Raw genomic sequence first — 59,173 nt, forward strand, 5'->3', positions numbered from 1 at the left:
CCTCCTGTGTTGCTGATAGATCTCGCTCCCCTTCCCCATCAGCTGCCAGGAAGAATTTAAACTTCAAAGGGTCGCAGATGTAGGCCGATCAGCGACCCTCCCTGATGACAATAGCAGGCCATCTCCTTTGGCGTCACATCAGCCAGTTGTGAGACAAGTAGGGGTGAAGGACCGGGATGTTGAGAATATAGAGGTCGCGTATAGGGGATTAATGATAGAGGGCGGTCCTAGGACTATGATACTGAATGTCGTGGTTGGGCTTCGCGTCATACCCGCTGTAGTAGACACTGCAGCTCAGGCCTCTATAATTAATCGGAGCATATTTAAGCAGTTGCTGCCCGACAAACAATCTGTCGGCCGATATGGTCTAAAGGGTGTAGGGCAACAGTCTCTTCTTGAAGCTCAACGGGCGTCCGATGTGCATATGAGCATTGGGGATTCAAACTTTAAAATTGATCTCCTGGTAGCTAATATAGCTGATGAGCTTATCTTAGGAATAGATTTCCTAGAACGACATCGAGCAGTCATAGACTTCTCAAACTATTCAGTCATGTTGAATGGCTACCGGTTTCAGGCGGAGTGCATGCTTAATAATGGGAAGGAGCCTGTGAAAGTGTACAGATTGGTCGTTGGGAAGAGAGCAGTTGTCCCACCAGACTCAGTGAAGTTTATTGTGGTAAGGACGACAGGGCGAGAATCGCCGGAAGGGGATATCTTAGTCCAGCCTTATCAGGAATTGGAAGGCCTGCTCATTCCTCGCGTACTTCATCGTGGTTCCTCAGTCATGACTGTTGTCGTGTGTAATCTGTCGGATAAGTTCATCACCCTCAAGGCGGGACTTCCTTTTGGGACGGGGATGCAGTCCGAGGTTACGCCCGAGGTTACCACCGAGGAAGACACGGCGGAAAGAGGACAGTTTAGTGTCAGACACACAAAGATGGATCGGTACGGCAACCCAGACGATGGATTACGAGCGCTGGTCGAGGAGCTGCCGGAATATTTGCAGGACCTTTTCTTTCGTTCTACTGCCAACCTACCAGCCGGCCAGTCAATACGGGTCGCTGAACTGTTGATCCGCTTCAAGGGCGTGTTCGCCAAAGATGACCTGGACTTGGGGCTTTTCAATGGGGGTATTAAGCACCGCATAGACACGGGAGACTCTAGACCGGTTAGACAGAAGATGAGACGTACTCCGTTGGGGTTCGAGGAGGAGGAGGAGGACCACATTCACAAGATGTTGGAGAAGGGGGTGATCCAGATGTCCACATCGGAATGGGCTGCCCCGCCTGTTTTGGTCCGGAAGAAGGATGGCAGTCTCAGATACTGTATAGACTACCGGCTTCTTAACAAGGCAACTGTCAAGGACGCTTTTCCTCTTCCTGCCATCGGAGCCTGTATAGATACCATCGCAGGAAGTATGTTCATGAGCACTCTAGATATGGCAGCCGGGTATTGGCAAGTCGAAGTGGCCGAACGAGATCGTCATAAGACAGCTTTTATTACGAAACACGGGTTGTTTGAACATGTGCGGTTGCCATTTGGCTTATGTAACAGCCCAGCGACCTTCAACAGAGTTATAGAACTAGTGCTTCGTGGACTGACTTGGAGGGATTGTTTGGCGTACTTGGATGATGTCATGGTCCTTGGGAATGATTTTGACTCTCATATTCGCAACCTAGGTGAAGTACTGACGAGGTTCCAGAAGTACAACCTCAAGTTAAAACCAAAGAAATGTCACCTTTTCCAGACAGAGGTCAAGTTCCTTGGGAAGATCGTGAGCGCAAGCGGTGTATCAGTTAATCCTGAGAGTACAGAGGCTGTCCGTAACTGGAAGGTTCCGGTGAATAAGCGTGACGTAGAGTCCTTCCTGGGATATGTGAACTACCATCGCGAACATATTCCAGGATTTGCTCAGCTAGCGATACCTCTCCATGACCTTACGGGTAAAGCTGATTTCTGCTGGGTCGAGCGGCATCAACAGGCATTTGAGGACTTGAAGAATGCTCTCATCAATGCCGTGGTATTGGCCTATCCGAATCCAAAGGACCCCTTCATCCTGGATACTGATGCCTCCGACGGAGCAATTGGTGCTGAGCTGAGTCAGGTCCAGGATGGAAGAGAGAAGACCATCTGCTTTGCTAGTAGAGCTTTAACACCAGCGCAAAAGAGATATTGTACCACACGGAAGGAACTGTTGGCTATAGTTTCCTTTACACGGCAGTTCAGACATTATCTTCTCGGAAAAACGTTTGTGGTCAGGACAGACCATAATAGTTTGAGATGGTTGTTAAATTTCCGGAACGTTCAGGGTCAGCTAGCAAGATGGTTAGAGGAACTCTCTTCATACAATATGGTTATTCAGCATCGGGCGGGTGCGGACCATGTCAATGCGGACGTGCTCTCACGATTGTCCGATCCCCTCGAAAGCTGTTCTAGCTATCAATGTGGGGTTCCATTATCCGCGTTGCCTTGTGGAGGCTGTGCATTCTGCACCCGAGCTCGTAACCAGTGGGAGGTGTTTGAGGAGGAGGTTGATTATGTGGTTCCGCTAACTGTTAGGCGGGTGTCGTCGCCTGACACCGAAGTCAGCTCCTTGATATATCCGACATGGACGGATCACCTCTCAGAGGAGGAGCTGCGAGCTAGACAGTTGGAAGACCCAGACTTGCGACTTGTCATTGGGTGGTTGGAGAACGAGGAGAGTCCATCAGAGGTCGATCTCAGGGTCGCGGGTAAAGAAGTCCGACATTGGTGGAATTGTCGAGATCAATGGTGCAAGCGGGGTCAAGTCTGGTTTTATCGCTGGGAGGACCCTATTACTCCGAGACTGTTACTTCTTCTTCCTAGGTCCTTACGGCTTCTGGCCCTTCAGAAGTCTCATGATCTGCCCAACTCGGGACACCTAGGGGAAACAAAGACCCTTCAACGTGTTAAACAGAGTGTTATCTGGTACGGGATGTCTGGTGACGGCAAGAAGTACGTATCGTCTTGCAGGGTCTGCGGACTCAACAAGAAAGCAAGTATCAAACCCAAAGCTGCCCTCGGACAATACCATTCTGGGAACCCAATGGAGAGGGTTCACATGGACATTTTGGGGCCTCTTCCCGTTACCCCACGAGGGAACAAGTACATCCTCATGGTGATTGACCAATTTTCAAAGTGGTTAGAATGCTACCCATTGCCGGACCAGAGCGCAGAAAGTGTCGCACGGGCTGTGGTGGATGAATTCATCTCCAGATTCGGCTGTCCACTGGAAATCCACACGGATCAAGGCAGAAATATGGATGGGTCTCTTGTAAGGACAGTTTGCAAATTGCTTCAGATCACAAAGACGAGAACAACTCCATACCATCCAGCTTCCAATGGTCAGATCGAAAGGTATAACCGGACTATTCTACAGTCACTCCGATGTTTTATCGACGGGAAACAAGGTAGTTGGGATCAACATCTACAGCAGCTTGCAGGGGCCATAAGAGCAACTGTGCACCGGCAAACCGGGTTCACTCCTAATCGGATGATGTTGGGTAGGGAGGTAACCCAGCCTCTTGACATCTATCTGGGCACATCTAATGTTAAGTCTCAGGTAGAGAGTCCCGCTGAGTATGTGCTCGGTTTGGAGGAAGTGTTAGAGGAAGTCCATCGGATTGCACGCCAGAATCTTGGCGGCGCGCAGCACAGGCAGAAGAGGGATTATGATCTCCGAGTTCACCAAAGAGCCTACCAGGTGGGGGATGTAGTTCTGAAGGTGGATTCTTCTACGACAGTTGGGGTATCGAAGAAGCTGAAGGCTCCTTGGAAGGGGCCCTATTTGGTGACCACGGTAAAATCGCCTGTGTTGTACACCATCACCGACCGGAAGGGCAGTAGTGTTATCCATCACGATCGCCTAAAACTTTGTAAGGACAGAGAGTTTCCGGTCTGGCTGAGGAGAATGAGGAACGAACTCCTCAAGGAGCTGGAAGTGGAGTCGTCGGCTGATTCCCGGGAGCGTGAACATGAGGGTGATATGGGACTACGGAAGTTGTTTTCTGGTCCTGGTTCCACGGCAGGGGCAGGAGAACCCGATGAGAACGGTCAGGTAACACAGAACTCTCCGACCCCGCGGAGTTCCCGCCGGAGGAGGTCCCCTAGGTATCTGCAGGATTACGACCTGTCATTCGGGAAGTGATGGGCTTTGTCGTATGAATCTGGATAGGACATGCGAGTTGCTCAGCAACTGTCGAGGACATGGAACTTGGTCTTTGTTCCAGCGACTAGTCGACATTTTATAAAATGGGGAGGAGTGTTGTGACTCTATGGGGCGAGTTGGTTTGCGGTGGTCCGAGTCTGTAGGTATATCTGGACAACTCGCCCGAAGGTGATGTGTGGAAGTACTCGTCACTCGTCCAGGTTAGTCTACATATGGTTGTTCTGGTATACGGACGTGTTTCACACACCGCACCTGACTGACCGTAGGCTCGCCGTATTGCACGGCATTATATATATACTATATCCTAGCAGATATTGCATATTCACGGCTATCTTGCACAACAGCACCCACTGTAAGAATGAAACTTCCCATTGATCGAGACTGTAAGCGTTTGTGCGACGAAGACTGAAATAGAAAAAATGGCGGACGAAGACGGAGATAAGTATGCACAGTCTATTTTTCACGCTTTACCAACACCGTATATTCTTTTAAGTAAAATATATCGATTAGTATTTGAAGAGTTCAATTTACGTTATGATTCGAAACAAAGTATGTTTCAGTTTATGGCCGACGTTCCGGTTTTTTCATCCTTATTATTTATTGCACAACGAGCCATGCTGCACGCGTGCTTGTAAATAAAATGTAGACCATTCGTTATTCGACGACGTTTATTTACATTCGTACCCGGTACTTAAACGGGTCCCTGAAGCCATCTTTCAATTAAGGTATAACTATGTTATTACGATGAAAAAGGTTATTAACTTAAATATGAATAGTAATCTGAACATGATCAGGTCGGGGAAACCCCTAGATCGGCGTATAATACCTCGATCGGCCTATTATACGCCGATTGAGGTATGGATTTGTTACTAGAAATAGCTCAAATCAATTTAAACTCATCTTTTTAAAAATTTCTATCCAAGTCGCATGAATTTATGACAAAATAAATAATATTTTGCTGAAATATGTTTAATGGAAGCAGTGGCTACTTAGAAACTTGATGTTACAATCGCCGCCGTAGTAACACTACCATCGTAACATAGGCCATATAGACCGGAAGTATTACATCTGTTTTCAGTTCTTTCCCGCACTCAAATAAATTTAATTTTTGTATTTGTATAACGTTTAATGCCTAAATAAATGCGACTTGGATAGAAATTTTTAAAAAAGATGAGTTTAAATTGATTTGAGCTATTTTTAGTAACAAATCCATACCTCAATCGGCGTATAATAGGCCGATCGAGGTATTATACGCCGATCTAGGGGTTTCCCCGACCTGATGATGATCAGCGTTATACGGTAACGTTAAGTAGGTACTGTATACTAATATAGGTTTAGCTTTATACGATCACAATGTTTAAACCACTTGATTTGTTTGCAGTTTTGATGACGATTTAGATGAAGTAGAAGATGAAGAGCCACTTGATGAACCTATTAGTCAGGTAATTAATAATTATGTAACATATTTTTACAATCTACTAATTAAAATATATAGATGCTCATTCTCACTACGTTATATGAACATCTAACGACATCGCATAAGGGGTCACGTTCTGGTGAGTGGTGACCTTTGTTACCTCAATATTTCTCTTTCAGGTCGAATTGACAAATTTTTGATGTCATCAATCTCACCCACTTATCACATCATGCATCTGAAGTAGCCCTGAGTTTCCTCTGGTGTAGGGCCAGAGCGCACTACTATATGAAAACGTGGAATTATCCGACACCGTATGGTGCCGCTAAGAATTTTGTGCAAATACAATAAAATTGGGTTTGACATAACACCTACCTTACATATATGGATAACTGAGATATTTATTTACCCCAGAACACCCATTAGTCCCTATCTTGCATTATTCCAGCCGTATATACCCTATACCTAGCTTTACGCTAGTCAAAATTTCATACTTGACTCAGCGCCATATTGCTAACTATGTAGGTCACAGGCGGACTAATTACCCCAATCAGACAGTGCAAGGTGGAGCGAAAAGAAAAGAAATACTACATTTATTTTTTTATATATTTTACCGCTTATAATTTATAAAATTATAAAAAAAAATAATGAATTTTTAAATTGAATATAACAGGTTTTGGTAAATAATAAGCTTAGTTTTCTTGATTTAAACTATGTAAAAAGAAAAACACATTAAATGATACATGAACTTTTCGGTCCATTGCATTCCAATTCGGGTGGTTAGTGGTACTGTCACTTACAAAATTGAGGGTCAACAGTATGAAATTTTGAGTAGCGTAAAGCGAGGGTTCTATACGGATGTACGGGTGTTCAAGGGATAAATAAATATCTCATTTATCCATATATGTAAGGTAGGTGTTATGTCACACTCGATTTTATTGTATTTGCACCAAATTCTTAGCGACGCCAAACAGTGTTGGATAATTCCACATTTTCATATAGTAGTGCGCTCTGGCCCTACACCAGACATGGTGTCGGGGCCAGAGGAAACTCGGGCTAGCATCTGAAGCTAACCATTTCGGTTATGCACTTTAGTCATGCTATTTTCACTTTCAAGATTCTGTAAGTAGTAATTTGATTGGGGTAATCCAAAAGGTCACCCTGACATGAGTCACATGACCCATTATCCAATGTTTTTAGATGTTCATGTAACACAGTGAGAATGACCATCTAGATTTTAATTAGATTGCATATTTTTACATAATTATATGATATTTATCAAAATCATCTAGCAGGAAATCCATGCTACATGTATATCCATGTATATTGTATATAACTTAGCAACACAAATGATGAAGGAAGACAACTTTTTGACTCGTGCCCTGACCGGGCCTCAAACTCACGATCTACGGCACCCAATCGTCTAGCCAGAAATACCCGCAGCCTATACCGCTGCGCCACATCAGCGTTCTTAAAAAAAGAACGTTTCAATGGCGCAGAGATGGTTGGCCCGATACCCTGACATGATCATTGTGGAAGTTGTCTATAAGATGATATGAATACCTGGATCGCCATGTATTTACATACATGGATACGAATTGTACATATATTATATATATTTCTCTCGGTACAACTACGACAGGAAATTCAAATCTTTATCTTCGGATCACCAACACAAAGTGTATATGATACATTGTGCTAATAAATAGATACCCACGATCTACGGCACCATGTATATTGTATATATATATATATACAATGATAGTATTGTTCAATACGCGGGATGGATGACTTCTCTGACCAGTCCAAATTGGTAAAGAGTCTATGAGCAAGAGTTTCCAAATTCCTCTGGCCCTGACACCATTTCTGGTGTAGGCCAGAGCAAAGCCAAGACTAAATGGGTGTGGTGGGGTAAATAAATATCTCTTTATCTTTATGTATAAGGTAGGTGTTATGTCACACCCAATTTTATTTATCTGCACCGAAATCTTAATTACACCAATCAGTGTCGGAGAATTCTACATTTCCATATAGTAGTGTGTTTGCCCTACACCAGACAGTGTTAGGGCCAGAGGAAACTCAGACTAAGAGCCTATCAGTTCTGCTGTTTTCAACATTCTATTCTTTTGTGAAAGTATCAGACCTCTATAGAGTGCAATAGTTCATAAAAAATGCAACACAATTTGATAAGATGTTGTCGGAAAAAATGCTTTTCAGTTGTGACCATTTTTAAAGTATTTATGTAAGATTCATCCCTGTTATAGGGAGGTGAGTTCTTGCTTGATAAGAAATAAATGATCTGATGTTTATTTGTATGTCAACAGCCACAAGACCAGGTTGAAGTGCTGTCCTCTGATGCTGGTCTGGCAGTTCCACCTGAGAAGAGGATCACTACACCTTACCTAACTAAATATGAAAGAGCAAGAGTGCTTGGGACCAGAGCACTGCAAATAGCGTATGTATTATAAACACTTCAAAGTGACTCTGATAAATCAAAAACCCAAATGAGTTTTGAATTACATGCTAAGTACAATGAAACTATGTTAACTGTAATTCTCTGTACAAATTGGCAATATTTCAATTAATCAGTAAATGTGCTTGGCTGGATGTAGACTTGATTAACACATCATCTTTAATCATCCATACATCAGACAATGTGATTACATAATTACAGAATGTGTGCCCCGGTGATGGTAGAATTGGAAGGAGAAACCGATCCTCTACTCATTGCCATGAAAGAGTTAAAGTAAGTTAATCAGAAAGCACTGTGTGATGTAGATCAGTCTGCTATTGACAGAATACCAACCTGTGTTAAATGTAGAAATTAGTGACAAAAAAGATAACACAAACTGATGACTGTAAAAACACCTGAAATTCAGGAAAAATAATGAGTTTGAATTTAAAAAAAACCTTTTAAAACACTTCCATGAAACTTTGACTGTTACTGTACAATTGACCTAGGATATTTTCACACTAATGGATGAAATAGATTCTTTAGTATTAATATGGATTTTCTGAATAAAGTTATCAAGTTTTTTTTATTATCCCTCATGAGGAAGTGGGAAAGGGGAAACATTGTTCCATTTATATGTGCATATACACGTTCACCTTTTTGTCAACACTGATGCAGTGGTCAAGTATCAAAATAGTGAGAATACCTCAAACAAGTTTGTGTTTCACGGTGCCAAGGGAAATGACAAGGTCACTGTTACTATTTAATGAAAATCTTTGTCAACACTCGAGTGACATCCTTAATTTGATTTTGATCAAAATTCATATTATGGTCGAGTATGAAAATACCTCTAACAAGTTCATGATTCAGGGAGACAAGGTCACTGATACTATTTAAAGAAAACAGTTGTCAGTACTCTAAGTAAGGACTTCACATGAGGGGATTTGATTTGCTTGTGATGCCTTGTTCAACTCTCTATTTGCTAATTAATTTGTAGATATTTCAAAAATCACACCTGTACTACTCTTGTCAGTTCAATCCAAGGTATACTCGGTACTCTATGGAAAAATAATAGAAACTTGTGGATTCCTTGTAGGGAAAATGATCTTGAATGCAAGATGATCTTGAAAATAAGCCATTTAATTTGACCCAAGTCATTAGCCTGATTTGTACTAAAAATTATGACACCCTGATCATTTCAGTAACTAGAATTGTATATAATGAATTAATTTAGTTTAAGCAAATGAATATTTTACACATTTCCTATATGTAATTACTTGTTCTGATAACTGTTTCAGAGCAAGAAAGGTTCCACTCATCATTCGACGATATCTTCCTGATGGAAGTTTCGAGGACTGGGCTGTGGATGAACTTTTAATGACAGAATGAAAGAATCACTTCCAAGCAATTTTCATTTCATTTGTGAAAGATTGTGAGAGAGAAAGATGATTGATGACAGAATCAGGGAGATTTCAAAAGTAAGGCATAGTGAGAGAGAAAGATGAATGATGACAGAATCCGTGAGTGTTCAGAAGAAAGTCAGATCAATGTTTTCTGTCCATGTGTTTTGATCATTTCATTTTACGTGTAATTTTGTATTTGTCCAAGATATATGTATTAAAACAAGTTTTACATAATAATTTGAGTAGTCCTTATCTCTTAATTTCATTCTTTCCTCTCATAAATTCTGTAGGTTTCCTTATTCCTTCCATACCTAATCACAATATCTTCAAAACTATTATTTAACAGACAATATAAAACTGAAGAGACAGAGAATGGGATGTGAAGTGTTTACATTCTGGCTGGCATTGTACCAATCTTTTAAGTTTTAGGAGATTATCTATCCTAAAAGGAGTAAGAGTTGCATTGCAGATACCAGACGTGGATACAGCCTTCGACCTCAAGTGGGCGGATTGTCACGATACCAGATACGGACACAGCCTTCAAGTGGGAGGATTGTCGTGATACCAGACGCAGACACAGCCTTCTATTGGGAAGAGTGTCACGATACCAGACACGGACACAGCCTTCGACCTCAAGTGGGCGGATTGTCACGATACCAGACACGGACACAGCCTTCAAGTGGGAGGATTGTCGTGATACCAGACGCAGACACAGCCTTCTATTGGGAGGAGTGTCACGATACCAGACACGGACACAGCCTTCGACCTCAAGTGGGCGGATTGTCACGATACCAGACACGGACACAGCCTTCAAGTGGGAGGATTGTCGTGATACCAGACGCAGACACAGCCTTCGAGTGGGAGGAGTGTAGCGATACCAGACGCGGACACAGCCTTCGACCTCAAGTGGGCGGATTGTCACGATACCAGACAAGGACACTCTCAAGTGGGAGGATTGTCGTGATACCAGATGCAGACACAGCCTTCGACCTCAAGTGGGCGGATTGTCACGATACCAGACACAGACACAGCCTTCAAGTGGGAGGATTGTCGTGATACCAGATGCAGACACAGCCTTTGACCTCAAGTGGGCGGATTGTCACGATACCAGACACAGACACAGCCTTCAAGTGGGAGGATTGTCGTGATACCAGATGCAGACACAGCCTTCGACCTCAAGTGGGCGGATTGTCACGATACCAGACACGGACACAGCCTTCCATTTGGAGGATTGTCATGATACCAGATGCTGACACATCCTTCAAGTGGGAGGAGTGTCGCGATACCAGACGCGGACACAGCCTTCGAGTGGGAGGAGTGTCGCGATACCAGATGCGGACACAGCCTTCGAGTGAGAGGAGTGTCGGGATACCAGACACGGGAACATCCTTTGAGTGGGAGGAGTGTCGCGATACCAGACGTGGACACAGTCTTCGAGTGGGAGGAGTGTCGCGAAAGGCCTGTATCAGTTGGATTTGACCAAACGTCAAAATAATGTTCTTGTTCACGTCGTTAATATGTTAATAACACTATTTGTTGAAGTCAAACAATGTTATGTATGGTTATGGATGGGGGTCTCAACTGCTTTAAAGATGAAGTCCAGACTCCATAGGGGTGTGAAAAGATCTCGGGGATTGTTTTTACAACCTGATTTTGTTTAAAGAAACTTAAGTCCCTATGGATGGGGAAAGACCCCTGGACCTATTTTTACATCAGGATTGTGTTTATCTCTTGATGCTTAACAATACTACATGTATATTTGGTTAAAGGGCAGGGATCTCAACCGTTTTCAAAACTATAACCAAGAAACTAAGTCCCTTGGGGTGGGGAAAGACCCCAGGGCCCATTTTTACAACAGGGTTGTGTTTATCTCTTTATGATACAATGCTATATATGGTTATATGGTGGGGATCTGAACGGTTTCAAAACTACATGTAGCAATGAAAAGGACTTACTTCTACTGGGCCCCGTCCTTTGGCCTCAGGGGGGTCAGTCTCCATTTATGCAAAATCTGTTCCATTTCCCTTAAGGATGTTTTGACCATATTTGGTTCAAATCCATTCAGTACTTCGTGACAAGTAGCGATTTAAAGGACTTGCCCCTATTTCCCCTATTGGACCCGTCCCCTCTTGCCCCAGGGGTGTCAGTCACCATTTATTCAAAATCTGTTCCCCCTTCCCGAAGAATGTTTCTGACCAAATTTGATGAAAATCCATTACTTTACTTTATGACAAGTAACGATTTAAAGGATTTGCTTCTATTTCCTTTATTGAGCCCAGTCCCTCTCATGGCCCCAGGGGGGTCAGGGTAACAATTTATGCAAAATCTGTTTATCTTCTAATAAGGATGTTTCTGACCAAATTTGGTTAAATCCATTCAGTACTTTGTGAGAAATAGTGATTTAAAGGACTTGCCTCTATTTCCCCTATTGGGCTCTGGCCCAAGGGGGTGGGGGTGTGTGTGTCAGAGGCACCATGCAAAATCTGTACCTTCCCCTAAGAATGTTTCTGACAATATTTGGTTCAAATCCATTCACTATTTTTTGACAAGTAGCGATTTAAACAACTTGCCCCTACTTCATGACTAGTAGGGATTTGAAGCAAATGTTGACGGACACTGCGACATGTCATAAGCTCACCAGCCCTTTGAGCCAGGTGAGCTAAAAATCTAAGATTAAAGGCAGAAGCTCATTGAGGCTTTAGATATAAAACAAACATAAAAACCAGCTACCATCACCAACATCCCGGACCACTAAAGGGACCCTATGAATATCCTAAGAGAAGGCCTCGTCCTGAGGGATGACCTGTCTTGGACAAGACTACAAGTCCAATGAAACAATTTGCCAGGATGAAAGACGGTGATGAGAGAACTTGGCCAACAATAACAAAGAGGCCCAGAGGGCCTGCTTCACTCACCTGGATATTTCGCTGATCATGGCAAATATATTTTAAGTTACATTTCAATTATTTTCCACCTTTTTTGCTGCATCTTCCAACTGGTTTAACGTTTGTTTTTGTCTTTCTATTTTGCAACATTTCACCTATTAGGCCCACTCTCTCCAGCTACAAAGAACCCATACCCTCCATTTATAGAACATTAGATCTCCTTAGCCCATTAATCCTTCAAACTCTCATCAAAATCCATTTAGTCATTTAGGACTAGTAGGGATTTAAAGGATTTACCTCAATTTCCTCTATTGGGCCCCACCCCGCTGGCCCCAGAGTGTCGAGTCATCATTTACCAAAGAAGTCGAACAAGACTTATATTGGGTCAGTGGTCAGTGTCATCTTTTATGAAAAATCTGTCCATATTCCCCTAAGAATGTTTCTGACCAAATTTGGTTCAGATCCATTCATAACTTAATGACTAGTAGTGATTTAAAGGAATGTCTATTCCCTTATTGTGCCCCACCTCTGTCCCCATGGGGGTCAGAGTCACCATTTATGCAAAATTGATTCCCCTTCTCCTAAGGATGTTTCTGACTGAATTGGGTTCAAATCCATCAATAACCAGGTGAGCTAAAAACAAACCTTTCTGATTAATCAGCAGATATTTACATTCAGGAACATTAATAAAGCATTTTTATATGAAACAATTGTAATGCAAATATGGTTATAATGTCTATATTATAAGGTTTATTTGCACCTACCTATTGTTAATTTATATCTACTTTTTTATACGTCGTATTACAAACTCAACCACGGAAGCAGTACTTCATGGGGGATGAAAACAGCTGTCTAATAAGACCAGATAAAACAATTCAGTTTTCAAGACTTTTATTCAGAAATGGAAGAGTTGAAAATGTTAATGAGTCCATCAGAATGATGGAACACTCATTTTATAGTTGTACATGCATAACAATGATTTTTTTTCTCTATATCATCCTCCCTGCCCCTGGTACTAAATGACAATTTTAAAATTACAAATGTATTGCATTGTCTAGACTTCATTTCGTTTAAATAAAAGACTGAAAAGTTAGTAACCTACATAGATAATAATTAGTGAAGTCACATCAGTACTTAGTAAAGATAACTGATGTACATGATAATTAAGACGTCTATACATCAGATGGAGAAATAAAACAATTTGCACAGTAAAACTAAGATAACTTAAGAATGAAAGATTGTGACATTGGTTCTTTAGTAAAGATAGTTAACATAAAAAGATGAGGATGTCCATAATGTAGTAAAGCTAGAATAAGACAATAAAAATAATACACAAGATGTAGGATTGTATCACTTACACAGAAATATTTCTGTGGATACAGGACAACATATTACTATATAACTATTTACTTATTTAGAATTTGATAAGAAAAGGGAGGTCCCTGACCTAGATTATCAGTACAAATAGAGCAGTGTTGATAACTGTTGATATCAAAACTTTCTATACATTTGAATGTAACATTTCACAACAATCATATAAGTCTGATAGAAGAAAAAGCAAATTATGTAGAGTGCTGACAATTTACACATGTACTTTCACAAAAAGATTCAAGGTTTGTGCGTGACTCTTCAAACCTGTTTAATTTTCAAAAGTAAGTGGCATTGAAAACCTTCATAAATCAAATATATTATCAAATGTTATTTGTAAATAATCTATCTTTTTGTTTCTCATGCCACTTAGCATAATACTATACATCTAAGAGAGTCCCCATATATTGTGGGACTATTTTACAATAAATAAACACTCAATCTTAACACTAACACACACATACACACATCTTCCAAATGTACCACACATTAACAACACTCGGGGTACTTTAACCACCTGTGACTCTCCATCTCACCATCATCTATAGTCAACACTTAATGATATTTCTCCTTTGCTAACCAAGGATTACAATCCTGTACCTTCCACTCTAGGAAATACCACTGAAAGCCTTAGAGAGAGAAGATGTGTTTTGAGACGTAACCGATTGCACAATCTTACATTAACAAGTTTGTCTTTAGATGATGTTACCACCTATGTCCAGACTAACAATTTAAATGTAACAATATTTCTATATACCACTAACAAGTACTTCCTCCTATCTTTAATACCAGGGTATAACATAATGCAGCAGTGATTACACAGCTTTGAGGATAAAAGGAAGCTAATGGGTACTAGTAGTAGTATTACATTATTTGATTTCTATTGTTGACTGTTTTAAATCATCAAGATGGCAGAAGTGTACAAAATGTATCACAAAATGTATCACAAAATGTGTCTTGTATGTACACGAGTCAATTTCAATATCCTCCTCAATTGTGGTTCATTTAATACAAGTCTCGGATATCAACACCATATTCATAATTACTACATTGTGTACTGATTACCCAGCAGCTACAATTTAGATTTAAGCCTCTGAATTAGTGACAATGGTATTAGTTTGAATTCCCAGAAATATTGACACTAAGTATCCTGACATTTGGTGTACTGCTATATTCAAAGCTGGTGTCCAAACAAGTGTATTCTATTGTACATCCATTTGTACTTATGAAAGAGTGCTATTCACTTGTGTCAGAAAAGATAACTGACCAATCATCCTCTAACTTCAACAGGGCTATTCCTTGTAGTTCAGCCAACGTATCAACCACTACAGCCTTGTGTAGGGCATGATTTGTAAGCAGAATTATAATTTGTAAACATTGGGATAGCCTTGTAGGGGAGATGATTTGTCAGCAGAAAGGAGAAACTTATGAGGGAGATATTGTAAGGGAGATAATTTGTAAGCTGGGAGGACTATGTAAGGGAGATAATTTGTAAGCTTGGAGGACTATGTAAGGGAAATAATTTGTAAGCTGGGAGGACTATGTAAGGGTGATAATTTGTAAGCTGGGAGGACTATGTAAGGGAGATGATTTGTAAGATGGGAGGACTATGTAAGGGTGATAATTTGTAAGCTGGGAGGACTATGTAAGGGAGATGATTTGTAAGCTGGGAGGACTATACAAGGGAGATGATTTGTAAGCTGGGATGACTATGTAAGGGAGATAACTTGTTAGCCGGGAGGACATTGTAAGGGAGACAATTTGTAAGCTGGGAGGACTATGTAAGGGAGATGATTTGTAAGCTGGGAGGACTATACAAGGGAGATAATTTGTAAGCTTGGAGGACTATGTAAGGGAGACAATTTGTAAGATGGGAGGACTATGTAAGGGAGATAATTTGTAAGCTGGGAGGACTATGTAAGGGAGATAATTTGTAAGCTTGGAGGACTATGTAAGGGAGATAATTTGTAAGCTGGGAGGACTACGTTAGGGAGATAATTTGTAAGCTTGGAGGACTATGTAAGGGAGATAATTTGTAAGCTGGGAGGACTATGCAAGGGAGATAATTTGCAAGCTGGGAGGACTATGTATGGGTGATAATTTGTAAGCTGGGAGGACTATGTAAGGGTGATAATTTGTAAGCTTGGAGGACTATGTAAGGGAGATGATTTGTTAGCTGGGAGGACATTATTAAGGGAGATAATTTGTAAGCTGGGAGGACTATGTAAGGGTGATAATTTGTAAGATGGGAGGACTATGTAAGGGTGATAATTTGTAAGCTTGGAGGACTATGTAAGGGAGATAATTTGTAAGCTGGGAGGACTATGCAAGGGAGATGATTTGTAAGATGGGAGGACTATGTAAGGGTGATAATTTGTAAGATGGGAGGACTATGTAAGGGAGATAATTTGTAAGATGGGAGGACTATGTAAGGGAGATAATTTGTAAGCTGGGAGGACTATGTAAGGGAATGGAGGACTATGTAAGGGAGATAGTTTGTAAGCTTGGAGGACTATGCATGGGAGATAATTTGTAAGCTCGGAGGACTATGTAAGGGAGATAATTTGCATTAGCAGGGAGGGCCTTGTAAGGAAGATATGAAAGCATCTGAAGTTATAGTGTCTCACCACTGTGTAATGCTAGTGGTTTCCATTACAACACTTAATATTACATCCCATTCTCACATTACTCATATTAAACAGCTACTCGCATAATACACCACGTCAATGTTCCTGTAAAAACACACGTTAAACAGAACTCTAATACTAACAATCCTAGAAGTCCATCTATAAAATATAACCATGGTAGAAAAGTACTGACAGCTATGCCATCATGAACATTAACAAATGTCACCATAAAAGATTAAATAGAGACAGGAACATATTACCTTTTATAACATAATATGCAAGTCTGAAGTTAATCTGTTAATGGAGAAAGCACTGTACAATTTAATAATTACATTGAATTTAAACCAGTGGCAGTATGCATGATTTTTTAAGCAAAATTCACATCCCGTGTTATTAAAAAAATATTTACACTCATACATGCATCATTATATCAAGGTCTGTTTCAGTTAAACACACTAAGGATCTTCGTAAACAAATACATCCACATACACGCTCATCTCTACCAGAAAGTTGTGTACATACATATGTGGCTAGTACTACAGATATCTACAACATCAACGAGAAATCAACATATGCTACATTTCACCATTAGTAAGTTCATACTCTTGGCACATCTTACATTTTCAAATATACATTTTGTATATTGTATATCTAACTGAGGTTCATATCTGGTTTTCCTAAAAGATATCAATTCAGGAATATATTCAGTACCAAAATAATAAAGTATGGTCTAAGGACTATGACTATGTACCCAATAAGTCTGTGTATAACTAACTCCTACCAAGGTATATAAGTATAAGCCTATTTCAGACATTATAAGAGTTTTATTAGGATCCTAAGTGTGTTTAATTGAAAACTTCTTCTTCCCACTGAAAGCCCACATATTGTATCTTTATATAATAAGTTACCTCAAATGTATGTTAAACTTGTCCTTTTCTATCTAAATATTATTTTTTTCATGGGGAAATAAACAGTTAAACACAGGAGAGCAAATAAAATGGGTATTTTTGTTGATGGTTTAATATCTAAGTCGGTGGAGATAAATTAGATTAAAAAAGAAACTGATTGATCACAAATGCTGATTGATGAATTCCTACTAAGCTAACAGTTTTACATATACAAGTAAGAAATCTCCTATCTGATCTTGGTCAATAATGTCAGTGCACTGTTTTTCTAATCAACCTGATAATTATCATATCAGCATTTAAATCTTACATACTTCAGTGGTGATACCTTAAAACCTGTCCCCACTATTGCTAATGTTTCAAAGCCAATACAAGGATGTTCGATCTTGTATTCGGTGTGACAAAGATAAGCAAACTTACAAGTCTTATTTTGATTACATTAGTCAACTCCTTTACTTTTGTAGTTTTTTCATTTGATAGAAAGTTAAATCAGTGTTTGGGGCATTTTTCTTAACTTCAGTAATGCTCTCCTACAGAATGTGAAGCTAAAACCAAGAGTTCTAGCGCTAGGGCACAATCAATGTCTGAGTGTATTGTCTTGTTAAAATGGAGACATACAACCATTCAAAGTGAAATATTGAATGATATTGAGTTGTTTACATATAATTTATTCTCTAGACTAAAATAAGGGATCTATGTGTAACAAAAGTTTTGAAACATTGCAGTTGATTTAATTATTTCACACCAATTTTGTTAGTTATAATTGCACAGACACTACAGATGAAGGATAAAATATACCTGCTCTACTGAAATATACTTCTGTTGTCTGATATATTACAGACAGGTAATAACAAACAATATGTCAAGATTATAAAGGATCATATTCATAGGTGATGGAGCAGAACTATGTAGTTGGTAAAGGCTAGGTGGCACCACAATATCTTCCTTAATGAAGGCTAGATGGCACCACAATATCTTCCTTGGTGAAGGCTAAGTGGCACCACAACATCTTCCTTGGTGAAGGCTAGGTGGCACCACAATATCTTCCTTGGTGAAGGCTAGGTGGCACCACAATATCTTCCTTTGTGAAGGCTAGGTGGCACCACAACATCTTCCTTGGTGAAGGCTAGGTGGCACCACAATATCTTCCTTGGTGAAGGCTAGGTGGCACCACAATATCTTCCTTAATGAAGACTAGGTGGTACCACAATATCTTCCTTTGTGAAGGCTAGGTGGCACCACAATATCTTCCTTGGTGAAGGCTAGGTGGCACCACAATATCTTCCTTGGTGAAGACTAGGTGGCACCACAATATCTTCCTTATGAAGGCTAGGTGGCACCACAATATCTTCCTTATGAAGGATACGTGGCACCACAATATCTTCCTTATGAAGGATACGTGGCACCACTATCTTTTCCTGGATGAAGGCTTGGTGGCACCACAATATCTTCATTATGAAGGCTAGGTGGCACCACAATCTTTTCCTTGATGAAGGCTAGGTGGCACCACTATCTTTTCCTTGATGAAGGATAGGTGGCAGCACAATCTTATCCTTGATGAAGGGTACATGACACCACATTTTCCTTAAGACACAGGAGCTGAACCACCATTTGTATCTAGGCAAGGTTGAAAAGAAATAATGATATGTCCCTGGGTTGTAAAGGGAAATACTGTCTCTTTGTTCCTGAAGTAGTATTCCACTTGACTGTGTCAGGATGACAGTATGGTACACAGTTTTCATTTAAGTAAGAAGGAAGGAGCTTGGGATTGCTATCCATCACTTCTTCTGAAGGTAGAGCACATATCAATAATCTCTAGTACCACAGCTAATGAGACACGATTCCAGCAGTTCTGTACTTCAGTGTCAGCCGGTCTTAACAGTCAGCTTAACACTAAATTAAAGTCATGTCCTAAACATTCCTGCAACGAAACTCAGCTGTTGACTAAAAGCACATATGGCCACCTTCATTTGCCAGAAACCACACTCTGACAAGCCCTGTTCTGATGGTTAACATACATAGCATGCTACATCAACATCACAGCATCATTTAACCACAGGTTAATATTCAGGGGCTGTTGGTCAAGTCATGGCTTTGGTGTAGAAAGAGCGAAATGTTTGATAGAGCTACACAGGCATCTATGCCATGTAGATAAACATGTTTATATTGTCCTCATCTCGGCGCATGTACTTGTGTTCTATTAACCATTCTATTTGCTCCTTGATGAGCTTTTTGGAGGGTAGGAACATGTTTCGGAGTATCTCTACCAGTTCTGTCTGTAAGGCAGCATTTGTAATGTGCTTCCTCATCTTCATGATCTTCACAATGGCCTCCTACAAACAAAAATTCATCATTATTACATGGTAGACATTTAGATAAGTTTGTAGTACCATACCAAAGGCTTGTGCCATGTGAAGGGCCTGTAGTACCACACAAAAGACATGTAATATCATACAAATGGCTTGTAGTACCATACAAAAGGCAGGTAGTATCATATGAGGACTTGTACAATACACAAAGCTTGTAGTACCATACACAAGGCTTGTAGTACCATAAACAAGGCTTGTAGTACCATACACAAGGCTTGTAGTACCATACACAAGGCTTGTAGTACCATACACAAGGCATGTAGCACCATACACAAGACTTGGAGTACCATACACAAAGCTTGTAGTACCATACACAAGACTTGGAGTACCATACACAAAGCTTGTAGTACCATACTTAAAGTACCATACAAAAGGCTTGTAGTACCATACACAAGGCTTGTAGTACCATACACAAGGCTTGTAGTACCATACTCAAGGCTAGTAGTAACATACACAAGGATTGTAGTACCATACACAAGGCTTGTAGTACCATACACAAAGCTTGTAGTACCATACACAAGACTTGTAGTACCATACACAAGGCGTGTAGTACCATACAAATGACTTAGAATTCCATACAAAAGGTTTGTTGTACTATACAAAGGGCTTGCATCACATAGACCTCCTTATTACCTATATAGACCTCCTTATTACCTATATAGACCTCCTTATTACCTATATAGAGCATGTTTATTTCAATCATTTGAAAGAAATGTAATTGATTAAAGATTTATTTTGTACTTTTTTGCTGTCAAACTTTCAATGGTGTTCACTGGAAAATTCTGAATTTTTTGTTTTTCATTTGACATAACAGGATAATCTGAAACATTTGAATTGTGCATAATCAGAGCTTTGAATATTAAATATACATAGTTCTTAGTGAAAAAATATCAGGTGTTTAAACGAACTGCTGATTATAACTGTACTGTTACTGTATATCAGAATGATCAAATAATAAATCTTGTAAGCTGTACATGAACAACGCACCTGTTCAAATAGAGGAGAGAAATGCCAATAAATATTGTTGTTTTAGAATGAGTTCTCACCTGTACTCGGATAGAATGAGTTCTCACCTGTACTCGGATAGAATGAGTTCTCACCTGTACTCGGATAGAATGAGTTCTCACCTGTACTCGGATAGAATGAGTTCTCACCTGTACTCGGAGGATTCGGAGCTGCATGATTCCCTCATTGTCTTCCTCTTTTGTCTTCTCTGTAGAGAGTTGTAGGCGACCAATCAAGTTGATCTTCCCTCTCTTTTGCACCTTCCCATTTTTGCTGTCAACACAGTGAAGACACATTATATAATCGGGATTAAAGGGAATGTCATGGAAATAATTTACGATCATATACATTTAATATCTACATAGTCATCTGAACTTAAGGGAATACAGTGGAAATAATTCACTATCATATACATTTAATATCTACATAGTCATCTGAACTTAAGGGAATACAGTGGAAATAATTCACTATCATATACATTTAATATCTACATAGTCATCTGAACTTAAGGGAATACAGTGGAAATAATTTACTTTCATATTTGTTTGATATCTATATAATCTTTCAGATTAATATTCAAAACTGCAAAACTTCGGAACTTCATAACGGTACGTGTCTTCAGATACGTGTCAATTTTTAACAATGAATTATTGTAACCATAACATTAACTATACTGTATCTAAAACTGATAAAATATTGGCCTGTTCATCGTATCAATGTTATACATACATGAGTGAGAAATCTTGGTTTATCCAGAATTGCGTGCTGTCATCGAAGTCTTTGGCAGATTTGGCTTCTGGGCAACACATCAGTAGCTGTCTCTTGATCTTTGGGAAGGCAGCAAGTGACTATAACAGATCATCACATATACCTTTACCAGTTGTACCGAGAGGGTACCATAGACTATACAATAGACTATAACAGATCATCACATATACCTTTACCAGTTATACTGAGAGGGTACCATAGACTATACATTAGACTATAACAGATCATCACATAAACCTTTACCAGTTATACTGAGGGTACCATAGACTATACAATAGACTATAACAGATCATCACATATACCTTTACCAGTTATACTGAGGGTACCATAGACTATACAATAGACTATAACAGATCATCACATATACCTTTACCAGTTATACTGAGGGTACCATAGACTATACAATAGAGTATAACAGATCATTACATATACCTTTACCAGTTATACTGAGGGTACCATAGACTATACAATAGACTATAACAGATCATCACATATACCTTTACCAGTTATACTGAGAGGGTACCATAGACTATACAATAGACTATAACAGATCATCACATATACCTTTACCAGTTGTACTCAGAGGGTACCATAGACTATACAATAGACTATAACAGATCATCACATATACCTTTACCAGTTGTACTGGGAGGGTACCATAGACTATACAATAGACTATAACAGATCATCACATATACCTTTACCAGTTGTACTGAGAGGGTACCATAGAAGGCAGTAATAGTCTATAACAGATCATCACATATACCTTTACCAGTTGTACTGAGAGGGTACCATAGACTATACAATAGACTATAACAGATCATCACATATACCTTTACCAGTTGTACTGAGAGGGTACCATAGAAGGCAGTAATAGACTATAACAGATCATCACATATACCTTTACCAGTTATACTGAGAGGGTACCATAGACTATACAATAGTCTATAACAGATCATCACATATACCTTTACTAGTTATACTGAGAGGGTACCATAGACTATACAATAGACTATAACAGATCATCACATATACCTTTACCAGTTATACTGAGAGGGTACCATAGACTATACAATAGACTATAACAGATCATCACATATACCTTTACCAGTTATACTGAGGGTACCATAGACTATACAATAGACTATAACAGATCATCACATATACCTTTACTAGTTGTACTGAGAGGGTACCATAGACTATAACAGATCATCACATATACCTTTACCAGTTATACTGAGAGGGTACCATAGACTATACAATAGACTATAACAGATCATCACATATACCTTTACCAGTTATACTGAGAGGGTACCATAGAAGGCAGTAATAGACTATAACAGATCATCACATATACCTTTACCAGTTGTACTGAGAGGGTACCATAGACTATACAATAGACTATAACAGATCATCACATATACCTTTACCAGTTGTACTGAGAGGGTACCATAGACTATAACAGATCATCACATATACCTTTACTAGTTATACTGAGAGGGTACCATAGAAGGCAGTAATAGACTATAACAGATCATCACATATACCTTTACCAGTTATACTGAGAGGGTACCATAGACTATACAATAGACTATAACAGATCATCACATATACCTTTACCAGTGGTACTGAGAAGGTACCATAGAAACATTTATTATGGAATTTGAATACTAAAATCACTTCATTTCATGACCGTTATCAACCATGTACATTAATAATACTTTGTCAGTACTCAGATAGATTGTACCGAAATACTTTGAAGTAAATTAACATTCAGGGTGTTGTTTCTGCAGTGTTCTCCTGAACTCAGTGTTAGGGAGTTCTGTCTATCTAACCTACAACCATAAGGAAGTTCTGTACACTTACCCACAGTGTTCTCCTGAACTCAGTGTTGGGAAGTTCTGTACACTTACCCACAGTGTTCTCCTGAACTCAGTGTCTATCTGTCTATCTAACCTACAACCATAAGGAAGTTCTGTACACTTACACACAGTGTTCCCCTGAACTCAGTGTTAGGGAGTTCTGTCTACCTAACCTATAACCATGAGGAAGCTCTGTACACTTACCCACAGTGTTCTCCTGAACTCAGTGTTGGGAAGTTCTGTACACTTACCCACAGTGTTCTCCTGAACTCAGTGTCTATCTGTCTATCTAACCTACAACCATAAGGAAGTTCTGTACACTTACCCACAGTGTTCTCCTGAACTCAGTGTTAGGAAGTTCTGTACACTTATCCACAGTGTTCTCCTGAACTCAGTGTCTATCTGTCTATCTAACCTACAACCATAAGGAAGTTCTGTACACTTACCCACAGTGTTCTCCTGAACTCAGTGTTAGGAAGTTCTGTACACTTACCCGCAGTGTTCTCCTGAACTCAGTGTTAGGAAGTTCTGTACACTTACCCACAGTGTTCTCCTGAACTCAGTGTTAGGAAGTTATGTACACTTACCCACAGTGTTCTCCTGAGCTCAGTGTCTGGAAGTTCTGTGGCAAGTCGCAAGCTTTCGTATGTGACTTTGTCTCTAGGTCTTTGGTTCCACACAAATAACACTGCCATTTGGAAAGTAGTGACCTCTATATCAAACCGTCCTATATCATTGGCAAATGTTATCTGTAACAGAAACACTGTGATGGTCACTTAATCATATACAAACATACACATAACCATATACAAACACACACATAACCATATACAACACATACATAACCATATACAACACATACATAACCATATACAACACACACATAACCATATACAACACATACATAACCATATACAACACATACATAACCATATACAACACACACATAACCATATACAAACACACACATAACCATATACAAACACATACATAACCATATACAACACACACATAACCATATACAACACATACATAACCATATACAACACATACATAACCATATACAACACACACATAACCATATACAAACACACACATAACCATATACAAACACATACATAACCATATACAACACATACATAACCATATACAACACATACATAACCATATACAAACACACACATAACCATATACAACACATACATAACCATATACATAACCATATACAACACACACATAACCATATACAAACACACACATAACCATATACAACACATACATAACCATATACAACACATACATAACCATATACAACATACTCATAACCATATAGAAACACACACATAACCATATACAACACACATATAACTATATACATGTATAACACACACATCTAAGAACCAAACAGCTCTATACCCCTATACATGGAGAACACTTACAATGCCATTGGACATGAGATGGTGCCACTGGAGTTTCCGACCACTGTGTTTTTGTCTATAGAACTCCTCCACCTGAGGTATGTAGTCTTCCAGCTCCATGGGAAGTGACACTGTCACTCGGTCACTCGTCCTTGCCCATGCCCCAGCATTCAGGATCTTGATGTTTATAGAGTCTGGAAAAAATTATAAATATATTGATTTTATTGAAATTTTATAACAAAATATTTTATTGATAACACTTTCCCCCATCTCTTCTTTCTCAACAGATAATGAGCTAAAAATTTGAAGTAAAAAAACAAAAACAAAAAAGCCTTTTGCACAGCTTTGATGTTTGATTGCCAAAGAAATTTAATGAAGACAATCTCTGAAAAACTCTTTAACCCAATCTTTTGACCTCAGATTGTTAAGTTCAAAACATGTAAGAATTTGAAAACAAGAGGCCCAATGGGCCTGTATCGCTCACCTGGCTCTACAGCAACTTTGAAGTTGATTGAGGTCATTTCTAAAGATACTATGTTGATTAGCTCTTTATTCAAATAACATTGTAAGCTAGTTTTATTCATATTAAAAGTTTTCTAGTCCTTCATTCCAGCATTCTATTAGCCTAATATCAGGTCTTGGAGGCTCTTGGCTATCGCAAAATTATTGTTTACAGATTTAAGCCGATTTCACCCCTGTGACCTTGAATGTAGATCAAGGTCATTTATTTGAACAAAATTGGTAGCCCTTCACCCTAACATGCTACAGGCCCAATATCAAGTCCCTTGGCCTCTTGGTTATTGAGAAGAAGTCGTTTGAAGATTATAGCCTATTTGACCTATGTGACCTTGAATGAAGGTCAAGGTCATTTATTTGAACAAACTTTGTAGCCCTTCACCCCAGCATGCTACAGGCCCAATATCAAGTCCCTGGGCCTCTTGATTATTGAGAAGAAGTCGTTTGAACATTATAGCCTATTTGACCCATGTGACCTCGAATGAAGGTCAAGGTCATTTATTTGAACACACTTTGTAGCCCTTCACCCCAGCATGCTACAGGCCCAATATCAAGTCCCTTGGCCTCTTGGTTATTGCGAAAAAAGTCATTTGAAGATTATAGCCTATTTGACCCATGTGACCTTGAATGAAGGTCAAGGTCATTTATTTGAACAAACTTTGTAGCCCTTCACCCCAGCATGCTACAGGCCCAATATCAAGTCCCTGGGCCTCTTGATTATTGAGAAGAAGTCGTTTGAACATTATAGCCTATTTGACCCATGTGACCTCGAATGAAGGTCAAGGTCATTTATTTGAACACACTTTGTAGCCCTTCACCCCAGCATGCTACAGGCCCAATATCAAGTCCATGGGCCTCTTGGTTATTACGAAAAAGTCATTTGAAGATTATAGCCTATTTGAACCATGTGACCTTGAATGAAGGTCAAGGTCATTTATTTGAACAAACTTTGTAGCCCTTCATCCCAGCATGCAACAGGCCCAATATCAAGTCCCTGGGCCTCTTGGTTATTGAGAAGAAGTCATTTGAAGGTTAGAGACTTTTTGACCCATGTGACCTTGAATGAAGGTCAAGGTCATTTATTTGAACAAACTTTGTAGCCCTTCATCCCAGCATGCAACAGGCCCAATATCAAGTCCCTGGGCCTCTTGGTTATTGAGAAGAAGTCATTTGAAGATTATAGCCTATTTGACCCATGTGACCTTGAATGAAGATCAAGGTCATTTATTTGAACAAACTTTGTAGCCCTTCACCCAAGCATGCTACAGGCCCAATATCAAGTCCCTGGGCCTCTTGGTTATTGAGAAGAAGTCGTTTGAACAGTATAGCCTATTTGACCCATGTGACCTTGAATGAAGGTCAAGGTCATTTATTTGAACAAACTTTGTAGCCCTTCACCCCAGCATGCTAAAGACCAAATATCAAGTCCCTGGGCCTCTTGGTTATTGAGAAGAAGTCGTTTGAAGATATTAGCCTATTTGACCCATGTGACCTTGAATGAAGGTCAAGGTCATTTATTTGAACAAACTTTGTAGCCCTTCATCACAGCATGCTACAGACCCAATATCAAGTCCTTGGGCCTCTTGGTTATTGAGAAGAAGTCATTTGAAGGTTAGAGACTTTTTGACCCATGTGACCTTGAATGAAGGTCAAGGTCATTTATTTGAACAAACTTTGTAGCCCTTCATCACAGCATGCTACAGGCCAATTATCAAGTCCCTGGGCCTCTTGGTTATTGAGAAGAAGTCGTTTGAACATTATAGCCTATTTGACCCATGTGACCTTGAATGAAGGTCAAGGTCATTTATTTGAACAAACTTTGTAGCCCTTCACCCCAGCATGCTAAAGACCAAATATCAAGTCCCTAGGCCTCTTGGTTATTGAGAAGAAGTCGTTTGAAGATATAAGCCTATTTGACCCATGTGACCTTGAATGAAGGTCAAGGTCATTTATTTGAACAAACTTTGTAGCCCTTCACCCCAGCATGCTACAGGCTCAATATCAAGTCCCTGGGCCTCTTGGTTATTGAGAAGAAGTTGTTTGAATGAAAAAGTTGACGCCGGACGGCCGGACGGACGGACGACGGACGCCGCACCACGGCATAAGCTCACTTGCCCTTCGGGCTGCAGGTGAGCTAAAAATGATGAACTCTGTCAAACTTCTTATCAAAATGATGTACCTGCGATGCCCTCATTGTTGTTCCTGTGTGCATCCTTGAACTCTTGGTTGAGATCATCACTGACCTTGATGTCTTGAAACATCCTCGCCAATTTGTTGACGTAATCAGCTGGCATACCTACCTCCTATAAACAGGTATATTTGTTAACAGAGAAATGGAGTGTTTTATCAATGGATATACATATTAAACACAAAATAGTTTTACAAATAACTGGAATAAAACTGGTAGTAAGTCGAATTATTCCATAATTACGATTCTATAACTATTGTGAAACGTGAGGTAATTATATTTATGATATCATGTTCTATTTTTTACTACTATGACACCATTAATATCTTTTAAAACAGTGATATTATTCACCTTCATGTGAGACATTTTAGAACTATTAAGTATTCTGCATTGTGCAAAAGAGGAGAGCTAAGTAATCTAATTAGAAATATACAGTCAAGTAATTCTGTGATAGTACATTGTTCTCAACTTGTTAAATGTTGTAAAGCTGTGTATCTTTTCCTTATTGATGAAAACTACTTTACTGAAAACCATTGGTTAAAATTCCATGAACAATTTAACATTTTACTGCGGTTCAGTGATAAACAATATAATAACTTACCCTTAACCACTCAACCATGTTCTCCTCCTTCTCATTATCAGCGGACGTGTCTAGAATGAGTCTTCTCGTCAGGTGAGCCTTGTGGTATCTCATAAACACATCTTTGTTCTGTACATACTTCAGTACAAGTAACTGAGAGAAGAGAGAAGGAAAACAAAGGTTTAATAAATCACCATCAGAGAGATGATAAGTAGAGTCAACAGACCCTTGATGTTCAGATACAGGAGGGTCATGCCTCCTTCGTGAAGAAAAAGCGTTACCAAGACATATGCCTGGGCTGTAATTTAATTATATAATCTACACTCCTGCTACACTACATAGTTCCAGGGCTCAAAGTGGACATTTTTACCAGGTGGCCTATATGGCTACCAAGTCATAAAATCTAGGTGCCAATTACAAAAGTTAGGCGCCTGGCCTAGTTGTCTTAAATTTCAAAAAAAAAATTTTTTTAATTCTTTAGATCAGTATATCATCTCATCTCACAACTTTTTGGATTGTGAGAGCATTTTAGTATTGACTGCAACATTCGAAAGATTAACCAAGTTGCAACTTATACAATAACTGGTCGCCAATGATGAATTTAAGGCGCCATGGCTACTAAAATAGGCAACATTTTGAGCCCTGCATATGAAGTGATCTATTGTGTAGGTAGAATGGCATTAATCCTCACAAACTACTGGTAATAATGCATTTAACTTGAAGGAAAACTTACATGGTAATTTGATACATTTTATGTGACCTTTACTGTCATCAGCCAAACACAATAAAATACTATCTAGTATGTATCATCTTTTTCTCAAACAGTTGTAAATGCCAAGACATTTTAAAGTATTACACAAGTTATTTATTCCACAATCATTATACAAACTTACCACATCTTTGAGCTTTTTCTCTACTTCTTCTGAGGTGAGTTTTTTGCTGAGAGGAGTTTTTCTAAGTAACATATCACAGTAGTTTGCTAGGAGTTCGGGACACTTTGACTCTGGTTGGGTCTTGGCACCAATACTGTAAAGTAAAGTATGCATTGGTTAAAGTGTTACCATGAGAAACACAGCTTAAAATGGCATATAGGTGCAATGATCAAACATTAAAAAAAATAAAAAATTAGTAAAAGGAAAAATAAATTGCTGTCATATTAAAGTTTTTAGAAGAACGAAAGTGGAGGGGATGGGCACACAATCAGGGATAAGTGATTCCTTGAATCTATCATTATTGCTGCTGTAGATGACCACTAGTTATAACTAGTAAAGTGTAACTTACCCTTTATTTTTCATTGGGATTTCTAGACGGAATACGGACGTGTCATTCACAACATTTTTGTATGCCTGTAATAATACACAAAATCATGAAAATACTACACTGTACATGTATTTACAACCACCTTTAAGACATAAACTTGAGGTAATGAAAGATAACATAGTGAAATGTTTAACAAATATTTGGGAAAACTGTTAAACTTTAGGGAATAGGTTATATTGGCTATTCCGGAGATATTAGTGACAGGGAGGCTCCCTTCCATCCTTTTATCAAACCACATAGTTATACATGGAAATCACCTTAGCTTACAATATAGGCTAACATACTCAACTTTTATTTTATACATATTTGTGAGAAAAAAAATGTTCATGGCATATCAATTAGAGATTTTGATATGATTATTTGCTCTACCCCAAGTATATACAGGTGAATTTCAAAAACTGCAAATATAACACACAACAAAAAGTCTAAAACCGTGGTAACTATTATCCTGTATGCATTAGGTTTGCAAATTTATCATTCTACCACATACAAAATGCATGCAGATGGAATCATTTTTTGTGGTTCACAGTTTGATATATTATACAAAACTTACACATTTCTTGTGATAATTTACAATAACAAGCAAAATTGAAGAATTTATATCCCTCGCTTTCCCTCCTTTCTTTAGGGGGTAATCTGATAATATTTGTTGCCGTTATTGCACAGAAACATCCAAAAATTACTTTTTTTGTCAATCAAGGGGCAATAACTCAGTCAAATAACATTCACGAAAAGTGGTGATTGAACTTGGCAGAGCCATTTATGAACCTAATGTTGTTATCAAGTTTCAAGATAATCTGAAAATATTTGTTGCCGATATTGCATATAAACGAAGTGTGACAGATGGACGGACAAACTCAAATTCGGTGACAGCAGGGGATATCAATGTATGACTTACCTTGTCTATGGAGGTGACAGTTGATAACAATGTATGACTTACCTTGTCTATGGAGGTGACAGTTGATAACAATGTATGACTTACCTTGTCTATGGAGGTGACAGTTGATAACAATGTATGACTTACCTTGTCTCTGGAGGTGACAGTTGATAACAATGTATGACTTACCTTGTCTCTGGAGGTGACAGTTGATAACAATGTATGACTTACCTTGTCTCTGGAGGTGAGGAACCTGGGGTCATCACTGAAGGCCTCCCTCACAAGAGCACTGAATCTGTTGAAGAGCTCTAGGAGCTGTTCTACATACTTCTCTGAGTCCTTTATAAAAGTAATTACACCATTTTAATAGGGAAATCTGATCAACTCAAATCTAATACTAAATACGAATACATGTACTATGTAAGAATCAAATCTAATACTAAATACGAATACTATGTAAGAATTAAATCTAATACTAAATACGAATACTATGTAAGAATTAAATCTAATACTAAATACGACTACTATGTAAGAATCAAATCTAATAATAAATACGACTACGATGTAAGAATTAAATTTTACAACATTTACATGTCTCTCCCTGATTTCATGATTGTCTAAAATTTCATTTTTTGCACAAGTGAATTCTGTCATAAGTACCAAAACATTAACATCATTTATATATACACTGTCATCATTACTGCTTATAAAGTGAAACCAGACTTTACACACTGTGACACTGAGTCTATGTATCAGATATGAGAGTGTGTCAGTAAAGTCAGTGTAGGCAATGACTTATCACTGATGAAAATAGAACAATTCAAAATGTATGTACTCAAAGTTCATTTCATAAACAAACCATAAATACACTAGTAGAAAGAACTGTCTATCAAAAAGCTCAACCTTTTAAAAGGAGACTTGACCTTGCACTGACATTGAATTTAAGAATCCTTTATAACCTTTATTTACTACAGTAGCAAAACAAGTTATTTTAGAATACTAATTACAGTCAGGGTTTTAAGGCAAATATCTATCACCATTCACAACAAAAATCTGAAAATGGTACGAAAAATGTGACCTCACAATATGGCCATTGACGTTGTGAATCCCTTACGAGATCAGTTAAATTGTACATGAAACATCAAAAAATCAATTTCAAAATTAAATGTAAGCATTGATGTTAATTATAATTTAGTTTCATAGGGGTATGAAATAAATTATATAGCATGTACATGTATGCTGTCACATTCAAGCTCATCACGATCACTGGTACTGGTGTTGGCATCACACTTACATTGTCTAGGAAAATAGTGTTTGTTACTGCTCACTGTGGTAAGAATCTTTCGACATTTGTCAGTTCATTAGGTTCCATGTCTATCCTGACATGTTACCATTAATGGAGCACAGAGTCATTTGAGTTATTAAAACTGTTGTCACTTATACACAGAGATCACTCAATGGGAAAAGTGGCATAAATATAGTTACCGATAGTGTCTACAATCCGTAGAGTGATTAGTTACCATGCCAACAAGCGATCAAGTGTCTGTCAGCGATTAACGACCAAATTAACGTCACATATTTGTTTTCAGAGTACCCCTTTAAAGTACCTGATTCAGGGTGTGTACAGTCATGTTTGTGTACAGACAAGGTTTAGTCCGACCTATCAACTAAAATTTAGCAGTATCATCAGAACAAAGGCTTTCTTATCAAATGAATAGGTTGGTTAAGTCAGCGAGAAAATAGCAGTACATTGAATTTCTATACCCAAAATTTATGTCAGATTCTGGTAGATATGGTCGCTGCCACTTGATACCCCGAAACCTCAGCAGTTCCTGAGATTAGCTAGTTACAATGCATTGGGACAGGAAGGGACAGGACGAACGTGGGTAACACTATATCCCCGCCCCCCCACATTTATGGTGGGGGCATAAAAAGTAAGAAGATTGTAAAGATATATTTGCTGAATATTCTCAGAGAAAAAACCATCAATGTTTATAAAATTGATACAATTAGCATTGGTACATACAGTTGTGATTGTTTCTGCAGCTGCCATCATGTCAGCGAGGCCCTGACTGACAATGTAGGCCTCTAGGGCATGTAGCATGGGTGTGATTCCATCAGGCACACGGTCCATCAGGCTGAACATCAGGCGCAGTTCTATACCAACAGAGTAACAGGACTCTCACAATACTGTAGTACAGGCTGCTAACCAGGCAACATATTACAGTACCACAGATATCAACATATTACAGTACCACAGATATCAACATATTACAGTACCACAGATATTGACATATTACAGTACCACAGATATCGACATATTACTGTACCACAGATATCGACATGTTAAAGTATGACAGAAATCAACATGTTACAGTACCACAGATATCAACATATTACAGTACCACAGATATCAATATATTACAGTACCACAGATATCGACATATTACAGTACCACAGATATCGACATATTACAGTACCACAGATATCGACATATTACAGTACCACAGATATCAACATATTACAGTACCACAGATATCAACATATTACAGTACCACAGATATCGACATATTACAGTACCACAGATATCGACATGTTACAGTACCACAGATATCAACATATTACAGTACCACAGATATCGACATATTACAGTACCACAGATATCGACATATTACAGTACCACAGATATCGACATATTACAGTACCACAGAAATCAACATATTGCAGTACCACAGATATCAACATATTACAGTACCACAGAAATCAACATATTGCAGTACCACAGATATCAACATATTACAGTACCACAGAAATCAACATATTGCAGTACCACAGATATCGACATATTACAGTATGACAGAAATCAACATGTTACAGTACCACAGATATCGACATGTACCCATACCACAGAAATCAAACTATTCCAGTACCATAGAAATCAACATGTTCAAGCATGACAGAAATCAACACAGTAAAGTATGACAAAAATCAACACAGTAAAGTATGACAGAAATCAACACAGTAAAGTATGACAGAAATCAACACAGTAAAGTATGACAGAAATCAACACAGTAAAGTATGACAGAAATCAAACTATTTAAGTACCACAGATATTGACATATTCAAGTATGACAGAAATCAAACTGATGTTTAAATGGTTATTCAACAAGTATCCAACACAAGTTATCTTATAATAATCCGATTACACAGTTTACAGTATTGATTTGTATGTCATAAAGTAAACAATTTTATGTGTACCGGTTATTAATACTTACTTTCAGTCTCATTATTCTTTATCATAGAAGCACATTCTTTCAGAATTGTTTCCTTAAAAGCTGTGACGAGGACATTCACACAACATTCTGTCAACTGTAAACACAAAGTGATGGCAATTAGATTTTGTTGAAATAATTAATTACTGTGACTTTAGATATTGTAACCTTTTGACATACAAAAATGAAACATGTTGATGAAACATGTACTTATAAAGGAGACCGAAACTCTATAGGATGAGTATATTTATCATCAAGACTAAAATTCTACAGAAATATATAGACTGAGTATACTTATCATTGAGACTCAAACTCTACAGAAATATAGACTGAGAATACTTATTGTCCAGACTGAAGCCCTAAAGAAATATAGACTGAGTATACTTATTGTCCAGACTGAATCTCTATAGAAATATAGACTGAGAATACTTATTGTCCAGACTGAATCTCTATAGAAATATAGACTGAGTATACTTATTGTCCAGACTGAAACTCTACAGAAATATAGACTGAGAATACTTATTGTCCAGACTGAAGCCCTATAGAAATATAGACTGAGAATACTTATTGTCCAGACTGAAACTCTATAGAAATACAGACTGAGAATACTTATTGTCAAGACTGAAACTCTATAGAAATACAGACTGAGAATACTTATTGTCAAGACTGAAGCCCTATAGAAATATAGACTGAGAATACTTATTGTCCAGACTGAATCTCTATAGAAATATAGACTGAGAATACTTATTGTCAAGACTAAAGCCCTATATAATTATAGACTGAGAATACTTATTGACCAGACTGAAACTCTACAGAAATATAGACTGAGAATACTTATTGTCCAGACTGAATCCCTATAGAAATACAGACTGAGAATACTTATTGTCCAGACTGAAGCCCTATAGAAATATAGACTGAGAATACTTATTGTCCAGGCTGAATCTCTATAGAAATATAGACTAAGAATACTTATTGTCCAGACTGAAACTCTACAGAAATATAGACTGAGAATATTTATTGTCTAGACTGAATCTCTATAGAAATATAGACTGAGAATACTTATTGTCCAGACTGAGTCCCTATAGAAATATAGACTGAGAATACTTATTGTCCAGACTGAAGCCCTATAGAAATACAGACTGAGAATACTTATTGTCCAGACTGAAACTCTACAGAAATATAGACTGAGTATACTTATTGTCAAGACTGAAGCCCTATAGAAATATAGACTGAGAATACTTATTGTCCAGAGTGAAGCCCTATAGAAATATAGACTGAGAATACTTATTGTCCAGACTGAAGCCCTATAGAAATACAGACTGAGAATACTTATTGTCCAGACTGAAACTCTACAGAAATATAGACTGAGTATACTTATTGTCAAGACTGAATCGCTATAGAATTATAGACTGAGAATACTTATTGTCCAGACTGAATCCCTATAGAAATACAGACTGAGAATACTTATTGTCCAGACTGAAGCCCTATAGAAATACAGACTGAGAATACTTATTGTCCAGACTGAAACTCTACAGAAATATAGACTGAGAATACTTATTGTCTAGACTGAATCTCTATAGAAATATAGACTGAGAATACTTATTGTCCAGACTGAAACTCTACAGAAATATAAACTGAGAATACTTATTGTCCAGACTGAATCCCTATAGAAATACAGACTGAGAATACTTATTGTCCAGACTGAAGCCGTATAGAAATATAGACTGAGAATATTTATTGTCTAGACTGAATCTCTATAGAAATATAGACTGAGAATACTTATTGTCCAGACTGAAGCCCTATAGAAATACAGACTGAGAATACTTATTGTCCAGACTGAAACTCTACAGAAATATAGACTGAGAATACTTATTGTCCAGACTGAAGCCCTATAGAAATACAGACTGAGAATACTTATTGTCCAGACTGAAACTCTACAGAAATATAGACTGAGTATACTTATTGTCCAGACTGAATCTCTATAGAAATATAGACCGAGAATACTTATTGTCCAGACTGAAGCCCTATAGAAATATAGACTGAGAATACTTATTGTCCAGACTGAATCTCTATAGAAATATAGACTGAGAATACTTATTGTCCAGACTGAATCTCTATAGAAATATAGACTGAGAATACTTATTGTCCAGACTGAAACTCTACAGAAATATAGACTGAGAATACTTATTGTTCAGACTGAAACTCTATAGAAATATAGACTGAGAATACTTATCATCGAGACTGAATCTCTATAGAAATACAGACTGAGAATACTTATTGTCCAGACTGAAACTCTACAGAAATATAGACTGAGAATACTTATTGTCCAGACTGAAACTCTACAGAAATATAGACTGAGAATACTTATTGTCTAGACTGAATCTCTATAGAAATATAGACTGAGAATACTTATTGTCCAGACTGAATCGCTATAGAAATATAGACTGAGAATACTTATTGTCCAGACTGAAGCCCTATAGAATTATAGACTGAGAATACTTATTGTCCAGACTGAATCCCTATAGAATTATAGACTGAGTATTCTTTGAGTCCAGACTGAAACAGAAATGTCAGTAGATGGTACATACTGTGGAGACTGAACTACACCCCCATCCTGTTTCTAGGTATCGGCGGGCTCTTGTCTCCTCCTCCTTCAGTTTGGCATCAGCATATCTCATGTAGTTCTGTACGCCATTGGCCTCCAGATATTGTGGTGCCTTCAGTTTGTAGAACTTTTCTGTGGCGTCAAGATAGGCCTTCTCAAAGTTCTCACGATAAATCTTTAATTTGTCTTCTACATCTGAACTAAGGTTTACTAGGGAAACAAGGAAAATCATAGTACCATAGTAGATAGAGTAAAATATTGCAATACAAGCATTGAGCCAATTCACACACTTGATAATAGGCTTTTAATTTAGATGAGAAAAAGCGATGAAATATTTCTAATTAAGAAATCTACTAAGCCAGTGTTCCCTCTTTGAAGGAAATGAAATTTAGTAAAAGGCCAAACCATGTAAAAATTTGAAAATAAAATCAATTTGTCCATACAGCATTCATGTTCGAGTCATGAAGAACTTCTACTAATGTTTATGTAAATGAGCACGTGACAAACACTGCAAAACTTCCTACCCAATCTTGTGGTGGCAGGGCTATACAAGGACACAGAATTTATAAATGAACTTACCATATGATTCTCGTACACCTATAACAAGCTGCGAGTCGAAAGCTTCCCCGTTCCTCTCTGCATGTAGTAGCTTCATGGCACTGTCCTGCAGTCTCTGTTTTATATTGGAGAAAATGCTCTGGTTCCAGCTGTCCAGCATCAACTAGAACCAACCAATGTAGGTGTAACATGATATCAGTTATTGGTGTCTTGATGTAAGGTATCATATACCATAACAAAATTTGTTTTTACATAGACACTTGGTGAACAGAGGCTACTAGCTGATAAAACATTACTGGACACTTTGACCACTGGGCCAGAACATGACCAGGTACATTTGTTTTTGTCACTAACTTTGACCACTAGGGCAGAACATTACCGGGTACATTTGTTTTTGTCACTAACTTTGACCACTAGGGCAGAACATTACCAGGTACATTTGTTTTTGTCACTAACTTTGAACACTGGACCAGAACATTACTGGGTACATTTGTTTTTGTCACTAACTTTGATCACTGGACCAGAACATTACTGGGTACATTTGTTTTTGTCACTAACTTTGACCACTGGACCAGAACATTACTGGGTACATTTGTTTTTGTCACTAACTTTGATCACTGGACCAGAACATTACTGGGTACATTTGTTTTTGTCACTAACTTTGACCACTAGGCCAGAACATTACTGGGTACATTTGTTTTTGTCACTAACTTTGACCACTGGACCAGAACATTACCAGGTACATTTGTTTTTGTGACTAACTTTGACCACTAGGCCAGAACATTACTGGGTACATTTGTTTTTGTGACTAACTTTGACCACTAGGCCAGAACATTACTGGGTACATTTGTTTTTGTGACTAACTTTGACCACTGGACCAGAACATTACTGGGTACATTTGTTTTTGTGACTAACTTTGACCACTGGACCAGAACATTACTGGGTACATTTGTTTTTGTGACTAACTTTGACCACTAGGCCAGAACATTACCAGGTACATTTGTTTTTGTGACTAACTTTGACCACTGGACCAGAACATTACTGGGTATATTTGTTTTTGTCACTAATTTTGACCACTAGACCAGAACATTACCAGGTACATTTGTTTTTGTCACTAATTTTGACCACTAGACCAGAACATTACTGGGTACATTTGTTTTTTGTCACTATAAAATATGGCACTAGATCCAACAGGATGTCAGCTTTCATTATATAATACCCAAACAAATAGTGAATATAAATCAGTTACTTGTATACGACATAGAATAACATTATTTACTGGTCATTGTTACGTTGCCTAGTCCAGACACATTTTCTATGAGGCTAACACACCTACCTTTCTGACTAGACTTTCTTCTCCTTGAGTCTTTTTCTGCATACTGCCATGTGGTTTGCCAGCAAGAGATGTGACTAACTGCATAAAGGGCTTTGGGAGATAATCACACTGGGTGAAGAACTTCCCCCACTCAGCAATGTAAGCTTTAAGCAGGGCAGAATCCTCGTGGTGCTGAAGTACTCTCTGTAACAGATAAAATAACATAAAGAGCTTTCCCCTCTCCACTATATCAGCTTTGTCCTCCTATCAAGTGACAAGGACCCCTCTAGAGCATTCCTTGTATCATGCCCTCCTATCAAGTGACAAGGACCCCCTAGAGCATTCCTTGTATCATGCCCTCCTATCAAGTGACAAGGACCCCTCTAGAGCATTCCTTGTATCATGGCCTCCTATCAAGTGACAAGGACCCCCTAGAGCATTCCTTGTATCATGCCCTTCTATCAAGTGACAAGGACCCCCAGGAGAATTCCTTGTATCATGCCCTCCTATCAAGTGACAAGGACCTCCAGGAGCATTCCTTGTATCATGCCCTCCTATCAAGTCACAAGGACCCCTCTAGAGCATTCCTTGTATCATGCCCTCCTATCAAGTGACAAGGACCCCCAAAAGCATTCCTTGTATCATGCCCTCCTATCAAGTGACAAGGACCCCCTAGAGCATTCCTTGTATCATGCCCTCCTATCAAGTGACAAGGACCCCCAGGAGCATTCCTTGTATCATGCCCTCCTATCAAGTGACAAGGACCCCCTAGAGCATTCCTTGTATCATGCCCTCCTATCAAGTGACAAGGACCCCCAGGAGAATTCCTTGTATCATGCCCTCCTATCAAGTCACAAGGACCCCTCTAGAGCATTCCTTGTATCATGCCCTCGTATCAAGTCACAAGGACCCTCAGGAGCATTCCTTGTATCATGCCCTCCTATCAAGTCACAAGGACCCCTCTAGAGCATTCCTTGTATCATGCCCTCCTATCAAGTCACAAGGACCCCTCTAGAGCATTCCTTGTATCATGCCCTCGTATCAAGTCACAAGGACCCTTAGGAGCATTCCTTGTATCATGCCCTCCTATCAAGTCACAAGGACCCCTCTAGAGCATTCCTTGTATCATGGCCTCCTATCACATTCAGCAATGCAGGTCACACTCAAATATTTGCAGTGAAATCAGGTACAATACTTACAGACTGGGCATGTCTAATGAAGTCAAGAATGTCCTCTTGTAGTGCACCATACATCTTGTTTGGACCTTTGTCGTCCCACAGACACACAGAGTGCACAGCACTGGAAATGTAGTTCATTGCATAATATATACATACCTTAACACATAGTTAATATCATTCTTCAACAAAGGGAAGTTAAAATAAGAAACTCAAAGATATACTAACATAACTTATTAATATCATAACTAATCAAATTAATTTTATATTTCATGATAAACAGTCATACTTAGAATAATGTTTTACATGTTATCACTTTTTTATTCTCATACCAGTAATTATTCAATCATGTTTGTAACAAGCATTTTCATTGGTTTAAACTTGTTATCAGCCCATAACATAAAGAAATGATAATGTTGTTAGTAACATTGATTATGATTGGCTGATACAGCAGCCTAATCATTTCTAAGAGAAAGAGAGTTCATCAATAAAAGTAGATTTCCACGAGGATTGTGTATAATAAATTAAAATTATAAGGATTAAAATCAAAATACTTTTGTGCTATGGAGCTATATCACAAAAAGACGGAGTGTACTCTAAATAAACTGTGAACAGAGTGTACTCTTATCATAAACATCTTTTTGGTTTATTTAGAGTGCTATACAGACATAATATAAAAAATGTATTCAAGTTAATCTTTACATGATTCAGTGGGGAAATATATTTTTCCTTTTCATACTGACCAGAAAAGGTCCTGCCATTCTATTTTGGTAACTGGCTCCTGACGAAGCAACTTCAGGGCTGTGGGACGCATTAATGGCCATCGTTCTTCAAACTGGGACTGTCCTTGTTGCTGAAAATACAAATTTGGTGTAAAACCACGATATATAAATTAAAGGCACTTTTTAACTTTCAGATTCAAATCAAGCATGTGTATTTATGTAAGTTTGATTTTTCATTTCTATTTTTTATTTCTTTTACATGTATGAAGTGTGACATGAAGACTGATAAAATTCCAAAATAGCCGCTAGTGGCCATCTTTATATTCAGTTGAGATGTGTCATGACAGCCAGGATCCATACTGAATGTCTGACTGTCTCCAAAATTTCAGGAACATTGCTTCAGTAGTTCTTTACAAATAGCAATAACAAACTTCAAATGTCAATATTCTTAATGGCTGCTGGTGACCGTCTTGAACATATCTGATCAAGTACAAGATGTGGCAACTGGCATGCACGTCACGTGCACGTTTCCCTTCAGAATTTCAAGAAGATGTATGATATTAATAGAACCTGAAATAGAGGTAACATACATCAAATATAACTAGAACTGTCACCAGGATGGATGACTAATACCCCTGCAATCCGCGTGAGTCAATGGACAACTGGAACTAGTACTGTTATTTAGAGGCTAACTAAGATAACCTGTACATGCTCCTATTTCTGAAATTCTGCAGAATGGCTGGAATATGTGTTGTTCATAATAAAGAGAATTTAGTCATTAGTTTTGTTGAAATCAGTGTATAGGTTTTGGAAGAGTTGTCTGGACATTAAAAACCTGTTTATAGTGACCAGTTACCATGGCAACAAAAATTTGGAATTTAAACAGCTGCATGCACATCTGCATATGTTCCCTAACATTCCTGTAACTGCACATGTTTCCTAAGTTACATTCCCATAAAGTTTTGTGAAAATCAGTTCACACGTTTAGCAGGGTTGTCCAGACAAGAAAAACCTATGAATAGTAGTAACCATGGCAACCAAAATTTTGGGAATTTTAACAACTGCATGGTCCTCGCTATTTATGTGAGTTTCATTGGAATCTGCCCACCAGTTTAGGAGGAGTTGTCTGGACAAGATGTGTTTACAGACAGATGGACGGACACAAAGACAACCCGATTCCAATATGGTGGTGGCCCTACTAACTTCGTTGCGAGGGGTATAAAAATCTAAAATGTTGACTGGAACTCATCTTGAAAATATTATCAAATTTTGCCTGCTGCATAAGGAGAATTCCTGCGGTACCCCTTGATCCCTGATTCTACTGGCCCAATATTGTAATTCTGGATCTCTTAGAGTTAAAATCGAGAAGACATAATTTTAAGATTTTAACACATTTATTAGTCGATGACTTTGAAAGTACTGTAACGTTACTAATAGGGGCTAAGATATCACAGTAATTGTCTCAGACTCCTAGTCAGACCTTGTTCGCTGATTTCGAGAAATCACACATTGTTAAGTGTTTTACAGTAAACACATAAAATATTTCAAGATTTCTATATGTATATGTTTGTTTGTATTTAAAAATAAAGGAATAGGATGATGTAACATAGCATAAGCTCATTTATCCTTTTTTTTATCAACTTTGAACTTTTGTGGAGTTGGGCATCTACTCCTGTAACATAAGAGGTCATTGGTCAGTCGATTTATCATCTGATGTTGTTTTGGCAACAAGGTACCGGTGCTTGTCAAAAGTTCTCATCATGTAATCTTCAACATTGTTGGAGTAATATGTGTAGTAAGTAAAACGTTTTATAACACTGGACATACAAATGTACATGTACAAATAATATCAGAGCCATATAAAATACACTTTATGATGACAGCACTGTCAACTGCATACATTGTTTTCCTACAGTTATAAAAAAACTAAATCTAAGTTCCAACAACTGCCTATGATGTAATTCAATTTCCTTTTTCATTATTTCATGTTTTCTTTGTTTACCTACAGCTGTCGGCTATTGTCTTCTTATGAGTTCAATTCATACTCTAAATCACTTCTTCTTGATTACATACATCTACATCGATTATATTTGTTTTACTTAACCAGAACCTTTGGCTATCCAGACAAGTGCCAGTGTGAACCTAACTGTAAAATCGATGTGTTGTTTCGATCAGTGACAGAACGAACAGTTTTGCCTAATAACACAAGGTTTGTCAACACCAATCTATTTATAATTCACAAACAATTTATATGATATCAGGATGAACTTTAAACAGAAAAATAACCATCAAATAAGTGTAAGTAATCATATAACATCCAAACTGTGAGTAAAACGAGAATACGTAATATTATCAACGATATGTGAAATAATTCCTCACCTTCAACATTGCCATCTTTATATTCCATCGGAACCTCTCTTGGTTTACGTATCTAAGCGAAGACTGATGACTGATTTATCGAACGTTCTTTTTTGCGAGATTTGACGAGATTCATTTCTAAACATGGCGACCACCGAAAGCATGCCCGAACAAACGAAGCACGCTGGCATTCCTTTGGCAGAATTTGTGGTGAGAAAAAAAGAATGATCTCAATGAGCTGTTTATAGAATATAACAGTGTTTCGATGGAGCGTGTGAATGTTTATAACATCACTATGAAATAGACATATATCTCGTCTTGTTTATATATGCCGTATCGATGACGGATGCCCATAAATAATCAGGGATGTCGGGATGATCTGGCCGAACTTCTAGACGTTTTTATAAGCAAAACACAATGGCTAATGTAACGGCTACGACACAACAATGATACTGCTAATAAATGTACTCGCCCTTTTTCAAGTTTGAATTGACAGTTAACGTTGGAGCACGAGTGTATGCTCTTTCTCTGACATTAATTTCAACGGGGTACTAGTTGCCTTAGAACAAATATTCATACCCTGCCTACACTGCTCTCCGGCAGGGTATGAAGTCCCTCCCATTGCCGATAGTGTAGCAAGCCCCGATGCGATTCACATCGGGCAGTATTAGCAGTGGTAAAAATTTTCTCAGATAAAAAAAAACACATGTAAATTGATGATTCTGGTATCTATTATGAATATTCAAGCAACAAACCTGCACATTACTTCAAATGTTTGACAATAAATAGTAAAATCCAAAACGAGCAAGACACACGGAGATATCAGTTCAAACATACCGCCATCTTTGATACAAGTGTAAAGGTCAATTTCCTTATAAGGAAATCAAAATAAATTGATGCTAATGAGGTTTCCGCGAGATTTCAACAGAAAAACAGATTCGGAGTAATATATCTCGGTAAGGAAGGTCAATTCATTCTGAAATTATTTAATTACGCAAAGTAAGATTCGCTTTCTTCACAAGAGTAACAAAAGAGTGGTTAAATATCTCTGATTATGTATTTATTTATCGTAGTAGATTCATCCATATATGGTCACGGGTTCCATATTTGGGTTAGAGACAACTCCGAGCAGTATGATATCAGAATATGCGAATTAAAGATTTCTAGATTAGACGGTAGGCCAATACATTGCAAAATTGTATTAGAAATGTTTAATTATACGAACTATTACTCCAAAATTAAACGATATCCGCTATTTGTAGCATTTTCGAGGTTCACTGTTTTGCTACATTACGAGCAATGGGAGGGAATCGTAGCTCTGACGACGACCATCTGTCAGAAATTGTCCATCCGTCGTCTAGAGATACGTTATCGCCGCTATAGTTGCCTTAGTGTAGCACATCAAACATGGATAACATATTAGAGTGACTTGTACATAGTGTGAAAGAAAGCCTCTGTCTCTTCGCTGATGGAGTATGGGTTTTTAGCTCACCTGGTCCGAAGGACTCCACAGGGGCCTGGGGTGGAGCCAAAAGGGGTCCATTTGGCAATATTGATATAAGCGACTTCTTCTCTGGACCTAAGCAATGTATGATATTGGTATTTCAGTGGTAGCATCCCTAGGTGGCAGGGATTCAAATTTATACAAATGAAAGGGCTGACCCACCAGGGGCCTGTGGAGTGGGGCCAAAAGGGGTCCATTTGGCAATATTGATATTAACGACTTCTTCTCTGGACCTAAGCAATGTATGGCATTGATATTTCAGCAGTAACATCCCTAGGTGGTTGGGATTCAAACTTATACATGATGGGGCTGACCCCCCAGGGGCCTTAGGGGTGGGGCCAAAAGGGGTCCATTTGGCAATATTGATATTAACGACTTCTTCTCTGGACCTAAGTAATGTATGACATTGATATTTCAGTGGTAACATCCGTAGATGACTGGGATTCAAATTTATGCGAATGATTGGGCTTACCCCCCAGGGGCCTGTGGGGCGGGGCCAAAAGTGGTTCTTTTGGCAATATTTATGATATTAACGACTTCTTCTCTGAACCTAAGCAATGTTTGACATTTATATTTCAGTGGTAACATCTCTAGATGGCTGGGATTTAAATTAATGCAAATGATGGGCTGATCCCCCCAGGGGCTTCAAGGGCAGGGCAAAAGGGATCAGTTTGACTATATTGCTATAAAGGACTTATTGCATTTTTGAAACAAGTAAGATCAAGAGATGAACACAGTCCTGATGTAAAAAATGAACCCAGGGGTCGTTCCCCACCCCTAAGGGACTTAATAGATAATATTAAATAAACCAGGTGAGCGATACAGGCCCTCTGGGCCTCTTGTTTTGGTTCAGCGAGAGAGGTGTTGATACTTGATAGCAGACCAGAATATTTTGACTAGCGTAAAGCGAGGGTCTTTTTCTTTTTCTAAGTGTCATTGTTGCTCATTTTGCCTCGTATACTCTAGATCCGATTTGCTGAAGCCATGCAATATACAGTCAGTCAGTCACTAATTGGCCACCTGTAACACTAGTCCCCTTACCTGTAGACCCTTATCCACGGTACTGATGGACGCTGCCCGAGGCAGAGATCGGTCAGCTGGGGATCGAGCTGGTGTTTTAATAGATTCATTTAACCGTGACGAGTCGATAGGATCGGTTGGTAATCCAATTAAATCATAATCACGAAGGCTTTTTGAAGATGGACAAAGAAATGATAATGGATGGAAATGTTGTTTTACTTGGAAACCAAGCAACTTTTTAAGTAGTGATCATGAGATCACTTTCCAGTGATTTTCCAGTAATCAAAATTAGCCTAAGTTTAGCTTTCGGTTGATTTTATTTGATGAAGTTTGGCGGGATGCCGGAAATGGTTCCTTGTAAATGCAGATGTCGCAATTCCTTGTTGGATTGACAGATTTCTATACAAAATGTGTATTTTTTCATAAATAAATAAAGGACACATAAAAATATCTTCTCATGTGAATAATGGTAGCAAAAGTTTAGTTTATATTGTGTTATTTTCGTATCTGAAATGCTGACTCTGCATTAACTGCGGGTCATGTGATAGCCAAGTGATTACATTTCTACAACACGCCGGGACTGTTTGTTTACGAGAGCAACAGAACAAATGCTTTGATCGGAAACTGGTGAATCATGATTGGCTAATTCGTTTACCATTTCTTATAATTAATGCAAGAAAATCTTAACTTGCTATAATTTCCTGATTTTAGTTTACCGTAATTTCTAAAGAGTCTAAAGTGAAAGTAGAAATGTACCGCCGCTTACAAGTTACATCGTAGTTATTTGGACGAAGTTTGAATGTCAAAACATTCAGATATTAAATAATTGAATTTCTTTTACTTAATCATTTTTTTCTCATATATGCTTAACCACCTTTTCTCTTTTGCTCCATAATATCTTCACTTACAATTAGTCGTCTTACAATCATAACGGACAGACTAACTTCTGGTTGAAAATATAGCTCGGTTGATTATAATCTGATAGTAATATTTTGATTGAACGTAATGATCGTATATGGATTCTCTCAATACACCCTTAAATTGAAATAATGCTAATATCATTTTATTTTTGAATTACTCTAGGTCGTAACTTTTACCATCATAATTTAAAACAATATTTGAAGAATAAAGAGAAGAAAGAAGATATTTATACACACAAACAAAATAATTAAAAAAAAATCAACAGATTTCTATTGTCTCTTATGAATCAGGTCATATGTAATGCATGGATGTACTTGGATTGTCCTGTACAATAAGGTAGAAGATAGATATATGCCCGGAAAAGATGTCGCGAACAAAAATGCCCTTTCTTTAGCCAACGCCCTGCCCTTTTCAAATCCTAGCTGGAACACTGCAGTTAGAGGTTACCTGGCGCCTTTCAAAAGTATCTCGCTGTGTAAAACCTCTAACATTGCTGGAGTAAGGTATAAGCATTCTTGTTCCCCTTACATTCACTTTCACAGAAATCTGAATATAATTTTCGTCTGAATTTGAATTGGTGGTATTGGTATGTCTCTGGGTACAATGATTTTATTTGATAGGCACAGAATATAATAACCTCTTCTGAGAAAGCTTTTTGAATGATTTTGAAAGTTCAGAGAAATTGAGTTAGGTAAGTAACCGGTCAGTAACATTTGCCCCCCATTGGGCCATGTGTTTAATACTCGATTGTGTTACTTTTTCATGATACAGGAGGATGTTGATAGTTATATGCAGAGAGCCAGTAACGAGTCAGCTGAAGTAGTTCTCAAGAGGTTAGATGAGCAGCACAACAAATATAAATTCATGGAATACAACCTCAACACGAAAAAGGCCAGGTAAACTTGTAGTAACAGTTTCTAATAAGTAGTTCAGTAACTGACAAAAAGTCTAAATATGTCCTTGCTTATAGCAAGTAACATGAGCTTAAATACCTGCAAGCACATATGCTATGTCACTTTAACTTTCCATATTTCTGTTTAATGCTCTGATTAACATTGTTTGGTACCAAGTATGCATATTTGTTTTGTGTTTTTGAGATTTTTTTGAGATGTATTAAAAAAGCCATGATTGGTTTTTAACCTTTTATAGTGCTAGTAGATCAAGATAAATGCTCTTTCCATAGCCTGTCACCCAAATTCAATTAAACTTAATATGGATTAAATAAAATTGTTTTCTTATTAAAATAGAAATAAAAAAATGTTCTGTTTTGTTCTTTTTCAGGTTAAAGTCACAAATACCAGACATTAAAACCTCTTTAGATATAGTGAAACATCTACAGTCAAGAAAGGTGAGTGTTTTCCATTGTTTATTGACCAGTTTTCATTAGAAATTCTTAGATTCTTGTTATAGCAATTGATTATAATTATATTATTAATTATAGAAATTAAATTTTCATGAGTTCATGGCGATATAGCTGATATTGAAATATGAGGTGATAACTGAAATAGAATGCTGATATGACTTTCAGGATTCCACTGACCCAGTAGAGACCAGGTTTTTACTATCAGATCAGGTGTATGCTAAAGCAAAGATTCCACCCACAGAAAAAGTGTGTTTATGGTTAGGGGTGAGTATATTGTCCTGTTACTATCTCATTACTGTGTTCATGAAAGTGTTTTATTTGAAAAAAGCTTGTTAAAAATAAAAATGTAATAAAGGGCTCTTTAGTACTCAAAAATAATGAAGTAATTTAATAGTGTGAGTTTTCTATTGGATCCCAGACAAAACAAATGGCAGTGATGGTGGTATCACAAATGGTAGTTTTACTACCTGATTTAGTTGTTTCTAGAATGACTCCATAACAATATATAAAAGTAAAAGTATTCAATATCAATATCAGAAGATCAGCAAATGAAATTTAAGAATATGGTGTCATGAATGTGAACATGTAATACAACAGTCATCTTGTCAGAGAAACTTGTGGTACAGCCCTGGTGTCTTTTCACAGGTAGGGTATTTGAATTTTAATGATCTTCTGTTTGCATTTCAGGCTAATGTAATGTTGGAATACACAATTGATGATGCTACAAGTTTGTTAGAAAAGAACTTAGAAGCAGCAACCAAAAACTTAACACAAGTTGACGATGATTTAAGTTATATTAGAGACCAAACAACAACGTTAGAAGTCAGTATCCTTTTTTACCGAAGTTTTACATGTCGATGAATAACGACATTTGACCAAGTTACTGAAGACTTTGTCATGAGATCTAAAGTGTTAATCTGATTAAAATACAGATCATCACCTATGTAGTCTATATTGATGATCATCCATAGTATGTTACAGCTTCTTATACTGAAAGGCTATAAACCAGGTCCTTGTATTACAGTATCTGTCAGCTAAAGTTGTAGGAATAGTAGCTATATATAGTATTTTAGTTATTATAAATGACACAATCTTGCAGGCAAACAGTAATGCACACTAGTTCAATGCTTTATTGAAGTAATATATCCCATTATAGTTCCTATAGTATGGTGTGTCATTATCATGATTTTCAAACTTACCAAAATGTATTGTTAGACTGTTTAGATGTAACTATTTTTGTTTGGTTGTATTATAGTTTTTCCCTGCTTGGAAAATGCTTTGGTTTTAAGTGGTTCTTCATATTTAGAACTTTATTTTTCAAATCTAACACAGCATATCTACTGATTTACCATTGAGAGTTGTGTCCCTTGATGATAATAATCTGTTTGTCTCCCCTGCAATGAAAAGTTGTGAAAGCAAGACTACAGTGTTACTTTCCTAAGAGTTCACAATGGAGTTATGTGTGAAGTTTTGTTGCTTTATTGCTCAAAAAAAGTATAAAGACAACTTCAACCAGACATTGTATAAAGTTGGTCCTGTGAGATACAGAGAATCTGTACTTTTAATTATTGTGTTTAGCTCAATTTCTCAAAAAGTATCAGTTGTATTCCATCCAAACCTATAATTTGCATTATAGTATGGACATCTCAACACACGGTAAAGATAACCGGTGTGAATTTTAATTTGTAGTATATTTTGAAGTCAAAAACCTCAGATTTTTGAGAAAGTAATATGACATCTTGATTGCCTCTCCAATTGACCTCAAGTCAAATTGGAACAAGTGCTGTAATACAGTATATTGGATGTATTTTTTTTTTTCACTTTTCAGGTGAGTGTGAAATGTAATATTTGAATGAATCTTGAGAATTACTGATTTGGGGAAATTTGCTTCTTCTTTGAATTTATAATGCATCAATATTGACTCATCTATAACAAACAGGATACTTCAACACTACAATTTAGTGTGTTGTTTTTGGAAAAGAAAAAAAACAACATTTTTAGTGAATTTTATAGCGTGTTTTAAAATTACAGTACTAACACTGTTCGCCTGACATCAGTATCTGCATCTTTGCCCCGACTCAGAACTTGAAATGCATTTTTTTGACATCCAAACTCCTCAAGTATGCATTCCATACCTTTACTCTCTGGTAAATGTATATATACAAGCATCTAGAGGTCTAGGAGAGATGTTAAATGTTGAAAACTATTTGTATTTTTTATATCTTTTTTTTTAATTTTACCAGGTTTTGGACTACTGTAAAAGAAAAAATACATTATTTGACAGTGTCATTTACAAATGCTTATCAAGTACAATTTCCTTAACGGGACTCCTAGATATGGCACGAGTTTACAACTGGGATGTGAAGAGGCGACAGGCAGCACAGGGAGCCAAATCGTAATCTTCATCCTCTCCGTCAATCCATGCCGAAGTTTTCTGACCATGCTGAACAACCTGAACCCTATTTTGCCAACAACCTGCAAATTTACTAAACATCAGTATAGTGAAAACAATGAATCTTCTGTATAGAAAGACATTTCCTCTATTCAGATAAAACAATTGCATTTGATAAGTACCACTTGTAAATTAAAATCTTGTAATAAAATTTGAGAGGTAGCTCTTTTGCAGTTAGCTTGATCAGACTGTAAAGGTTAATTTTTGAAAATCTTCAGATTGAACAGCTATCCTCTACCATGTCTATAAAGGACAGTTTACAGTAATCACCTGTAATTGTGTATTTAATTTACATGTTAAGGTAAACCCTACCAAACTAATATTATAGTTAAATCTGCATCCCTTATCCAGTCATAGAAATTCTGTGGCCCTAACTTACAACACATTGATAAAGGATTGATACAGAGTTTTGATACATAACAGGGTGCAATAAGATTTCATTAATGTGCTGTAATAGTTGTAAAAGTTAATTAACCGGGTAAGCTTTTTGAATTGCTTTCACTAAGGAACAGACAATATACTACATAAAACTGGAAAACAGATATTGAAAATTCAGCCTCGGCATAGCTTACAGTGTTCAAAATATTTCAGCAGCTTGTAATGGTCATAGAGGCCGTCGGTAATGATTGTGAACAAAATGTCTTTTTATTTCATAAACTTGAAAATAAATCCTTTGTATTATTTACTTCTATATCTCTTGTGATGTTCATTAAAATATCAGAAAACCCACTGAAATAAAAACATGTAAAGTGGAATGATTTATTATTGTTTTTATTTTGCATTGTAAACAAGAAATCCCAGCGTGCAACATTGTGTTGGTTAATCTTTCTTTATAACCATATGTTCGGTTGACTTGCTGTATTAATAAAATATGACTATCTGCTTTCTGGCCAGTCCAATACAACTGAACATTCGCTACTATGGACAAAGTGAAATGTATGTAAATGTTAACATTTATTTTACAACAATTGGGAATTAAGTTTAATACAATTGTATATCGTTTTTAATAATCACTCTTAGTTGGTTGGCCTGGATTGAAGTGGGTGAATGGTGAATGGTCTCATAGGAAACCTGCAAGGTGACCCCTTGCCTTACAACATCTGATCAAAGTGAAAGAACTACAAATGAAATATAGAAAACAATCCACCATGAATACAGACAAACGTCTATCCGTCCTCTTCCAGTGAATACCGACGGACGTCTATAGAATCCGTTTAGTAACGTCTATAGAATCCGTTTAGTGACGTCTATAGAATCCGTTTAGTAACGTCTATAGAATCCGTTTAGTGACGTCTATAGAATCCGTTTAGTAACGTCTATAGAATCCGTTTAGTGACGTCTATAGAATGTGTTTGGTAACATCTATAGAATCCGTTTAGTAACGTCTATATAATCCGTTCAGTAACGTCTATATAATCCGTTTAGTAACGTCTATAGAATCCGTTTAGTGACGTCTATAGAATCCGTTTAGTGACGTCTATAGAATCCGTTTAGTGACGTTTATATAATCCGTTTAGTCACGTCTATAGAATCCGTTTAGTAACGTCTATATAATCCGTTCAGTAACGTCTATAGAATCCGTTTAGTAACGTCTATATAATCCCTTTAGTAACGTCTATAGAATCCGTTTAGTAACGTCTATAGAATGTGTTTAGTAACGTCTATAGAATCCGTTTAGTAACGTCTATAGAATCCGTTTAGTAACGTCTATAGAATCCGTTTGATAACGTCTATAGAATCCGTTTAGTAACGTCTATAGAATCCGTTTGATAACGTCTATAGAATCCGTTTGATAACGTCTATATAGAATCCGTTTAGTAACGTCTATAGAATCCGTTTAGTAACGTCTATAGAATCCGTTTAGTAACGTCTATATAATCCGTTTGGTAACGTCTATAGAATCCGTTTGGTTACGTCTATAGAATCCGTTTGGTTACGTCTATAGAATCCGTTTAGTGACGTCTATAGTATCCGTTTAGTAACGTCTATAGGATCCGTTTAGTGACGTCTATAGAATCCGTTTGGTAACGTCTATAGAATCCGTTTAGTGACGTCTATATAATCCGTTTGGCAACATCTATATAATCCGTTTAGTAACGTCTATAGAATCCGTTTAGTAACGTCTATAGAATGTGTTTGATAACGTCTATATAATCCGTTTGGTAACGTCTATATAATCCGTTTAGTAACGTCTATAGAATGTGTTTGGTAACGTCTATAGAATCCGTTTAGTAACGTCTATAGAATCCGTTTAGTAACGTCTATAGAATGTGTTTGGTAACGTCTATATAATCCGTTTAGTAACGTCTATAGAATCCGTTTAGTAACGTCTATATAATCCGTTTGGTAACGTCTATATAATCCGTTTAGTAACGTCTATAGAATCCGTTTAGTGACGTCTATAGAATGTGTTTGATAACGTCTATATAATCCGTTTAGTAACGTCTATAGAATGTGTTTGATAACGTCTATATAATCCGTTTGGTAACGTCTATATAATCCGTTTAGTAACGTCTATAGAATGTGTTTGGTAACGTCTATATAATCCGTTTAGTAACGTCTATAGAATGTGTTTGATAACGTCTATAGAATGTGTTTGGTAACGTCTATAGAATGTGTTTGGTAACGTCTATAGAATGTGTTTGGTAACGTCTATAGAATCCGTTTAGTAACGTCTATATAATCCGTTTGGTAACGTCTATAGAATCCGTTTAGTAACGTCTATATAATCCGTTTAGTAACGTCTATAGAATGTGTTTGGTAACGTCTATAGAATGTGTTTGGTAACGTCTATAGAATCCGTTTAGTAACGTCTATAGAATCCGTTTAGTGACGTCTATATAATCCGTTTAGTAACGTCTATATAATCCGTTTAGTAACGTCTATAGAATCCGTTAAGTGACGTCTATAGAATCCGTTTAGTAACGTCTATATAATCCGTTTAGTAACGTCTATAGAATGTGTTTGGTAACGTCTATAGAATCCGTTTAGTCACGTCTATAGAATGTGTTTGGTAACGTCTATAGAATCCGTTTAGTAACGTCTATATAATCCGTTTAGTAACGTCTATAGAATCCGTTTAGTAACGTCTATAGAATGTGTTTGGTAACGTCTATAGAATCCGTTTAGTAACGTCTATAGAATGTGTTTGGTAACGTCTATAGAATGTGTTTGGTAACGTCTATAGAATCCGTTTAGTAACGTCTATAGAATGTGTTTGGTAACGTCTATAGAATGTGTTTGGTAACGTCTATAGAATGTGTTTGGTAACGTCTATATAATCCGTTTAGTAACGTCTATATAAACCGTTTAGTAACGTCTATAGAATCCGTTTAGTGACGTCTATAGAATGTGTTTGGTAACGTCTATAGAATGTGTTTGGTAACGTCTATAGAATGTGTTTGGTAACGTCTATAGAATCCGTTTAGTAACGTCTATAGAATGTGTTTGGTAACGTCTATAGAATGTGTTTGGTAACGTCTATAGAATGTGTTTGGTAACGTCTATATAATCCGTTTAGTAACGTCTATAGAATGTGTTTGGTAACGTCTATAGAATGTGTTTGGTAACGTCTATATAATCCGTTTAGTAACGTCTATATAATCCGTTTAGTAACGTCTATAGAATGTGTTTGGTAACGTCTATAGAATGTGTTTGGTAACGTCTATAGAATCCGTTTAGTAACGTCTATATAATCCGTTTAGTAACGTCTATAGAATCCGTTTAGTGACGTTTATATAATCCGTTTAGTAACGTCTATAGAATCCGTTTAGTGACGTTTATATAATCCGTTTAGTGACGTCTATATAATCCGTTTAGTGACGTCTATATAATCCGTTTAGTAACGTCTATAGAATCCGTTTAGTAACGTCTATAGAATGTGTTTGGTAACGTCTATAGAATCCGTTTAGTAACGTCTATAGAATGTGTTTGGTAACGTCTATAGAATCCCTTTAGTAACGTCTATAGAATCCGTTTGGTAACGTCTATAGAATGTGTTTGGTAACGTCTATAGAATCCGTTTAGTGACGTCTATAGAATCCGTTTAGTGACGTCTATAGAATCCGTTTTGTGACGTCTATAGAATCCGTTTGGTAACGTCTATAGAATGTGTTTGGTAACATCTATAGAATCCGTTTAGTGACGTCTATAGAATCCGTTTAGTCACGTCTATAGAATGTGTTTAGTAACGTCTATATAATCCGTTTAGTAACGTCTATATAATCCGTTTAGTAACGTCTATAGAATGTGTTTAGTAACGTCTATATAATCCGTTTAGTAACGTCTATATAATCCGTTTGGTAACGTCTATAGAATCCGTTTAGTAACGTCTATAGAATGTGTTTGGTAACGTCTATAGAATCCGTTTAGTGACGTCTATAGAATGTGTTTGGTAACGTCTATAGAATGTGTTTGGTAACGTTTATAAATTCAGGTGCTTCCTCAACAACATTAGGAACAAAACATAGTTAGTTGCGAGTATAACATACACGAAAAGTATGGCCAATTGATTAATAGAAATAAGGCTTGTCCAATGTCCGTGCGCATGAAGTGTAAAATTGATGAAATCATTAGCTCTAAATCAGATTTGATATGGCGACAAAAATGAACGTTACATACGGTTTACTTAAAGTTGTAAAGTTTTGTTCACTTACCCGTACAGTTAACAAGTAGAAAACATACATACAGAATTCAGGTAAGAACTCTAGCTAGATATCACATACTAGTACAAAATGAATTTATAGTTTGGTGACGGATATGTACTGTAAGCATTCCTTATTCTACAGTTTGGTGACGGATATATAGAGGATATCTAACAGTGTTTACAGTAGATCTAATACCAAATATATTTCACGAGTGGGGCTAATATTTTGATATTTTTCACGAGTGCGCTGCACGAGTAAAAAATATCTAAATATTAGCCACACGAGTGAAATATATTTGGTATTACTGAAGACACTGTTAGATATTCTGTTTATTGCATTTTTTATCAACGAAAAACCTACCCCGTATGCTAACTAGGCCTACAGCGATAATTTGTAAACAAAACATGTAGTTCCTGTCCAGGTTCTGAGATATATGTCGGGCTTTCTGATTGGTCAATTATTTTGGTATTTTCTAATCATTAATTTGATTGGTCAAATCAGCAAAAATGATATTTTTCACTAGTGATAAATAGAATGAATAATTTTATAGAATGAATAATTTTTGATATTTCACTGGTAAAAATGTAATAAACTGTAAATATTATCATACAGTTTGGTGACGGATATACTGTAAATATTCGTTATTCTATAGTTTGGTGACGGATATATTGTAAATATTATCATACACTTTGGTGACGAATATACTAAAATATAATAGATTCTATAGTTTGGTGACGGATATACTATAATATCATAGATTCTATAGTTTGGTGACTGATATACTGTAAATATTATCATACAGTTTGGTGACGGATATACTGTAAATATTATCATACAGTTTGGTGACGGATATACTGTAAATATTATCATACACTTTGGTGACGAATATACTAAAATATAATAGATTCTATAGTTTGGTGACGGATATACTATAATATCATAGATTCTATAGCTTGGTGACGGATATACTGTAAATATTCGTTATTCTATAGTTTGGTGACGAATATACTAAAATATAATAGATTCTATAGTTTGGTGACGGATATACTGTAAATATTATCATACAGTTTGGTGACGGATATACTGTAAATATGATCATACAGTTTGGTGACGGATATACTGTAAATATTATCATACAGTTTGGTGACGGATATACTGTAAATATTATAATACAGTTTGGTGACGGGTATACTGTAAATATTCGTTATTCTATAGTTTGGTGACGAATATACTAACATATAATAGATTCTATAGTTTGGTGACGGATATACTGTAAATATTATCATACAGTTTGGTGACGGATATACTGTAAATATTCGTTATACTATAGTTTGGTGACGAATATACTAACATATAATAGATTCTATAGTTATGTGACGGATATACTGTAATATCATCGATTCTATAGTTTCGTGACGGATATACTGTAAATATTATCATACAGTTTGGTGACGGTATACTGTAAATATTCGTTATTCTTTAATTTAGTGACGGATATACTGTAAATATTCGTTATTCTATAGTTTGGTGACGGGTATATTGTAGATATTCGTTATTCTATAGTTTGGTGACGGATATACTGTAATATCATAGATTCTATAGTTTGGTGACGGATATACAATGATATCATAGATTCTATAGTTTGGTGACGGGTGTACTGTAAATGTTATTTATTCTATAGGTTGGTGACATATATACTATAAATAGTATGTATTCTTAATAACATATCATAACAGGGTTTATAAATAGAACTGTGTAATTGAATTGATAATCTTATAAACATTAACACAGGTAAGCCATAGCTTGTGGATTTATATATATGTAATTCTAATCTATATTTCTATCCCACCGTCATCAGACGGTGGACAGCTTAAACTGTTCTTCAATTCTTGTAATCGCTACTTCTCGAAAAGTGTTGAAGAATATTGCCCCAACTTGACGTTTACGTAAGTCATCCCCTTTCGTGCTGATTTGTATCTGTTATTTAACACTGATGAAGAAAACAATATGCCATCTTGTATTTTGACAGTTGGAATTATGTTTACGTAATTTTCTAAGGCACTAGTAGAAAAGTTCTCAAACTGTACGTGTACTTTCCATATATTGGCCTTGGTCCTATGATCGGGGGAACAAAATGGTCGACTGACGGCCATAATGGATTTTCAGACGGTTGAAGTTATTATCGTTATGTTCACGTATTGTAATACCAACGGCATTGGTGATGAATTTCATTATTTATCAAAACGTAAGTCTTGGAAGAAAATTATATATTAAGAAATACTTTTATATTTTACCTAATATTGTTAATTTTTCAAAGCTAATGAACTCGATCAACAACAAAACTTAAAGGAGTTTATGTAAATTTACGGAAGTACTGTTTTAAAATGTTATATGATTTGTCCTCCATTTGTTGAATTTTTTAAATATGTTCTCCCTATACATTTTTGATTTGTTTTAAAAGAATAAATGAAGTTAGATGTTAAAGATTGACACTTACTGGAAGGATATGTATCTAAATTTGATGTGTACAAATGGTCGGTTATAGACGATCAGGTTGGATTTCGTTATCATCCATCGATTTTTTTTATCATTATATATATTTCTCAATAAGTTCTTGGAGGATCTTAAGATTCCATACATGGGTTTACTTAATTGTTTTCAAATTACTGTAACAGGAAAGAGAGTATAATGTGCCTCCACCGGGGATCGAACCAGCGACCCTCGGCTTACTGGTCCGCCTCTCTATACACGTACCAACTTATAGTAAAGGGAAATCCTGTATCAGGGTCAGAGGAAACTCGGGCTACCAACAGTTATAAGTCATTATCATATATATATAAAAAAAAACATAACAAAAGATATTTTATTTCAAACTGGTACTATTACTTTGTGTCTTTAATATTATAATGTAAGTATGTATAGAGTATTAGAAGTCAATTATAATGTAAATCACCATAGATTAATATGATTTCCATGTTTGAGTTATAAGTAAATACTTATCAAACATTCCATACACTAACTGCAGCTTACCTTATAAATTTTTTTTTTTAAAGTCTAAACATTTAACTTTATGATTTTATAATTGTCTTGAACAACCATTGTACATTCATGACCTGTATCTGTGACATGTATGAGTGACACATCGATGATAGATATTGACTGCATAGGAAGAGAAAACGATGTAGTTCCAACTAGTATATAGGTCTCTGGTTCCAACAGGTAAGTTTTCCAGGTAAATGGTACATAGGTTGCCAGTGTCTAACTGCCACGGGGCAAATTGTACCTCAGGCAGTTTCCTGTTTCCTATTATGATCCCATTTCCTGGACGAGAACAATGTGTACTAATTACGGGTATACGGCTATAGGTTGGTTTTGGGAAATAGTGAATTTACATTTATTATACCATTGGGAATTATACTGATTTTTTTTTTTACTTTAATCTCTTTCTTTACAAATTTTTTTTAATGCAATGTCTTTATATTTTTAAATATAACAAGATAAGAACTGCGTCATTTCTTAATTTGATTTACATTATTTTTTTCTGAACTTGTATCATTCAACATTTCACCTCTACATACCGGACACCTGCATAAATCGGCCAATACGTTTAGTCTCAATGGCTTACAGTTTAGACAGGTTACAATGTTATAAGAAACAGCTTATTTTTACTTTCTAATTTCGGTATAGAATAACTTCATTTCAATAAAGTTGGTCTTCTTAAACCTGTTTACCAGTTTGTTAATGGTTTTACAGCTTATTTTGACATTTCCACCTTAATTATATCGGTATTTCGTTTATAATTTTGGTCTGATTAAGGCCTCTCAGATGGAGAGCTACAATCCTTTCCTTCAGGTCAGGAGATAATCTTACTGTTTTGATGGCCTGAGGCTACACACCCAGCTTTGCACAGCTTCATCATTTGAAGCCATACAACAACAAAGATGGACATAGGTATTTCTGTGAACCCAGGACAGTACCTGTAGCTGGCTACTAAAACTCACCTGGCACAGTTCTCGGGTGTGTCAGGCCAGAGTCAGTCATGCATGGCCAATAATAATAGCAATTATAGATACAGATACTGTCATTTATTATGGGTAGTACAGAACTACATACTTGTGTGTACATTATGTCAGAACATTATTTTAACCAGGTAATGCTCGTGAATATTTACAGTTGTAAATGTATACTTTTTAACAATACATTTAAAAATGTAAACCTATGTAAACTATATTGATTATGTTTATTTTATAATTACTTGCCTGAACTGAGTACATATCTGTAGTTATATTTTCCTTTCATGCAGAGAATGTCTTATTAAAAAAAACACATAAGTCATTAAATACTGTAAACTTTCAATATTTTGAATAATCAATAAAATAATATAGATACATTATCTAAACTTCCTTTAAAGTCATGATATGTGTACAGAAATAAATATTCTAATTGAAATAATTTTTGACTTCCTTAATAAAATGAAATACAGTTTAATTACATTTTAATAAAATATGAAATAATAAGCAATTAACTGTCATAAAAACCTGATTATAGCATAAATTGCATAACTGTATTTTATGGATCTTAATAAATATAGATTTAACATGTAGGCATTATTACCATGTATTAACAATAAAATAAATATTCCTAGTAGACTATAAACAAATGTAAATAGTAATGTGAACAGAACAAAAGTAATTTGTAAAAATCTATTTATTTATAATAAATTATATTGAAAGCATCAAAGTATTAATATTTATATATGATATAGCCTGATTATAGACCCGGGGCAGACATGGTGTCTTATATGACTCCATGTAGACTCGGAGTCCACTTGGAGTGCACTCCAAGTTTACCTGGAGTCCAAACGGAGTGCACTGCAAGTCCAAACGGAGTGCACTCGGAGTGCACTTGGGTGTAACCTTTAGTCTACACTCAACTGTAGTGCCTAGAGCGACAGAGGGAAAAGCAGATAAAAGTCGGGGTTATCGATATAAAACAGTTGATATGTCGATAACCCCGATTTTTTAAGGTTTTAGAATGTACATGAATACTTAATATATAGTGTTGTGGTTGTTACCTGATGTCATACATTATTTAAAACCCGAAACCGAGCCCCTGT

The 59,173-nt window shown here is 37.0% G+C and overlaps 3 protein-coding genes across 4 annotated transcripts; 2 read left to right on the forward strand and 1 right to left on the reverse strand.

Moving 5' to 3' along the window:
• Positions 1-4,565: 4,565 nt before the first annotated feature.
• Positions 4,566-9,695, forward strand: LOC117327896 (DNA-directed RNA polymerases I, II, and III subunit RPABC2-like). Its single transcript, XM_033885125.1, has 5 exons — positions 4,566-4,631; positions 5,571-5,631; positions 7,928-8,058; positions 8,278-8,349; positions 9,354-9,695. Exons 1-5 carry the CDS (start codon positions 4,609-4,611, stop codon positions 9,442-9,444), a joined length of 378 nt encoding a protein of 125 aa, XP_033741016.1. The 5' UTR covers positions 4,566-4,608; the 3' UTR covers positions 9,445-9,695.
• A 3,522-nt stretch (positions 9,696-13,217) lies between these two features.
• LOC117327897 (cullin-5-like) lies at positions 13,218-42,219 on the reverse strand. Of its 2 annotated transcripts, none has more exons than XM_033885128.1 (18): positions 42,173-42,219; positions 39,815-39,924; positions 39,096-39,195; positions 37,918-38,100; positions 36,603-36,744; positions 36,007-36,233; positions 33,422-33,515; positions 32,173-32,303; positions 30,378-30,485; positions 29,231-29,295; positions 28,843-28,975; positions 27,971-28,102; positions 27,361-27,484; positions 24,687-24,859; positions 23,835-23,996; positions 21,347-21,465; positions 20,767-20,890; positions 13,218-19,576 (listed from the first exon to the last, which is right to left on the reverse strand). In XM_033885128.1, the coding sequence occupies exons 1-18, from the start codon at positions 42,185-42,187 to the stop codon at positions 19,382-19,384; spliced, it is 2,337 nt and encodes a 778-aa protein (XP_033741019.1). In that variant the 5' UTR covers positions 42,188-42,219; the 3' UTR covers positions 13,218-19,381. The 2 variants fall into 2 exon arrangements, with proteins under 2 accessions (XP_033741019.1, XP_033741018.1); XM_033885127.1 differs by having other exon boundaries at positions 32,173-32,309.
• A 40-nt stretch (positions 42,220-42,259) lies between these two features.
• Positions 42,260-50,166, forward strand: LOC117327898 (prefoldin subunit 3-like). Its single transcript, XM_033885129.1, has 6 exons — positions 42,260-42,361; positions 46,368-46,492; positions 46,878-46,944; positions 47,125-47,223; positions 47,647-47,785; positions 49,294-50,166. The coding sequence occupies exons 1-6, from the start codon at positions 42,296-42,298 to the stop codon at positions 49,356-49,358; spliced, it is 561 nt and encodes a 186-aa protein (XP_033741020.1). The 5' UTR covers positions 42,260-42,295; the 3' UTR covers positions 49,359-50,166.
• The last annotated feature ends 9,007 nt before the right edge of the window (positions 50,167-59,173 follow it).

This window comes from Pecten maximus, chromosome 5 (assembly GCF_902652985.1).
Source record: "Pecten maximus chromosome 5, xPecMax1.1, whole genome shotgun sequence".
In the NCBI taxonomy this organism is placed as follows: domain Eukaryota; kingdom Metazoa; phylum Mollusca; class Bivalvia; order Pectinida; family Pectinidae; genus Pecten; species Pecten maximus.

Coding starts and splice junctions, on each gene's coding strand:
- LOC117327896 (XM_033885125.1), top strand. CDS start 4,609: ATGGCGGACGAAGACGGAGATAA. Junction 5,632..7,927: donor TTGATGAACCTATTAGTCAG/GTAATTAATAAT, acceptor GTATGTCAACAG/CCACAAGACCAGGTTGAAGT. Junction 8,059..8,277: donor ACCAGAGCACTGCAAATAGC/GTATGTATTATA, acceptor ACATAATTACAG/AATGTGTGCCCCGGTGATGG.
- LOC117327897 (XM_033885127.1), bottom strand. Junction 36,745..37,917: donor AAGAAAGTCTAGTCAGAAAG/GTAGGTGTGTTA, acceptor GGTTGGTTCTAG/TTGATGCTGGACAGCTGGAA. Junction 20,891..21,346: donor AACCAAGATTTCTCACTCAT/GTATGTATAACA, acceptor CTGTGTTGACAG/CAAAAATGGGAAGGTGCAAA.
- LOC117327898 (XM_033885129.1), top strand. CDS start 42,296: ATGGCGACCACCGAAAGCATGCCCGAACAAACGAAGCACGCTGGCATT. Junction 47,224..47,646: donor AAGTGTGTTTATGGTTAGGG/GTGAGTATATTG, acceptor TTTGCATTTCAG/GCTAATGTAATGTTGGAATA. Junction 47,786..49,293: donor AACAACAACGTTAGAAGTCA/GTATCCTTTTTT, acceptor CGGGACTCCTAG/ATATGGCACGAGTTTACAAC.